Source organism: Schistocerca cancellata, chromosome 3 (assembly GCF_023864275.1).
Source record: "Schistocerca cancellata isolate TAMUIC-IGC-003103 chromosome 3, iqSchCanc2.1, whole genome shotgun sequence".
Classification (NCBI taxonomy): Eukaryota; Metazoa; Arthropoda; class Insecta; order Orthoptera; family Acrididae; genus Schistocerca; species Schistocerca cancellata.
Genome location: NC_064628.1, coordinates 374781009 through 374853097, shown reverse-complemented (window position 1 = coordinate 374853097; position 72089 = coordinate 374781009). Strand labels below are relative to the sequence as shown.

At 39.1% G+C, this 72089-nt stretch overlaps 1 protein-coding gene across 2 annotated transcripts; it reads right to left on the bottom strand.

Moving 5' to 3' along the window:
• Positions 1-13232: 13232 nt before the first annotated feature.
• On the bottom strand, positions 13233-55800 carry LOC126175063 (general transcription factor IIH subunit 3). Of its 2 annotated transcripts, XM_049921585.1 has the most exons (8): positions 55480-55799; positions 55199-55376; positions 37740-37967; positions 37529-37652; positions 37120-37242; positions 15053-15188; positions 13640-13676; positions 13239-13561 (listed from the first exon to the last, which is right to left on the bottom strand). In XM_049921585.1, the coding sequence occupies exons 1-8, from the start codon at positions 55487-55489 to the stop codon at positions 13495-13497; spliced, it is 903 nt and encodes a 300-aa protein (XP_049777542.1). In that variant the 5' UTR covers positions 55490-55799; the 3' UTR covers positions 13239-13494. The 2 variants fall into 2 exon arrangements, with proteins under 2 accessions (XP_049777543.1, XP_049777542.1); XM_049921586.1 differs by lacking the exon at positions 15053-15188 and having other exon boundaries at positions 13233-13561; positions 55480-55800.
• Positions 55801-72089: the final 16289 nt, after the last annotated feature.

Here is a 72089-nt window from a genome sequence, read left to right as displayed (position 1 = left end):
TACTCAGTAGACTGTTCACTCCCTGCATCAGATAATGTAATTCTTCATTTTCATTAAGAATAGCAATCTCATTGTCGAATTTATCACTGATACCCTTTTACCCTGAATTTTAATCCCGCTGTTGACACTTTCTTCTATTTCTGTCATTACATCATCAATGCACAGATTAAACATTAGATGCTAATGACTGCATCCCTGTCTTACACCCTTTTTAATCTGAGGACTTCATACTTGGTCTTCCAGTCTTAATGTTCCCTCTCACTTATTGTACTTGTTGTATATTACCAGCCTCTCCCTATAACTTATTCCCATTTTTCTCAGAATTTCGAACATCTCGCACCATTTTACATTGTCAAACATTTTTTCTACGTTAACAAATCCTATAAGCCTCTCCTGATTTTTCTTCACTTTTGCTTCCATTATCAAGTGCAATGTCAGAATTTTCTCTCTGATGCATTTACCTTTCCTAAAGCCAAACTGAACATCACCTAAAAGATCCTCAATTTTCTTTTCCATTCTTCTGTCTATTATTCTTGTTAACAGCTTGGATGCATGAGCTGTTAAGCTGATTGTTTGATAGTACTTGCACCGATCTGCTCTTTCTACCTTCAGAATTTTGTGAATGATATTTTCCTGAAAGTCTGATAGTACACTGCCAGTCACACACATTCTACATGCCAACTTGAATAGTTATTTGGTTGCCACTTCTGCTAATGATTTTAGAAATTCTGATCGAATGTTATCTATTCCTTCTTGATCCCAAGTCCTCCAGAGCTCTCTTAACTTCTGATTCTAATACTGGATCCCCTATCTCTTCCATACCAACTCCAAATTATTCTTCTAACACATCAGACAAGTCCTCTCCCTCATAGATGCCTTCATTGTACTCTTTCCATCTGAACAGCAGAATTCCCATCACATACTTAATGTTGTCACCCTTACTTTTGAATTCACAAAGATTGTTTTGACTTTTCTATATGCTTAGACAGTCCTCCAGACAACTTTTTTTTTTACCTTTCCTGCGGCCATTTCACATTGGCTGCTCTGCACTTGCTTTTTATTTCATTGCAAAGGGATTTTTGTTGCTGTATTCATGTTTCCCTGAACATTTTTGTATTTCCTTCTTTCGTCGATGACTTGAAGTATTTTTTATGTTACCCACAGTCTCTTCGCAATTATCTATGTCTGTTTGTCCAGCACTGTGCTTGCCCAATAAACCTCAGCCTGTTCTTCATCATTACCAAATTGTGATCAGAGTCTATATCTGCACAGGTATGCCTTACACTCCAGTATCTGATTTCAGAATCTGTCTCTGATCATGATGTAATTAAGCTTGAATCTACCCTTGTCTTTGGGTCTTTTCAATTATACCTCCTCCTCTTGTGATTCTTAAGCAGGGTACTCATTATTACCATTTGTAATTTATTGAAGACATCAGTTAGTTCTATGGCTTTCCTATTCTTAGTGCGAAGCCCATATTCTCATGTAACGCTTTCTTTTATTCTTTCCCTACAACTGCATTCCAATCACCAAAGATTATCAGATTTTCATATCCCTTCACGTACTGAATCACCCAATCGGTATTCTGATATACTTTCTCTATCTCTTCACCTTCCGCTTTCGAAGTTGGCGTGTGTACCTGAACTATCATTGTCGATGTTGGTTTGCTGATGAATCTGATGAGAACAACCTTATCACTGAACTGTTGCCACTTTCTGTCCCACCTTCATATTCATAATGAATCCCACTTCAGTTATACCATTTTCTGCGGCTGTTATACCCTGTACTCTTCTGATCAGAAATCCTTAACTTCTTTCCATTTATTTTCTCTGGCCTCCACTATATCTGGCTTGAACATTTGTATTTCCCTTTTCAGATTTTCTAGCTTTTCTACTATGATCTCACTTCTGATGTTCCATACTCCAACTCATAGACCGTTATTTCTTTGTTTGTTATTCCAACTTTTCCTTGTCGTCACCTCCCCCTTGTCAGTTTCCTCCACGAGATCAGAATGGAGGACTAATCAGGAATCTTTTGCCAATGGAGAGATCATCATGACATTTTTTCAATTACAGGACATGTGTCCTGTTGAACCATATTCTGCACCTTTCATGCAGAGGTTTCCATTGCCTTCTGCATCTTCATGCCGTTGATCACTGCTGATTCTTCCACCTCATAGGGTGTTTCCCATCCCAAGGGCAAGTGACTGCCCTGAACCTTTGCCCTCTCCTCCACACTCTTTGCCAAGACCGTTGGTAGAATGAAGGTGACTTCTTATGCCGGAAGCCTTTGGGCACATTTTCTGATGATTTTTATTCGGAATTTTAGCAGTGGCTGAGTTTGAATTGGGACCCAGGATGTTTTGATTACTGCCTGAAGACGCCACCCATAGATCAGGAGGGCCCTAATACGCGTCAACCACCTAAGCAACCACCATCACTGGACACTGCCAACCACCAATCGGGACACAGTTGGCCATAGGCCTGGACTATCGCCACACTGCAGACAAGATTAATAAATTAATCTGTCTGCAACAGAAGCATTGCTGAAATTTCTTCTGTTCCCCAGTAGTGAACCTGCACTTTTGAGGTGAAGAGGTCAAAACGGCCACCCTGACAAGCCCACAACTGTTCCTCCACCCAACAACCAGAACAATGCAGCATAAAGCTGCCATTACAACTCACTACATTGGTAGCTTGAATCTTTGTATCACGTGTTTCAAGTCAGCTTTATTCTTCTATGGGAGCATTCTACTCATTTCATTTCATAGATGAAAACTCTTTTCTATTTTGACAGTATAGAGCTAGACTTCAAAATGGTTCAAATGGCTCTGAGCACTATGGGACTTAACATCTGGAGTCATCAGTCCCCTACAACTTAGAACTGCTTAAACCTAACTAACCTAAGGACATCACATACATCCATGCCCGAGGCAGGATTCGAACCTGCGCCGTAGCGGACGCGCGGTTCCAGACTGAAGCACCTATAACTGCTCGGCCACACCGGCCAGCTCTCATGACTTCCTTATGCTTTAATGAGCATACCCCAATCTATTCTTATATTGCACTACTGTATTTGGAATTTATGAAAAATGTAGGACACAATCAGTGATCATCCAACTTTCTTCACTGTCTGCCCTCACCTTTGGTCTTTTACAGTCTTCATGTGTGATGTCCAATGGAATACACGCACTGCTTGCTCAAGGTGACTTTATGTCCACCTTCCCCTTCTGATTTTGCCATAAAAAGTCTTATGTGAAAAAATAAAACATATTTTAGAATGACATACTGAATGTACTTTCACTGGGATCTGAATACAGATGGCAATTATTTTGTACTAAACATTGTTTGTTTAAGCTCTATGATCTCTCTTCTTTAAACGGACATAGTCCACATCACCCCCAGATTTGTCTGTACCACCATCTTTTGAAAAACCAAAGTCACTGCCATCAAACTCATGAGATACCTCCAAGCAATGTAGCCATTGATCAAACTGTCTCTCGTAAATGTGGATGCATAGGGCAAAGAGATACTGATGTGAAGATCCAGTTAGAGAAAAAAAATATAAAGCATCCTCAGCATGCATAGACATCTAGTGAACAATATTTGAACTACAGTTTCTATCGAGATGTGCAATTTCACAGGAAACACATGCAGGAATGAAGGGAAACATCATCAACAATATGTGCACATATTTTTAAAAGTCATCAGCCCCCAAACCTTAAGCGATATAGGAAACTACAGAAAAACTAAATCTGGGTAGTCAGAAGAAGATTTTAACTTGGAACTCCTGATTATGGGACTATGGCCCAGTGCATTAACCACAATGCCATCTTAGTTGGTTGTGGGACAAGTCAGTATTTGCTAACATCAGTAAAGATGCCTCCAGTCAATATATTATGCTAGTAAGAAAACTGCTCTCCACTTTTTCAACAATATACATGCACACACTCTTGTTTATGTGCTGTCTACTACCCAGTACTTCGTCTGTGTGATAACTGCCTTTCAAAACACATGGTGTGATTGAATTAATTAACTAATAAAAAAGGTAGGTGAAGAAACAGGTCCAGAAGCTAGTGATTCTGTGACAATCTGTTCTATTTGGTCTCTGCTGCTGTTTGCTTGGCAGACATTTGATCTGGCATCATATATCCGTAGTTACATTTCACGGATTTTTCTCTAGACATACTTAATAAAATTGTATGGAAGTATTTAGGTAGTTATTTGCGATGCTCCATGGACCATTATTGCAACCTGATAAGAGTCGGTTTCACATTCGTAGTAATTATCAGTGGAAAATACAACAATATGCTGACCATTTGTATGATTTCACATTGTGTTTCAATTTAATATAATTACCCACCAAATTCTTCAGATAATTTGGCATGTGTGTAATGATTTCTATGGCTCAATCACACTTCTTTCTGTGCCACACTGAGTACGAGTGGTAGATGTGTAAGCTATTTCTGCTTTTAGTATTGTATTTATGAATGTTACTGTTGTTTTTAAACCGTAATTGATTTTTTTCAACAAACTTTATAAGAGAGTAAATGTATGGCAAGACTTTTGTGACTAAGACTAACTGTTCAAAGAACTGTCTACAAGAGTTTCTAGAGCATACTGTGGCATCAACGCTGTACTGCACTGCATGCCACACATATTGCTGCAAAAGACAAGATTTTAAATGCCCCACCAGGGTACCACAGTCAGGTCACACACTCTCCACAGCTTACCGTCTTCTGAAGGGTGGTACCACATTTGCCATGAGAGGACACCATCATCGCTTTGACTCACTGCAAGCAAATGTAGCCCCTGCATGTCTTTTTAAGATGCTACACACCAAGCTCCACTCAAATCTCAGAACACTCACACTGAGAACAAAAGCATCTAGCATTACACTATTAATCTGATGATAATCATCAAGTTATTGAACATTTTACTGACAGACAGTGATTCATATTACAATAGAATTGTGACATTGTGGAACAGTTATGTCCAAGGACAAAAATATCATGTATAAATTTAAGGATGTTGTAAGTGGTGTAAGTAAATATGTTGATGTTTCAGCTGTTAAATAAATGTTGCAGCGTCTGTGCCACCTCATTCACCTACAGACACAACCGGGATGGCTACTCAGACTTGTATGGGCTGGGGGGGGGGGGATCCCTGAGAATTCCACGTGTGGGGAGGGAAATGGTATCAAGAAGCTCTTGATAAATTAATGGTGAGTGAAGAGGCACCATACCACAGTAATGACTTTTCTTCCTCTCAGCTGAACTACACTCCTGGAAATGGAAAAAAAGAACACATTGACACCGGTGTGTCAGACCCACCATACTTGCTCCGGACACTGCGAGAGGGCTGTACAAGCAATGATCACACGCACGGCACAGCGGACACACCAGGAACCGCGGTGTTGGCCATCGAATGGCGCTAGCTGCGCAGCATTTGTGCACCGCCGCCGTCAGTGTCAGCCAGTTTGCCGTGGCATACGGAGCTCCATCGCAGTCTTTAACACTGGTAGCATGCCGCGACAGCGTGGACGTGAACCGTATGTGCAGTTGACGGACTTTGAGCGAGGGCGTATAGTGGGCATGCGGGAGGCCGGGTGGACGTACCGCCGAATTGCTGAACACGTGGAGCGTGAGGTCTCCACAGTACATCGATGTTGTCGCCAGTGGTCGGCGGAAGGTGCACGTGCCCGTCGACCTGGGACCGGACCGCAGCGACGCACGGATGCATGCCAAGACCGTAGGATCCTACGCAGTGCCGTAGGGGACCGCACCGCCACTTCCCAGCAAATTAGGGACACTGTTGTTCCTGGAGTATCGGCGAGGACCATTCGCAACCGTCTCCATGAAGCTGGGCTACGGTCCCGCACACCGTTAGGCCGTCTTCCGCTCATGCCCCAACATCGTGCAGCCCGCCTCCAGTGGTGTCGCGACAGGCGTGAATGGAGGGACGAATGGAGACGTGTCGTCTTCAGCGATGAGAGTCGCTTCTGCCTTGGTGCCAATGATGGTCGTATGCGTGTTTGGCGCCGTGCAGGTGAGCGCCACAATCAGGACTGCATACGACCGAGGCACACAGGGCCAACACCCGGCATCATGGTGTGGGGAGCGATCTCCTACACTGGCCATACACCACTGGTGATCGTCGAGGGGACACTGAATAGTGCACGGTACATCCAAACCGTCATCGAACCCATCGTTCTACCATTCCTAGACCGGCAAGGGAACTTGCTGTTCCAAAAGGACAATGCACGTCCGCATGTATCCCGTGCCACCCTACGTGCTCTAGAAGGTGTAAGTCAACTACCCTGGCCAGCAAGATCTCCGGATCTGTCCCCCATTGAGCATGTTTGGGACTGGATGAAGCGTCGTCTCACACGGTCTGCACGTCCAGCACGAACGCTGGTCCAACTGAGGCGCCAGGTGGAAATGGCATGGCAAGCCGTTCCACAGGACTACATCCAGCATCTCTACGATCGTCTCCATGGGAGAATAGCAGCCTGCATTGCTGCGAAAGGTGGATATACACTGTACTAGTGCCGACATTGTGCATGCTCTGTTGCCTGTGTCTATGTGCCTGTGGTTCTGTCAGTGTGATCATGTGATGTATCTGACCCCAGGAATGTGTCAATAAAGTTTCCCCTTCCTGGGACAATGAATTCACGGTGTTCTTATTTCAATTTCCAGGAGTGTATATACCAACCATAAGTAGAAGTTATAACTGCAGTGTAAGGGTCTACGGGTTGTACACAGCCATACGGTACATAACACGCACTTGCCAGCCGGCCTATCTGGAATGCTGACTATTTGCTTGGTCAGTACACGTGTGTCCGGCCACAGTGCAACACTGAGCGAGTACACCACTGACCGCTGTCCGCAGCGTGCAGTATTAACTAGCGCGGCCTTGGGCACGAATATGTCTCTTTTCTTAGCTCACCATGGAGCCTTTAGATATGACTGTAATTAGCCGGTGTTAGGATGTCAGACACAGTGATGATGGGTGCACGTAGCGTGCATGTTTTATAATCAGCCTTTGTTAATAAAACTGTTTAAACTTACTTCTCGGTGTTTGTGTATTGCCGCTTACAAATCCTGACAAAATATTCATGTAATCATCATCTGGGGCAATAACACAAACAAACCCCCTTACATAAGTGGTGCCAGAATGGGGATGATTATGGAAAATCTACAGACCTGAAGAGGTGCACCACAACGTGAACTTCCGAGCAGCAGCAGCATGAACATCTTCCAACTACGCGGGGACATTCAACGCTGGAATTCAGGTTGGTCTACTCCAGTTTGGCTTCCATAAGAAAGGTAGTGGTCGATTTTTATTTTACATTCGAGTGACTCATTGGCGTTAAATTAGATGAAATGTCACAATCCAGTCAGAGTAATGTTGTCAATCTATAAAGTGTTATTAATGAGCTGCAAGAAGAGATTTGGCAGTTAAAAGCAAAAAGAAGCAAGTGTAACAATCCGAAAGACTTGGCAAATGATAGTTCATGCAGTACAGGTACAACTACAATAAAGAATTTTTCATTATTGCCATCAGTACCAGTGTTTAGCGGGAAACCTGAAAATGATGTGAAGGTGTTTTTATCGTAACCTTGAAGGTGCCACCCTGTTAGGATTATGGACAGATTCCAATAAGCTAGTGGTTGCCAAACTAGGCATTCAGGGAGCAGCACAAGATTTCATTAGTGCAGAGCCTACTTGCGTGAAAACAGAAGATTACAATGACTTTAGAACAATTGTTGTTCAGAGAATTTAAACGTAAAAATGCGATCAGATTTTACAGAGAGCAGCTTCACAGTTTGCAAATGCGATGAGACAAATCTATCGAGCAGTTTGCCAACAGAATTCAAAACATCAACGCTCAAACATACGAGTTAGTAGAAGATGAAAATGAAAATCGCTTTCAGTTGTTCGAAGTCGACCAGAGAGCCTTGGACACGTTCATTCATGGGTTGCACGGAGAGGAAGTAAGCAAAGCTGTTCGATTGGAGCGATGTAAAACATTTCAGGAAGCAGTAGAATCAGCTGTTGGTTTCGTTGAAGCACTAAGATGACCGAATAAGATGCAGAAACAAGAACACAGAGTTTTCAACAGAACAGTACAATGCTACAGATGCAATAATCTGGGTCACAAGCTTAAGGATCGTAAAGAGAACTGAATCTGCTATTATTGCGGGATGCAGGTTCATGTTTTGAGAAATTGTCGCAACAAGAAGAAAGGTAATGGGAACAACAGACAACCTGTCAGATCTTTAAACGAGTATGGGGACGTACGGGCCACCACTCCATCCGCCCCTTGCCAGAGACAGTGATTCCTGTTAGTTCCAGTGAAAATCAGACCGAAAATGACTTCGTGATAGGTGCTGTATATTGTGGGAGAAACATCAAACTACTTATTGACACAGGAGCACAGACCTCATTAATGTGGTGTTGCATAGATAAACAGGATAAATTGAAATCGCCGCTATTAAAATTGCGAGGGTGAAACCTCAGTAACTATGGAGAAGTTGACGTAGAATTAATTCTTGGCCAAGGCCAAGATGAAGGTGGAAATAAAGATAAAGATAAATACACAGCAAGGGTGCAAGTGGTTTCAAATAACAAAACGCATTATGATGGTGTACTTGGATTTGATTCCGCTAATGAGGCAGAGATATTTGTCGCAGAAAGAAAGATCAAATGGTTGGTTGGTTTAGAGGTGGGAGAAGGGCTACGAGGTGCCTTCCAGCTGCCGTTTGAGGGTGCAAAAGGGTGGGGGGTAATTCTCTGACACAGAGGCTTGAGCATAGTACTGAGCAATCACGTTTGCATCGGTACATAACTTGCAATTTATGGTAACACAGGGGACAGCTGTTGGGGCCTGGTACCCGAAAAGACATTTGATCTTTGCCCAGACTTGGGAAGGTGCTGTGTGGCACCCAATGGTGGAGACGTATCTCTCCCAATAATCCTTTATCTGTTGTTTGATAAGGTAGCGAACACGGGCATGCAGCCATTTAAAGGCTATGAGGTGCTCCAGGGAATAGCGCTGCTTATGCCACTGTAGAGCTCGCCGACATTCCTTAAATGCTTCAGTGACTTCCAGCCACCACCAAGGGGCCGCCTTACGCCTTGGGCAACCTAAAGAGCGAGGGATCACGTTTTCTGCCGCAGAAACAATTGTGATAGTCACATGCTCAACCATCGCATTGATGTTACCATGTGGGGGAGATTCAGTGGTGACAGCAGAGGTGAAAGTTCCCCAGTCCGCCTTGTTCAAAGCCCATCTGGGCAGGCGTCCGTGTGCCTGCCGCTGGGGCAGTGACAGGAAGATGGGGAAGTGGTCACTGCCAGACACGTCATCATGGGCTCTCCAGTGGATAGATGGGAGAAGCCCCGGGCTGCAAATTGATAAATCAATGGCCGAGTAACTACCATGAGCCACACTGAAATGTATGGCGGCCCCAGTATTTAGAGGCAGAGGTCGAATTGTGACAGTAAAGTTTCGACATCTCTGCCTCAGCCAGTAAGCATGGTACCACCCCACAAGCGGTTATGTGCATTAAAATCTCCCAGAAGTAGGAAAGGTTTAGGGAGTTGATCAATCAGTGCAGCTAATACATTCAGGGGTACTGCACCATCTGTGGGAAGATATACATTGCAGACAGTTATTTCCTGTGTCATCCTTATTCTGACAGCCACAGCTTCAAGAAGGGTTTGAAGCGGCACATGTTCACTACAGACTGAGTTTAAGACATAAACGCAAACTCCACCTGACACTCAATTGTAGTCGCTACGGTTCCTGTAATATCCCTTATAACCGCGAAGGGCAGGGGGTCCGCATTGCTGGGAACCAGGTTTCCTGGAGGGCAATGCAGATAACAGCTTTACAGTTGCCGTAGCTCAGCCAGGTGATGGAAAAAACTGCCTCAATTCCACTGGGGATGACACCGAAGACTGGGGAGGCATGGAACATTCAATGAGGCAATTTACGCCTCAGAGTCAGCTGCTGCCACCGATTTATTGCCTGAGCAGTCTATATCCATTGTGTCTGAGGGTCTGGTGATATCGAGGTCCTCAGTGGACGCATCTTCTCCACCCCATCCTCAGTCGCAGAGCTCGTAGGTAGCGGTGGTGTGGGTGTCACCACTATTTCCTTGGTCTTAGGGGTTTTCTTTTTGGATTTCTCTTACTGCTCCTTGGGTTTCCCTGGCTGGGAGGACTTCACTGGCTCAGTCTCTGGGACTGAGGATGAGCGTGAAGCTGTACAACCAGCTGCTTTTGGGCTCTTCAGCCATTGGCGGGTGTCGTCTTTACCACATGAATAAACCTGGAAAGGGAGTGACCCAAGGGACCCTTTCCTAGCGAGAGAAGCCAAAGAATACTTACACTTCTATGGCTTAGAATTGGGGACGGATGTCCCCAAGGGTTGTGGAGGGATGGAGGGGGGGGGGGGTGTTGCTCCTGAAGTAGGTGGTGCAGGAGCAACAGGGAGGGAAATGCTCCCCACCATCATGGGGGCAGGTCTAGTCTTCCGGCTCTGAGAGGTGACCTGGGTTGGTGGAGCTGATGATGCCAGAACTGTTGTAGCAGTGGCGTAATACGATGTCATTTGCACAGAATGCAGGTGTTCAAATTTTCTCTTACCCTCAGTGTAGGTCATTCTGTCCAGGGTCTTGTACTCCATGATTTTCCTTTCTTTCTGGAGAATCCTGCAGTCTGGCGAGCAAGGTGAATGGTGCTCTCCGCAGTTGACAGAGATGGGAGGTGGGGCACATGGAGTATTGGGATGTGATGGGCGTCCGCAATCTCGGCATGTGACACTGGAAGTACAGTGGGAAGACATATGGCCAAACTTCCAGCACTTAAAGAACCGCATTGGGGGAGGGATAAAGGGCTTTACATCACACTGGTAGACCATCACCTTGACCTTCTCGGGTAATGTATCACACTCAAAGGCCAAGATGAAGGCACCAGTGGCAACCTGATTATCCTTTGGACCCCAGTAGACACGCCAGATGAAATGTACACCTCACCGCTCTAAATTGGCACGCAACTCATCGTCGGACTGCAAAAGAAGGTCTCTGTGAAATATGATACCCTGGACCACATTTAAGCTCTTATGGGCTGTGATGGTTACAGAAACATCCCCCAGCTTGTCACAATCAAGTAACTCCCATGACTGGGCAGAGGATGCTGTTCTGATCAAGACTGACCTAGATCTCATTTTGGACATGCTCTCCGCCTCGACGAACTTATCCTCTAAATGCTCAACAAGAAACTGAGGCTTCATCACCATGAAATATTCCCCATCAGCTTTGAACATACAAGGTACCAGGGCCAATAAGATCCACTGCGATCCTTAGCCTGACATTCCTCCCATGGTGTGGCCAAGGAGGGGAACGATTTGGGGTCGTACTTCTGTGCGTTGAATTGAGCTCGTGATCACTTAGAGACTGCTGGTGTTTCACCACCAGCAAGAGATGATGGACTACGCTTTATCGTGTGTCATCCACCCTGATGCCCCCACTCCGACCAGGGGCCCTCCCCACGGACGCCACCCAGCCGCAGCAAAGGCCACCTGGCACGATGGCCATTGCCAGTAGTCCTGATGACCCAGGGGGATGGGCATCTACCTCTTGGCATACGTGGGGAGTTAACGGCGCAGGCATCAGCAGAGCAATCCCTGTGTGGTCAGGGGGCTACAAACAACAGGGTACATGGCGGCCCCACCATAACGGACTGGCTACCATGCTGAATATCACACAGAAGTCCATGGTCATTGTCGACGCAGAAATCAACTGCATAGTGGGCTAAAGATATCAATGCACGATGGACACGATGCACTTTGTAAGGAGCCCTTCCCCAGTTGGCTCACTCTTTGGGAAAATTTTGAAGAATGGAGGTAAAAGCCTACACGAGACCATCACATAAAGGATAAAGGCCTTTTAGTCGCCTCATACGACAGGCAGGAATACCTCAGGCCTATTCTAACCCCCGGACCTGCAGGAGAGGGGTGGGGGAATCAGACTAGGCTGTAGCAACTACAACCTAGGAAATCATTCTTCAGATCATATTGAAAGGAGCAGCAATACTGACATCATGGGAATGGACCGCCCAAACGATGCATCAGTTCAAACCGTCTGTTAGTAAACCGTTTGTTAGTAAAACTGTTTAAACTTACTTTTCAGTATTCACATGTTGCCGTACCACAAGGACCCACCGCTTACAAATCCTGACAAAATCATCGTATAATCATTGTCTGGGGCAACAACACAAACAAACCCCCTTATAGCAGTTTTTAATCGTAAATAATTTATATGGAATAATATTCACACAATTAACACACTTTGAAATATGATGTATTTTAAAAGCTGTGATTTATAAAACTCAATAAAATTAATTTTCAATGGTAGGTTAAGAACACAAGATTCTCTGAGATTTCTGAAATCCCTTGAATTTCACTGATTTTTTCAGGTAAAATGTAATTCCCCAAAAGCCCCAGGTTTTCCAGAATTACCAACCTAAAAGCACACATGTTACATATTATCCTTATTATATGCTTCTGCACCACAAATACTCTTTCTTCAATGACTAGTTACCCCAGAATCTGCTCTCTTTATATATCAGTGACTGAAAATTAGAAAATTAGTAAAGCTTTTGACATTTTCACCTCCAGTATCTGATGTTATCAGTAATGCCAAAATTGCAGAGCTTAGATGTTCAACCCTGGCAGTACTCATTGAAAAGGGGAAGGTACTTTATGCTCATCGTTTATAAGTATTGTAATCTAGTTGTGTACTAAACATTATGAACAAAAAAGCTGTTTATTGTTTTCAATGAATTCTTCTACCAGATTCCATAGTTGTTCTAAATTTTTAAAATCAAACTTAATCCAGAAATTTAAGTCTAACTGAGGCGGTCATTAAGTCACCTGCACCCCCCACCTCCTTCCCAGTAGTAGGTATCACCTTTCACAATGGATGTATTTAATTTTTCAGTTGTTATTTACAAAAAAAACTATACAATGTCTGAACTAAAAGTTGTTTAGGATAGTTGGCTGACTGGAGGAACACTGAAGCTAACTGCAATGCTATGGTGTCTGAGATCTTATGAAGGCCAACAATCTCTAATCACTTTGCTTATATCTTTCTATAGCAGTGCTTGAAACCAGACAATTCATATGGTAATAACTAGAAGAAACCTGTTTGGTTTTATATAGCTTGTTTTATTAACAGAAAAAAATGTACAACTGAATGTATAATGTACTCTTTTGTTTTTTAATATACTGACACTTTTGTCAAGAGAATTTATCTGTGAAATTGTAACTCGATATAACAAAGATCAGAACTTAATTCAGGAAAAAATGAGATTATTTATGGCTTTGCGTGAATATTTAAAATGCAGTAAGCTGTCAACAGTTGTATTGTTATAAAAGAAACAAAATTCACTTATATTAACTGAAACTCTGAACAAGAGAGTACCCCTTATGTCAGTTTTATCTTTTTCTTCTTGCCTTTCAATGGCAAGGGACCAGGACTCTTGAATACAGTGCTAAAAAAAAAGTAGAATAAATTAGTGGCATGTCAACAAAATAAGCAGCTTGTATAATTCTACTGCTGTTTTACTTACTGGCATGTTGTGCAAATGGGACTGAATTTGCAGAATACTGTAAAAAAAACAAAACACAATGCAGTTACCTTATTATACAAAGTTACAGTTTCAACAAATTATTAATTTAACAATGACATTATGAAAATGACATATTGGTACTCACCACATAGAGCAGGCAATGAATTATGGACAGGCAAAATGAAAAGACTGTTACACATTTAATCTTTTGGCCAAATATGTTTTTTGGAAATAGAAAACACACACACTTTCTCACAAGCACAACTCACACAGCTACCAGGGATAGTTGTTGTATGTGTATGAGTAGTGCTTGTATGAACGTGTGTGTGTTTTCTACTTCAGAATACAGCCTTTTGGCTGAAAGCTTACATGTTTAGCAGTTTTTTCGTTGTGGCCATCTGTGGTTCAAGCACTCCTCTGCATGGTGAGTAGCAATCTATCCTTTTCATAATATTGTTTTTAGCCCACCCTGGACTTTCCATTGTTTGTTATTACTAATTTAAGACACTACCATGGCTTTTTTTAGTAAATGAAAATCTAATACAAAACATTATCTGCAAAGAGAAAAATGCAGAGTGGCCAGTACTTACCTTTGTGTATGCTGGTACAAGTACAGGTAATTTTTATACTTAAGATAGGCCTAGAGTCTGGAACTACATGTTCTTATCTTCAGAACAAGAGTAATGAAACATAATGGAGGAGATACGAAATGTGCATTAGTAATTCAGGAGGGGGCTTGTAAGGAGACATGGGGCAAGCAGGAGGGGCAGGATGAGAGCTGCAGGTAGGTGAATAACTAAGTACGGGTAGAAAAGAACAGAAAGAAAGGTAAAGAGGTAGTGTGGGGCTTGGAAAACACATGGAATAAAAGATCAATGGAGACTGAGTGGAAAAATAAAGCAGAAAGAGAACAGATGTAAACACTGATCTCAACGGAAGAAAAGAAGGAATAAAGACCACTACAACTCATTTTGTTAAACATGGCGTGTCATGTGCACACTATGAAAGCAGGCATGAACCAACTCTTGAAGTGGTTGCATAGGATGCTGAAGGGTACAAAACGCTCTCATCAGTGACAAAATATTTCACCTCTGAAGCTGAGTGCAAATTTGATATCAGTATTAGAAGTGTGGTAGAGGAACCATCTCATACTGCACTCCCCCTCCCACCACACACACGGACTTAGGGCAGTAACAGTACTGTGTGTGTGTGTGTGTGTGTGTGTGTGTGTGTAAGAAAACTCTTGTCTGAGAGCTTAGAAGTTTATCTTTTTCTATCTATCAGTCTGTATGTTGTTCAGCCTCCTCTACTTGGTGAATAGTGATCTATCTTCATATATGCAATGAATATGACTCATTTACCAGTGATCCACAATAAGATGCAAAATTAAACTATAGTAGAATATCAACTTACTGGAGAGACAAACAGAACACACAAAACCAATATCTATGAGTTCCCGGTGGCAGAAACATGCTGCACGGTAATCCACTTTGACAGGTGGAGGGAGGACCAGCTTTCCTCGGATTGGAGGCTCAGGAAGGAACACCCACTACAACAGAAGGAAAACTGTGATTCAGTAATACTGTCATGACTTAAAATACCTACAGCTTCACATCCATATAGCACCAGTCACAAAGCAGCTGCTGAAATCAACTCTGTTGTCGTGATTTGGATGGTCTATGACTGAGAAATCTATGTTACTTTTGGTAGGGACCATTCATTCGAATGGACAGGGTATTCCCTTACAGAATTCTGTGCACAGTTATTAGTGCAGAATTCATATATTACATGTCTGCTCTCACAAATTCCTCAATCTACACTAGAGTAAGTGGTTCCAGTCATGGTAGTGGTCAAAAAATTGATGCACAGGATAGGTCTTACAACAAAATCAATCACATGTGTGTGATATATGGATTGGATTTAGAACAGGAGCAGTATAAGATTAGATTCTTCAGTTTCTCCTGGCGTATTTCTTGCACAGACAGCCCACGGGTCTACTGCCGGTCCAAGGGGAGGGGATTTAATACGGCCGCCTGCCCTCAGGAGCTCAGTTCATCAGCGCACCTGACGATGGCGACATGTCTGATCGCCGAAATATTGTGCCCGTTGGACGCTATGGACCGGCAGTACACCCATGGACTGTTCGAGCAAGTACAAGATTAAATCAAACTTGGATGCACAACAGAATATGACTTTAGCAAACACAGAAATAACCACAAGAATAAAATAATTGTTGTTAGGAAAGAGAAATTTTTTTCTTATCTAATACTGTAGTAAAAAACTGGTACCATAAAAAGAGCCTTCTGTGACAGACTCAAATATGAACGTTAAATATCTGACGAAGTCTGAAAAAAGAGATAGTTAAAACTAATGCCCTCCTTAATTTAAGACTGCCCATAGACCTCACTATACAATACTCATTCACCAGTAAAACTGAAATCTGTATTGAAGAAATTCAAACATAATTTTTTGTAGCAGCTGTTACCATGGAAGATAAAGCACAAGACACAAGGGTCCAGAAAAAGTAATGCCTCTGTGTCATACGAAAATTTTATAATGAACATATTACAGCAGAGTCGGTACACATCATAGCCTGAACTGTCCACTACATGACACTATGGTTCAACATAGTCACCATGCATTTGTACACATTTGCACCATTGTTGAATCCAAGCTTCAAAATCAGTTTGGAAAATTTCAGAGTTCTGCTTCATGATCCCCAATTTTAAAGCTGTTTAACCTCATTCACGAGGAAAGTGTATGGAGATACTTTAATGGACATCAACAATGTGCAGCATTGGATGAAGTAGTTTGGTAATCAAGGAACAGTCATTGCAGATAAGCTGCACAATGGCTGACTGACAGCTTCTGTCCTACATACTAATCGAGGAGATGCTGATGAAGTGATTCAAGGAGACAGACCCATTATTACACATCAGAATTTCGAATACACCAGTGCACAGATCTTTAGCTTAGGGAAAAAAAGATTGAATTGCACTTCCTTTGGCATCAGAGTGGCACACGTTAATTTATAGGTGGCATGTACTTGCAGCACTCACAGCAATACATATCCAGCACACACTGCAGCACAACCTAGAATTAGGGATAGTCCCCTGGAAAGTGTTTATCTCTCCTGTGCATAGTCAGTGTCCAACATATGAAAGCTTCAATTTAAGAATTAAATATGTGAGCCAAATATATGCAAAGTCAGTTCTAGGGGTCAAAAATATTACACTACAAAAAACAATGTAGGAAAAGACAGATTACTACTAGATTACTACTCACAGTAAAGAAGACACGTCAAGTTGCAGGCAGGCACAATTAAAAGACACTCACATATAGCTTTCGATCACAGCCTTCATTATTAAAGACACACACACACACACACACACACACACACACACACACACACACACACACACACAAGCAAACATGCACATCTCATGCACACACGACCACTATCTCCAGCACCTCGGGCCAGAATGCAATGCCACATGGAGCAACAGTAATCTCGAGGAGTTCGGGAAGGGGAGGGGGTAGTAGCGTATGGGTGGGGAGAGAGACAAATGCTGCCTGGTGGAGTGTGCAGGGACTGGACTGCCAACAGGCACTACGTCAGGAGGCTGTGGGGGTAGGGAGGTGGGGAAAAAAGGAACAAACAAGGAGAGGAGTGGGGAAAGACAGGCAGATGCGTTGTCAGAGGTCTGTAAATAAACAGGATGGGAGACGAAAATGGGGAGGAGATGACAGGACAGATGGAGTGGAAACTGTTGAGTGGAGGGTGTGGGGACAGTATGTTACTGTAGGTTGAGGCCGGGATAATTACGGGAGCAGAGAATGCATTGTAAGGATAACTCCTATCTGCACAGTTCGGAAAATCTGGTGTTGTAGGGAAGGATCCAGATGGCTCGGATGGCAAAGCAGCCTTTAAAATCAAGTGTGTGATGGTCAGCTGCATGTTGTGCCACAGGTGCATGAGGTGTGCTTGATTGTTAGTGTGTGTGAATGTTGTGTGCGTCTCTCTTTACTGATGAAGGCTGTGGACAAAAGCTATATGCGAGTGTCTTTTTAATCGTGCCTGTCTGCAACTTGACGTATATCCTTTATGATAAGCAATGTGTCTTTTCCTACATTGTTGATATTCCTACTTGGAGTTTCCATTGTTTGAAATATTACACTACTACTGAATTCTACAAATACTACCTTCTGTGTAATAATACACTGATCTTCTAAGCTGTTAGACTGCATAATATTCCTTTTCAAAATTCTAAAATACTCGATATTTCAATCCCTCTGCTGGCATCTTCTCCAGCATTATCCTGGTGACCTCAGATGGCTGAATGCAATTGAAAAAGCCTTGTCATGTCCCCTTATAATAGACTTTTTCCTGCAATTTTTCAGGGAAGTGTGAAGATCTTCAGGCTGCCACTGGTGGGCCATTGCCATTGTGTAAATACTACCACAGTAGATAGTGAAGGACAAGGAAGCACTAACCGTGAGTGACATTTGTTTAAGAAGAAGTGTAAAGTCTGTGATAGTGAGTCATCATGAAGAATGTGACTGGGTAATTGACTTTAATAAAATAGAGTGCTAGCCAAAGAAAGTAATATTTATAGAAGGAAAGTTCAGGAAGCTGTTGCACTCTTGAAGAATCAGTGGTATTTAAATTGAGATGATGGCTACAGGCTCTAAGCACTGTGGCTATCTGCCATCAAGGAATTAATACTAACCATGGTGCATGAGGAACATAAAAACTATCATGAAGCCACCACGACAGCATGACAAAAATAATATTTTGTAATAAATTAAGGACGGCTCCATCTTTTTGCAAGTACACAAATTATTGCTTTATCATCCAAACATGTTTCACCATAGTTGTGGCATCCTGAAATATTTTCATACAGGTTATTTTTAGGTTAAGGAATATGATATATCAGATTTTGTTTCCACTTAAATTTTATGTCCACTTTCCTTCTATTTAACATGTGTGTGTCCTCTGGCTGCCATAAAAATTCTGCCACTGGTCTAAATTAGTATACCATGTCATCAGTTAAATGTTAGAAAATTGTCTGCATTTAATTTTTTGTTTATCAACCAACCTTTAAAATGTATGTTCTGGTAAAATTCATGGCATATGCCTGATTTTTAGTCTTAACATAATAGTATTTTGGTAGTTCTCAGCTGTGACAAGTTTGTTTTTATGTATGAAACATGTTTTTGTTTAGCTGAGCTGAACCTGTGGACATCAATAAAAGTTTTGTGAAAATTAGGTAAGGTGAACAATTTCATGTGGTTTGTTATTTATAAATTATGTTTTGTAGTTTTACAGTGTTTACTCATGTTTTCTCCTGCTTGTTTGTAAATACTGCATCCTGTTATGTTGCTGTGGCTTGGATACACATTTCACTGCATAAATTTGCGTCTCTGATAAACACAAGCTAAGTAAGGGGGCAATGCCATAGAGTACTCTCCGTATAAGTGAACTGGGATTACGTCTAGACTTGGCACTTATTTGTGTTCAACTTTTTCAGTTGCTCCTCAATACAAGAGTCAGTGAGTGTGATGGTCAAACAATGGTATGTCAGTACAATATTCCTACGTGAATGATTTTTTAAACACGAAATTTAAAATTTCAGCTTTTGTTTTGCTGTCTTCTATTGCAACATCAGACTTGTCAATGATAGACTGAACTGAATCATTTGACCGAGTCAGTGATTTTATGTAGGACCAGAATTTTCTTGGGTTCTCAAACTGATACTTCACTAAGGTATAATGGTGAAAGTAGTTGTGAGATTTGTACATCATCTTTTTATATACACATGAATTTCCGCTAACTTTTGTCTGTCAACATTTCCATGTTCTTTTCGGCTTAATCCACTTACATGGCACATATTTCTCCACAGTATGATTTACAATTGGTTTGAACATTACTCACATTCCCTGTATGTCCATCACATTAGGACTAAATGATGTCCATTCATTCTCTTAGCAGGATGCTAAAGACTGCTTATCTGATCTTGACAGCATAAAATCCTCCTTACTTTCTTGATCGATTTATTAACTTTAGTAATCCTCTCTGCTGTGATGACATTGTGATCACTAATCCCTGTCTCTACACTGACACTGTTGGTATGATCAGGTCTGTTTGCAGCTACAAGGTCTAAAGTATTTCCATTGTGTGCGGGTTGTTGAAGTAGTTGCTCAAGACAGTTTCTGGAAAATGTGTCAGTACTACTCACAATTCTGTCTGTCGAAGCACTGCAATGAATCTATAGATGTCCCAAACTATATTTGGTAGGTTGAAGTCACTTCCAACTAATACTGTACCTTGGGGTACTTATGAACTACTGAACTTAAGACTTCCTGTAAACAATTCTACAAATATTACAGTGAAATGAAGTGGCCAATAGAAACATCTGATGATTAACTTGAGTTTACTTGGATGCAATTGCTCGTGTCCTAATAACTTCACAGTTAGACTCAGTTTCAGCATCAACAGGTACAATCTTTTTGTAAACTGCAATGAACGCTCCCCCTTCTATGGTGTCAAACCTGTCTTTTCATGACTTTTTAAATATTTTGGAGCTTTCTACTTCAGGTTTCATCTAGCTTTCAGTGTTGAGAATAATCTGAGTGTGACAACTTTCCCGGAGGGCAGTAAATTCAGGAAATCTGTTACAAATGCTTCGGCAATTTACTGCTAAAATTTTGACTGCCAAAGTTCCTTTATTTTGTATCAATCTTATTTTGCTCTCTGCATACTGACTGTTGATCTCAAACTAGCGCCTAGCCTAAACAGCCCCCATGCGCACTTCACAAGTACTCTGCCACCCAAGTAGCTGCTTCCTGTGTGCACCAAACCCCTGACCTATCAAGGGAAATCTACAATTCTCCAACCCATAATGCATGTCCAGAGATCTGCAGCTAAGAGTGTCACACAATCAGCAAAGCCTCTGGTTTAGTCCCTCCATTCAGCTCCAAATCAAAGGACCCATATCAATTTTGGGCAGGATTCTGTAAATTGCGGGCTCTGCTTGCACTCTGTGAGTGAGGATAGCAGCCACACCACTTCCAGCAGCTGCCCATACAAACTGAGAATGGCCTTAGAACCCAAGCAACCTGTTTCATTGGTGTCAACATGAGTCACAACCTGCAGATGACTGCTCACTGCACCCGCAATAGCAACAGGCAGGGTCTCCCCCACATCTCAGATGATGCCTCCTGGTAGACATACCAAGTGCATATTGGATTCCTTTCCAGCCCTGGATACTATTTTCTTAAGGGGCTCCATAACTTGTCTACCACCGGAGCTCCCAATGACCACTGAAGGAGCAGCTACCTGCCCACTCACAGGGTAAACAAACAAGGTCAGATGGCCAGTCCCCACATTGACACTCTGCCTCAAGCAACATGAAGGCATTACAGTCAATCACCACACTGCAGTGAGGGTGGATCCCACATATACGTTGCACTTTAAGTTGCCTTGGTAGCAGAGGCAGAGGACAAAACAAGCGACATCTGAGGTGTTCCATACGAAGCAACAGATTCTCCGCGACTACACGCTGAGGCAGTAGCCTGCAGATGGCTGATTGCAGCCAACACCGTCTTCAGATGTTCACGAATTGTGGCCAGCTTCTTCTGTGTATCTGCACGGCACGCACACATCTTATCCGTCCTACTTCTACTAATTTGCAGATTAAATGGCAAACACATATGGAACAAGCTAACTAAGTAATTTGATACTCCCCTGATGTATCACAACTGGCAGGAGCCAATTCGTCATTGTGTACTATTTATCAACCATTTTTTGGCCTTCGACTGGGTCCTTGTGCTATCACAAGTTTTATCACTCAGTGGAAGTCAAAACACAGTTTATTACAAATAAATCTTGTGCTCGACTGGAAAATGTCAAGTTGCAAATATGACCAAAAGAAATGAGACCAATAGTGCAATTCTGTGTATTTACAAGGACTACTCAGAAAATAACTTACATTTTTCCGCTCAGTAGTGAGAGATGGCTGTAACGTCCTCATTTGGTGTCGGATCATCAGCTGAATCATTACTCAGATTGTGATTATTTGCTGTGTGGTTTGCCTCTACTGTTTTCACTGTTAATGTTTAAAACGTGAATTGCAATAGAAAATTCTGCGAGTCATGAAGTGCAGTTAGTGATTATGTTTCGTCTGCCAAAAACTGAGACCAAATGAAGTTTATTAGGGACTTTTTCTTGTGTATGAAACAATGAAATGAGTGAAGCCGGAGTGAGACCACAGTGCATCATGTTTAACAGTGGCTGCACTAATGTTGACGAAGAAGGGCAAAGTTACCAGCCAAGCACTCAGTGCTGAACTGATGAAGAAAACTGATGAAAACTTTCATGAACTTGGTTGCTTCATGTTGTGATATAAAATCTAGGCTATCACAAGTTTTGTCCCAGACGAGTACCGAGGTTCTTGTCAGAAGACCATAAAAAGTACTGTATGGCAGTGTCTTTGACATTTCTCAAGGCCTAACAATGAGCATCGTGAATCACTTCTCACTCATTCCCCATTAGAAGAAGAGACATGGCTGCAGTTTGTGACTTGTGAGACAGAACAGAAGTCTTCAGAGCGTCTAAAAAAGAAAAACTGATAATTCACGACCCCACACAGCTGTTCATTATAACTTGACAGAACGTGGATGATTTCAGATGGGAGCACACAGGGTTTTGACGATGACGAGCAATTGCGCACTGGTGTCCAAGCACGATTGAGGCCTCGGGCAGCAATATTCTATGACAATGGAATTAACATGCTGATGTACCATTGGGGTAAATGTCTTACTTTATATGGAAACTATGCTGAACAGTAGCTGAACAACATGCCCTTCAAATGAAGATAGTAAAAATCTTACCTTCCTTTTCTTATTTTTGTTATTGTAGAACATATGTTACTTTCTGAATAGCTCTCGTATTAAAAATTACTGGTGGATGCCTTCAAAATAGAACCCATCTGATACTTTGCATTCCTCAGATGCTCTAAATATTTCTATGCATCATTTCAGTGAGGCCCAGCAGATGCTCTATCATTTTTGCCATCTGATGGATCCCAAAAACACATATGTATTAAACTGTTGTTTTCTTTACTGAATTGGTAGATTTTTATATAAGTTGTCACAGTGTAAGGACATCGTACAAACACACATCTTTGTAGTGGCATCACTTATACTGAAAATGAACATTCACAATTTGACCATCACCACACTCCTTCCTCGGTAATATCTCAAACAGAACACTTACAAAGAATGAGAAGAGATCAATACAAAATTATTTATCGACAAACCACTGTAAGTGTAATTGCATATCTCAAAACAAAAACAAAAAGCTCATAAACTGAACATCTTTACATAATCTAGCAAAATCTCTTCAAACCCACCATCTTCAATTTGCTCGGCAGCCATGTTTAGTTTGAGACTAAGGAGCATGTTACATACATAGTATGTTTTGAGAAGAGAAACAATAACATTACGAAATGAGATTTTCACTCTGCAGCGGAGTGTGCACTGATATGAAACTTCCTGGCAGATTAAAACTGTGTGCCCGACCGAGACTCGAACTCGGGACCTTTGCCTTTCGCGGGCAAGTGCTCTACCATCTGAGCTACCAAAGCTCGACTCACGCCCGCTACTCACAGCTTTACTTCTGCCAGTATCTCGTCTCCTACCTTCCAAACTTCACAGAAGCTCTCCTGCGAACCTTGCAGAACTAGCACTCCTGAAAGAAAGGATATTGCGGAGACATGGCTTAGCCACAGCCTGGGGGATGTTTCCAGAATGAGATTTTCACTCTGCAGCGGAGTGTGCGCTGATATGAAACTTCCTGGCAGATTAAAACTGTGTGCCCGACCGAGGCACAAACTCCCCACCTTTGCCTTTCATAGGCAAGTGCTCTACCATCTGAGCTACCGAAGCTCGACTCACGCCCGCTACTCACAGCTTTACTTCTGCCAGTATCTCGTCTCCTACCTTCCAAACTTCACAGAAGGTCTCCTGCGAACCTTGCAGAACTAGCACTCCTGAAAGAAAGGATATTGCGGAGACATGGCTTAGCCACAGCCTGGGGGATGTTTCCAGAATGAGATTTTCACTCTGCAGCGGAGTGTGCACTGGTATGAAACTTCCTGGCAGATTAAAACTGTGTGCCCGACCGAGACTCGAACTCGGGACCTTTGCCTTTCGCGGGCAAGTGCTCTACCATCTGAGCTACCGAAGCACGACTCACGCCCGCTACTCACAGCTTTACTTCTGCCAGTATCTCGTCTCTACTCACCATATAACTGGCAGAAGTAAAGCTGTGAGTACCGGGCGTGAGTCGTGCTTCGGTAGCTCAGATGGTAGAGCACTTGCCCGCGAAAGGCAAAGGTCCCGAGTTTGAGTCTCGGTCGGGCACACATTTTTAATCTGCCAGGAAGTTTCATATCAGCGCACACTCCGCTGCAGAGTGAAAATCTCATTCTACTTTATCCTGTGTTGTTATCATAATGGTGCATTATTTCAATTTGCTTATTTAGTCTGTAGTTATCTAGTGGAATGATCTGAACGTAGGTGGATGATCGGGAATGATTGAAGAGGATTGGATGGGTGGTGGGGACCCAAATGCATAGGTCACATGTATGTTATGTCTACCTGACTATGTACTGTGGGGCTATACTACTTATTATTTCTACTTTTACTCAAAATCATAAAAAGGATAGATTTTACTCACCATAAAACTGAGATGCATAGTCACAGACAGGCAAAACAAGAAGACAGTCCTTTTATTGTGGCTATCCGCAACTCAGCATCTCTGCTATATGGCAAATAACAACCTATCCTTTTCGTCATATTGTCACTATTCCATCCTTGATTTTCCACTGCTTGATTTTACTTGTAGTCAAAAGAAGACTAACTTGTGTAGATTATGGCTGTGGCATGTTGGCTTATCAGCATCTGGCAAACGTGTACTGAAATACACCAAGATTTGCCACATGTAATGTATTCACAGATGGGTTTCTTCTTTTTAATAACAATGAAGCAGGAAAGGGAATATATTGTTGTCATAGGTAAATTTTAGTAATTTTATTCAAACTAGAGCTCTGCTATATATATTAGCTGTTTAAGTCTTGTCAGATAACATTGTGATTGTTGCATATTGTGAAATATAGTTGTTGTAGTGCAAATTTTGTTTTCATTATTGTTCTTATGTTCTATAAATTATTACTGCTAAGATTAACCAAATTGAAATTCATTTATGTTTACTGTATCTGAAGTGACAGTTATCGAAAAATGGCAAAATACAGTTCTATAACTGTGTAATATTGGTTACTTTTCCTTTTGTGATTTACATGATATTAAAAATTATTGTTGCTGAAGCACAGAAACATGCATTATCTGTAAAACTAAATAACTATCAAAGTAGAGCTTTCTGCCACCAACCTATAGGATACGCCGACATTTGCAGTTTTGATTTTTTTCAATGTCTTCTTTATGTCACAATAGAGAGTTAAAATTTTTGTGTTGGGGTAGGTGATAGTCTCACCATGCATTTTTGTGAACTGAACATGAAACTAAGGCAACAAACCCTGTATTCAGATCTCTGACACAGATATAGAGAAAACAACTGTTGTTGTGTGTCATTCATAGAGCCGCATTTACACAGAGTATGAAAACATTCATCTGTGTACAACATTGCTTCAGCAAAGTCTGCAGCATGTTCGCAACAATGTGCATTGTTCGCATCCCCAATTGCATTAAGCAGGCAAAATTTCGCACACGCAATATTATGAAAAGGATAAATTGCTACACTCACCATGTAAAGGAGATGTTGAGTCACATCCAGGCACACACACACACACTGGCCACAGTAGCCAGAGGCAGTGGTTGCGGATTTTTTTAAGGCAAGGAACCAAGTACATAAGTGTTCAGAATATATATTTGAGGTTACTGATTCTCCCATTATTATGAAGTGACCCAAAAGAGTCCAAGAAGAGCACTAGCAAATGAGCAAATGAGCAAATGACCAAGAAGAGCATCAGCAAATGAGAATATTAACATTTTCCTGGTGTATTGAGTACTCAATGATATTTGGGATTGCAGCTGGTGATTATTTTCACCATGCCAATATCTCATTGACAGCCCACCTGAAGATTGGGGTGTATTTTTCCTTCTTTTCCTGCTGTTTATTTTGTAAGATTTGTGGTGGGTCTTATACCAGCACTAGCGGGAAGTTGGATCCCTGGCTGATATAATGAGGCAGTATTTTGCCGACCCCAATACACCGCCAAATGAAAGTAGTATTACCTTTATCCTTTCTTCTCAAGGTAGCTTTTTGGTGGTCTGGATCCTTCCATGCGACCTACCTGTCAATCCAACTGTGGTGAAGATTCCTGGTAGGCTTCCGTAAGTTCACTCTACTGTGCTACTAAATAAATAGCCACATTTCTCACAAACAGGGGTATATTTTGCCCAACATTTTCACTATTACTTTTAACAACACAACTAACAATTTCTACAGTAATACCACTCTCTTGAGTACATTCAAAACGTCCGTACATGCGTACTGTAGGATCTGACGGGGGGGGGACTCAGCTAAACAACTGCCACTTTTCAATTGTCCATTACACCATTGTTGGTGCATTGTTTACTCCATTGCTCTCGGATTCAGGTACTTGCTGCACCATGGCACAAATTACTCCCGGATGCCCAGTGGTTGTAAAACCATTTTTACTGGTCCCCTTCTTGCCGGCTCCACCACTGCTCCACATTCACTGCATACAAAAAAGGAAAACACACAGTTTCCATTTCCCACTACATTTATCCTTATTCAACTTACTCACGAGCATCTCTTCTCAACGGCTTTCCAATGATGTGTTGGGATGTTTACAAATATCCCAAAACACTACAAGATGTGCGGCAGGTGTCCAGATGAAACATTGTGCATGATAGGAAACAACAACAACTGACAGCACTCCTGAAAGATCACTGAGTAACAATGCTTGCATGATGTACTACCTAGTGTAACTGAACAGTTAAACATGCCCATCCAGCTTATACAGAGTCAGATCTGAAAACTCAAGCCCTTTCAGTGATGTTTTTGTTCACCTTTACAACACATGGCAAAAATTTTGCAGCACTGCAAACCGCTATATGGTCACTTCACAATGGGTGGACAAACAGTCCCTACCTGATCATTTCCAATCTGAATAAAATTTTGCAATTAAGTTAAGCAAAAGAACATAAAGGCCTTCAGAAGGGGGCTGCAAAGTGTCATGTGAGCTCTAAAAAGGAATTTGGTCAAATTTAAGATTGATTAATACTGGAATCATCAATACTCTACACCTACTAATTTGCAAGCTACCTTGTGGTTTGGGTACCCATGTCAGTTTCCCCTTTTTCTTTTCCAGTCATGAATAGGTCACAGGAACTGCATACAACTTTCCATGTGAGATCCAATCTCTCAAATTTTACCTTCATCGTCTTTTCATGGGATATACAGAGGAGGAAGCAACATGCTGGTAGACTCTTCCAGAAATGTATACCCTTGGAATTTCAACAGTAAAGCACACTGTGATGTAGAATAGCTCTCTTGCAGCATCTGCCACTGGTGTTGGTTGAACATCTCTGTGACACTTCTTCACTTATTAAATGAACCTTCTTTGGATCATCTCTATTGCCTCTATCAATCCTATCTTGTATGGATTCTAGACTAATGAGCAACATCCAAATATTGGTCAAACAAGAGTTTTGTCAGCTACCTCCTTTGTGGGTGGACTATGTTTCCAGTACATCTCAGTCTGTTAGGTGCTGTACCTTCAGTTAGTTTCATGTGGTCATTCTACTGTAAATCACTTTTTATGCATACTCCTGTATAGTTTATAGATGTGACTGCTTCCACTGATTGTTCTGCAATCATGTAGTCTTACAATAATGAGTATTTCTGCCTATTAATAGGCAGTATGTTATATTTGGTTATGTTCGATTGTCAATCCCTGCACCAAGTATCGAACCTCTGCAGTTCTTCTTGCATTTCTCTACAAATTTCTACAGTTACGACATCTCTGCACATAATTAAAGAAGATGTCTGGGTCAGCTGCACAATGTTTTGTACACTTTAAACTATTAAAATTTCAAAGCAGTTTCATTCATTATTTTCATGTTGCACCAGATCAAAGTTGGAGAAAAATCAGTCATAAGCATTTTGTGGTATCTGGCTTCAACCACCAAGAAACTGCAACTTGCTTACAAATATGCCCATGACTTGACAAACTTGAGCTGACCCTGTCTATAGTTTCCATTTGTACATCAGCATCGGAAGCTTTTGAGAAAGATAACATATTAGGAAGTTCCTTGTGAATCTAGTTTCTCACAAATTGGATATGGTTTTTAGCATGGTAAAAATCCACATCTTGTGGGCTTTCTCAATACAGATGCTACTGCTTTATAAAGAGTATTTACATCACTTTAATGACGTTAGTTTTGGAAACCAAAATAGCATATGATCAAAAATATTTCTTTTATCTAGTGACCTGTTTCGATCATTATAATAATCAAGGATTCATCTAAAAAAGAAAATGCATAGATTATGAGTATTACAATAAGTTAATATTATAAGTAGTAACATTAATTCACATTATCTGGAGAGTACCTAACAAAAACATGCTTGTCTGCTTGAAGTTAGTTTTTTAAGAGGCAATTAAATTTATAGCCTAGTTGGCATTGTCATGTAGTATAAAAACATGATAGAATCATAGTAAAATAGAATTATAGTAAACACTTGCAGTCCATTATAAATGGCTTTAGTTGACACACTGTGCTTCCACACACAGTACAAACAGTTGAGGGGGTGTGGTGGTTGCTAGGTGACACTGACCATAAGCAATGTTTACAATGGCATGTTAATAAGGTAGAGATTGATGTTTAACATTCTACACAAACCAAAACAGAACGAGTTAAAAACAAAAGTAACAAAAGTGCTAGAGATCAAAAATTGGTTCACAACAAAAAGTTAGTTAAAATTATAAATGCTAGCTTTCAAACAGACGTATGCACTGTATATATATAGTACATAATGAACTTAACTGAAAGCAGCATCTAAACACACAGGAAATTGTCACAGGCACAATAGGCTCGCAAAAACAGAGTCCTGTTGGCTAATCCTATTTTGGGTCATGTATAATGTTAAACTTCATATCCCTGGCTTTGTAACATGCCACTGTAAACAGTGCATATGATCAGCAACACATACCAGCCCCATCAGCTGTTTGTAATGCAGCTGTAAGCACAGTGTGTCGACAATGGCCCTATATCAGGGCTCATGAGTGCTTATTACAATTTTATCATGTTCCTATACTATGTGGCAATCCCAACCAGGACTATAAATTTTATTTGCCTCTTTTATTAACTTCAAAGAAGCAGGAATGTTGTTAGATACTTTTCAGCTAATGTGAATCAACTCTACAATTTATAATGTTGTTAACTTATCATTAGGCATTTATTCATAAATATGTATATTCCTTTTTAGATCAATCTGGTGACGATCAGATCAATCAAAACTAGTTACTGAATAAAAAAAATATTTGCAACTGTGGGCTGTTCTGGTTTCCACAAATTGTCACACATTGATTCACTGTCATCTTCGAGGTGACTGTGGCACTCCTCATCATTATTAGTTCTTTCAAAAAGGTCACAGCACTAATTTTGCAAGAAGTCAATGTGAGTGAGTTCCAGACTTCATCACAGAAACATATCGAAGAATCTGCTTCAAGGTCATAATCAGAGTGTAGTTTCAACAGTCTTTGTCAATCAGGCAGGGATTTTTATGAAGTGCTATTCAGTGATTCAAGTCTTTTTTACAATTATTAAAAACAACCTGATGGTACTCTAAACTGTCCAAACCACCAATTGTATAAAAAGTCAGGCACAAAATCTGGATTCATCTGTCCAACTAGACAAAATAATTTTAATGAGATATGTTGTGCTACAAGGCACATTTAGAAAGTAAGTTTTTCAATGCTGTTTCCTTTATAGTAGATATATTTAGCTGGGAAAAATGTGCATGCACAACAGATCTATGACATGACAAGCAAATGCCGGTCAGACAGGCCTTGCCAGGTGCCATTGATGCGACAGCATGCCCCGAAATGGCGTCTCTTACTCATTCTTCCACAGCCTGCGAGGTTCAGTCAATGATAAGGTTCTTGAATGCACAAAACATAGCGCCCGTCAAAATTAATTGTCAAGTCTATGGGCAAAACATTATGAGCAAACATGTGGTGCATCACTGGTGCAGGCTTTTTTCAAAGGTCATCAAAGTGTCTGTAATGAAGAGCACAGTGGCGACCATCCCTCATCAATGATCACCTGATTGAGCTCGTGCTGCAGCACATCCCGGATAATTGTTGCTTCACAATTATGGAGCTCAGCAGCCATTTTCTGCACATATTATGATCCTTGTTACCTGAAACTGTCACTAAGCAAATGCCATTCAAGAAATTGTGTGCCAGGCGAGTGCCAGAAAACATGACACCCGAGCATAAAATTAAATGCTTTCGAGTAGTACTGACATTTCTACAGTGGTATCATAATGATGGCAAAGAGCTCCTTGAAAGGATCATTACAGGTGATGAGACATGGATTTCCCACTTAACCCTGGAAACCCAGTAGCAGTCAATGCATTGGCATTAAAACTGGGTCTCTGGTCAAGACAAAATTCAAACAGACTGTATTGGTGCAGAAAATGATGTGCACAGTGTTCTGGGACAGGAAGGGCTTTCTGCTCATTGACTTCCTGACCATAGGTGAAACAGTGAATGCTGATCGTTATTGTGAAACATTGTGGAAACTGCAATGTGCCATTCAGAACAATACAGAGGAGGAAGCAACATGCCCCTTGCAGTTGTTGTGCTGCTCCATGACAATGCTCGTCCCCATACGGCTTGGCACACAGCAAACTTTTTGCAGAAGTTCGGCTGGAAGCTGTTTGATCATCCAGCATATAGTCCTGACCTTGCTCCTAGCGATTTCATCTTTTCTTGCACCTAAAGAAATTCTTGACCTCTGGGCAGCATTTTGACTAGGACAAAGAGCTGGTTGCATTCACAGATGGTAGACTTCTACGACACAAGAATACAAAAGTTGGTCCCGTGATACGAAAAGTGTCTCAATTCATTTGGTGACTATGTCAAAAAATAGCTCAAACACTGCTGTACCTGTTGCCAATAAAATTTTTCATGTAACTGTGTTGTTTTTGTTTTTTAAAAAAATGGTAAAACTTACTTTCTGGATGCCTCTTGTGTAACACCTTTGAGACACCTGCTTGACAACTAGCTAACAACAGATTCCTCAATGTGTCCTTGGACTAATTTCTTGATTATAATTTAAAAGGAACAGGCTACCTATATGTGATTGTACAAATGTACTTTCAAGTATTAGAGGCATCCACACATTTATTTGCACACACGTTCACAAATGGGTGCTGCTGTTTCAATGATGGTGTCAGCCACCAACAATTATAATGAGCAGGCTGCCAACAACAATTAAAATTCAGTACACATTAGCCATTGTGTATCTGCCAATGACTATGTATCAGTGTGTAAAGTACTTTAACAACTATTATTTGCACAATCATAAATAGGGGAGTGGCAGCCTGTTTTTAGTTTTGAACAATTTCCATACTGGTTTCCGCTGTTGTAAAAAACTTAGGAGTAAGAGAGACCACTCACCAAATAGTGGAAGCATTTAGTCTTCAACAGGTGCACACATAAAAGAAAAGAAAAACTTAATAGTTTTTACTCCAAAAGCTAGCAAGTTCTCCTTTTCTTTTGTATGTGCTTGTCGACAACTCAATGCTTCTGGTATTCAGTGAGTAATTTTGATTAAGTGCCAAAAAAAAAAAAAAAAAAAAAAAAGCAAACCACCACACAAAACTGCAGCATCTAAAAACAATCATCAAAACATATAACCATTAAACATAACAAGTTTGCAAAACAAGAGTGTCTCCAAAATAAACAGAACTACTTCTTATGAAACAAAAATAAATAGAATGTGGTAATACTTAGCAATAGGACATTAAAGTAAACACAAATAAACTGAAAAAATTTTGATGATATGTTTACACATTAATAACTTCTGGCACTGCTGCTTGGTAGAACTGATAACAAGGAACTTCTCTGCAGAAATATTAAAGGGTGACTAGCAAAATTTGTTTGCTCAAATTTATTGCAGCCCCAAAAGACTGAAAAATTGTCACAACCTCTTTACACCCAACTGAGGTTGAACTAGCACAAAAACTGTGAATGACACAGCACAGAAATTTTAACCACTGTGAAGAGCACAAAAAGTTGTGCATCCAACCCAGGTCTCTCCTTTGGATCATAACTAGTTTCAATTATACGCTATCTTAATTTTGGCCAAAACTGTTGAAGAGCTAGCACAACATTTGGCAACTATGCAGAGAGAGCCTCCCAAAACCTTGAATTTTTTGCTTCTTGCGCTCCAATTTTACAAAGCTTAGTTTTATTCTATAGGGAACATCAGTGCAAAATTTCATTCAAACATTCTGTCCAGGTATGTCTGTATGACGCAATATTTTCTTCATTGACAACAGTACAGGTCATCATCCAATTATGTTCACCCTTGTTGGAATCACTTTGTCCATTCACATGCACATGGAGTTATCCATCTACATGGCAGCAGGTGAAATACACTTGAACTGCAAGCAGCATTATATTACAATGCAACACAACATGGGGAGTGACAGTCACAGTGAATACCATCTTTGCCTTACAGCTATGTATCACCCCTACACATGATCTTTAATTAGTCACATCTACCGTAGCTTACAGTGTAACAGGTGGAGGTTCGTCATTTGTAGTATACAATATGTCTCTTTAATAAACATCCTGAGACACTGTAATTTTGTTACGTGAACATACAACCTCTGATAATAAAGTTCGGTGAATGAAGTCAGAACTGTTGATTGGGCAAAACGGGCGACTCACAACACTGCATTTGCGTAGCGGCCAGTATTGACAACCTGCACCCACTATAGTTCAGTTGAGTATTGTGTGCGTTCTGTGTTAGACCTGTTGGACGAAGTGCTTGATTAGTTCGTTGGTTCTAAACTGAGAACAGGACAATGAACGAGCAAAGGATCAATTTAAAGTTTTGTTTTAAGCTTGGCAAGACACCGAAATAAACGCATCCAATGCTGGTACGTGTTTATGGGGATCAAGCACTGTCCGTGAAGTTTGTGTATGAATGGTTCACCCCTTTTCAAGGAGACTGGGAAAGTGTTTCTGACAATGCCCATAGTGGACAACCGACAACTGCTGTCAGTGTTGAAAACATTGAGAAAGTGAGGACATAAATCACAAATGACTGTCAATTAACTGTCTGCATTACAGCGGATGAACTGCAGATGAACCATAAATCTGTGCAACAAATCTTTGTGCAACAAATCTTTACCCAGAAGTTACGGAAGAGGAAAATGTGTTGTCACCTTGTGCCACATTACTTGACTGATGATCAGAAGCAGGAACGTTTAGAGGCTTCATAGGATTTTGTTGAAATGGTGGATTCGACACCCGATTTCTTGAGCCGTATTGTCACTGAGGGTGAAACATGGTGTCTCTTGTACAACCCTGAAACGAAACGGCAAAGCACAGAATGACGTTCTCTGACATCACCTCATCGGAAAACGGTCAGAGCTGAAAAATCCCACATCAAAATGATGATCATCACCTTTTTCAATAGTCAAGGCATTATCCAAAAGGAATTTCTACCTGAGGGAACGATGTTGAATGCTGCACGGTATCTTCAAATTTTGACTCATTTCATGCAACGTCTACACAGGATACACAACAAGGTTCCTGGTTTTTTGTTCACGACAACGCTTGCCCACACACAGCCAATATCATCAAACAGTTCCTGGAAAAAAAGGGGATGGTGCAACTTGAACATCCACCATACTCTCTGGATCTCAATCCGTCAGACTTATTCCTATTCCATCGACTTGAACTCGCTTTGAAATGAAGGAGATTTAACAACATTCAATGAAATGTGACACACTTTTTGAAAACCATCCCAAAGGAAGGCTTTGTGCAAAGTTTTCAGGACATGTATTCCAGAGCTCAGCAGTGCATAGTTATGGGAGGTGACTATTTCGAAGGACAGTAAGGTAACTGTAGTCCCTAGTTCATCTGCATTAATGTTACAGTACTATTCACCGAACTTTATTGTCAGACGTTATATAATTATGTGTGGTCATGTCTTAATTTTCAGCTTATACCATTCACTGTGCAAGACAACTATGAATGATAATCAGTCCATGAAAGAAAGTAACTTAATAGAATCTTATATAATGACACAGTTGACTGTTCATAATTTAAAAAATTTTTAATCTGCTAGAATGATATAAAGATTTGGCATTAGAGTTAGCGCTATTATGGGGAGGTGAAGAATGAATATATTTTAATGAAAACTTACAATTAAATATTAATTGTTAAATGAATTTATTGTACAAAATTTAGCAATGAAAAGCTTTGCAGTTGACAAAAAGGTTAACTGAAAAAATGTTTATATTTTTTCCATGACCTTGATTGTCATATGTGAAATTATTTCTATTAAATTTTTCATTGTAACAGACATAATAAATTTTTGAAATCATAATATGACTGGATTGATAAATCTACTCACCAGATCTCGGCAGGAGAAAACACGTAACAGTTCAGAAAATATGCAAGCTTTCAGAGCCACTGGGTCTTTCTTCTGGCAGAAGGGTTAAAGGAGCAGGAAGAGGATGAAGAAAAATAATATGACTGGATTGATAAATCTACTCACCAGATCTCGGCAGGAGAAAACACGTAACAGTTCAGAAAATATGCAAGCTTTCAGAGCCACTGGGTCTTTCTTCTGGCAGAAGGGTTAAAGGAGCAGGAAGAGGATGAAGAAAAAGGACTGGGAAGGTTCAGGGAATGGAGAAAGTTACAGGAAAGTTGCCCAGAACCCTAGGTCAAGGTAGACTTACACGATGGGTTCAGATGGAAAGTGATTGTTGGGTACTGCACCAGATGAGATTTGAAAACCTGAGAGATTAAAGGTGGAAGATAGGGTAATAAGCAAGGCAGAAATTACTGACAAAACATGCAATAGAGTTAATGAGAGTGGAAAGCTAAGTGCATTATATGCGGTACACACGCAAGATTGGGGGCGGGAATAGACAAGTCACGAAATAAAAGATATAGAAGACTAAGAAGTAGTGAAGAAAGGAGTAGTTAGTAAAAAGAAATGCTGAGACCAAATAAATTAACATATATTAAGGCCAAGTGGGTGCTGAGAACCAAGGATATGTAACACCAGTTCCCACCAGCAAAGTTCCGTGAAACTTGTGTCGAGGGAGAAAGCAAATGGCATGTTTGGTGAAACAGGCGCTGAGACCATGACTGTCGTGTTGAAGATCATACTCTGCAACAGGATATTGTGTGTGCCAGTATGTCCCCTCTGTCTATACCCATTCACCCTAACTGATACCTTGATGTAACTCGCATAGACAGAAGATGTATACTAGCAACACACAATATACTGTTGTATAGTGTGATCTACAACATGGCAGTCATGATCTCAGTGTCTGTTACACCACACATGCATTCTGTGCTCTCCCCCCAAAACAAGCTTCTCAGAACTCTGTCCTTTGTTCTTGCCATCCACCTAGCCTTAATTTACATAATTTCTTTGGTCTCAGCATTTATTTTCAGTAACTACACCCTTCTTCACTCTTGCTTGGTTTTCTATATTTTTATCTTTTATTTTCTGACCCCCCCCCCCTCCCCCCACCACATTTGTCCATCACGTATAATGCATTTAGCTTTCCGCACTCATTAACTTTTGCAATATGTATTGTCAGTAATGTCTGTCTTGCTTTTATTACCCTATCTTTCACCTTTAAGCTCTCAGGTTTTCTAATCTCATCTGGTGCAATCCCCAGCAATCTCTTTCCCTCTCAACCATTTCTGTAAGTCTCCCCAGGCCGAGGATTCTGGGCAACTTTTCTGTAACTTTTCCCATTTCCTAAACCTTGTCAGTCCTTTTCCTTCATCCCTCTTCCTTCTGCTTCAACCCTTCTGCAGAAGAAGGAGCCTCTGGCTCTGAAAGCTTGCACATTTCCTAAACTTATATATGTTTTCTACTGCCATTACTTGGTGAGCAGATCTTTTATCTATTCAATTATATTTTTTCATTGTAATTTACATAAAACATTAATTTTAATGATATAAAAAAATTATAAGATTCTATATAATGGCTGATTTTAGGCCACAGAAGTTAGTTCTTAGTCAGTTGTTGTTATCAAGAATATGTAAGTCAGTTCTATTTAGTTAGTTGTTATGATCTATTGATAGTCAATGGCAGAATTATAAAATCATGCAATGAAAAAGATGAATGTATAAGACCTACAAATAAATGAAAAATATTGGAGGATTATGGTTACGAGAAGTTCATTTACTACCATGTAAGAATGCAAAATGTTCCATACAGCACCCAAGGACATCTGCAGCAAATGAGAATGATTTTATGGTTCTGAGAAGTTCATTTACTACCACGTAAGAGTGCAAAATGTTCCATACAGCACCCACGGACAACCGCCAGCAAATGAGAACGATTTTTAACTCCATCAACAAACATGGACATTCTGAGTTCATCAAGTTGTGTGTTAATATGTTATTTCCCTCTACAAAACTTTTCTTGTCACCTGTAAGAAACTCATTACAGTAATAGAGTACAGTTCAATGTGTAAACCAAAGAACATAATTAATTTACATCATAAATAAAAACAGGAACATTTCAAGCTATTAGTCAGTAATATATCAATTTACACTATATCCAATAACATGACTTTTGGCAACTAGATTCTCATTGCATTTATTACTCTTTGTTCGTATTTTACATCTCCAACTACTCTGGAAATACACAAACATACCTGCCTGTATGTATTATTTATAGCTGGTCCAAGGAACACAATTTAATTTACATAAATAGATAACTACATCTCTGAGTCAATGTCTGTGGTAAAGTTGACTGTCAATATATGAAGGGAAAAAGGCACACATAATAGTTTTGAAGGGTTGAAAATCAGTTCAAGTTCTGCCAAAAGACTATCAAATACACTGACAGTACTGTACTATGACCTGTGGTTTCAATGTCATGTAACCAGCACATACAGGACGACATATATTTTAGACTTTTATATAACATAACAAACCTTATCTTTCTCAGGATGTATTTTCCTTTTCATTTCAGGGGTCACAGATATGTGTCTTCTCCTTTAAACTATTTTTTTTTTACAACACTGTGTTTCTCAGTGATGTTTTTCCTACAGAATATCAGAGAGGCCTCTGCGGGCAGCAAATTTATTTAAGATAAACGTTGCAGATGCATTTTTTCCATCACTAGTGAGTCAATCTGATTCTTACCAGTAAGTATTGCAGCAACCCTTGTAGCTGAGGAACTCTAAGATAAAGTCCACCAGTGATGTCACAGCCCTGCTGAAGGAGCCCAAGCTCCTTGTCCAAACTGCACACATCTAAGACAACATTCTGAAAGAGAGTCAGCAAGATTAACATTTACTCACATTTAAAAATGAGGAAAGAGCAAACATACCCCTGAGCAACTTGTGGTACTGCGGAATTACAGTTACTGTTCTAAATAGGTTACCCACAAGTAAGAGGGAATGACTGAGCTACTAATTGCTTCAAATGGATTATTTGTTCCGTCAAAATAAGAAATTATTAAAAGACTAATCAAACTTAAGTATCTGGTGTCCTATTAACATCAGTCTTAGTGAGTCATATAGATAAACAAAAATGGAGCCAATAATTCTACCTGTTTCTGAGCTGTAAAGAATACATTCATGAAGTTCATATACTGCGAGGCACTGTCACCACTACCAGTTACAACTAGGATACGAGAATTCATCTTCGTTCCTGTAGCTTTCTCTTGATCCAATCTAAAATAAAAGAACAAAAGAAGAACTTAGCTCTCTTTACACTTGAAGCATTGCTCTACAATCCCTGTAATAGGCAAAACAGCTCACCGATGGATATAGCAAAGTGCCATTGCAATAGCACCAGCAATGAGGGAATCTCCAGAGAGCTCTGCATTTCCAGCTTTTATTTTTTCGACATCACGGACCACCATCTGTTGCAGATTCTGCCGTAACGTTTTTTCAACGTAAGTAAAGAGCTCATACTGCCCATCTAACTGACGAAGTGTTGGGACTTGCTGACCAGAGCTTCCATCAACTGGTGGGAACAGAAACTGCCTAAAAATACAATAAAATTCTGTTGAAAAAGAAAAATCATATTTTCCAGAACACGTCAGCTACACTACCCCATGTGACTTTTTTAACTTGAAGAGGTATCTCTAATCAAGTCTGACTGTGAAGCAGAAATATAATACACCTGAAAGAACATGAAACTGGGCCCTATCAGTTTTGGGGACTATACTGAAGACTATGAGCTTCAAAGGAACTCTTTAAGGAAAGTTGTTATGTCTACCCTCTCTGGCAGTCACCAAAAGATCCAAGTATGATCTTTAAGCTAATATGACATGTACTGTTTGTTTCAACATGCGCCACTGTCTTAAGTTGGTGGCACTTTGTTTCCTCAATAACATCCAAAGCAGTGTCTTCAACATTGATGAAATATCCACGCACAACACAGAGTACACATAGTGACCCTTCCCATCCTTTGCCGCAAATTCCTTAAGGGGTATCATTATTCACTGTATATATTAAAATGCTGCAGCCATACTTACAAGATCAAACACAATCAGTTACTCCCCTTTCATCTGTGAGTAGCTAGTTATTGCTACAGTAATAATAATAATAATAATAATAATAATAAACTGCAATCCACTTAAAGTGCACATCAAGGGAATTATTTAAAAATAGGTAGACATGATAAAATTAATGACTGCACAACAGATGGCTACAAGACTTACTGTGACTCACAATCTCCACTTCATTGCGAGTAGCATCCATCCTTTTCATTATACACTGAAAAGCCAAAGAAACTGCTATGCCTGCCCAATATTGTATAGCCCCTGCAAGCACGCAGAAGTGGCGCAACAGGATGTGGCATGGACTTGATTAATGTCTGAAGTAGTGCTGGAGGGAACTGACACCATGAATCCTGCAGGGCTGTCCATAAATGTAAGAGTTCAAGGGTATGAAGATCTCTTCTGAACAGTATGTTGCAACCCATCCCCAAATATGCACAATAATGTTCATGTGTGTAGAGTTTGGTGGCCAGCGGAAGTGTTTAGGCTCAGAAGAATGTTGCTGAAGCCACTCTGTAGCAATTATGGACGTGTGGGGTGTCACATTTTCCTGCTGGTATTGCCCAAGTGTTGGAATGCATAATAGACATGAATGGATGCAGGTGATCAGAAAGAATGTTCACATATGTGTCGCCTGTCAACGGCATATCTAGATGTATCAGGTGCCCCGCATCACTCCAATTGCACATGTCCCACACCATTACAGAGCCTTCTCCAGCTTGTACAGAACCCTGCTGACATGCAGGGTCCATGGATTCATGAGTTTGCTTCCATTCTCATACAAGTCCATCCGCTCGATACAATTTGAAACGAGACTCGTCCAACCAGACAACACATTTCCAGTCATCAACCGTCCAATGTCGATGTTGAGAGACCCAGGCGAGGTGTAAAGTTTTGTGTCGTGCCGTCATCAAGGGTACACAAGTGGGCCTTCAGTTTTGAAAGTCCATACCAATGATGTTTCATTGAAAGGTTCGCACAGTGACACTTGTTGATGGCCCAGCACTGAAATCTGCAGCAATTTGTGGAAGGGTTGCACTTTTGAAGCATGAACGATTCTCTTCAGTCATTGTTGGTCCCATTCTTGCAAAAGCTTTTTCCAGCCGCAGCGATGTCACAGATTTGATGTTTTACCAGACTGCTGATATTCACGGTACAATCATGAAATGGTCGTACTGGAAAATCCCCACTTCATCACTACCTTGGAGATGCTGTGCCCTATTGCTCGTGAGCTGACTACAGTACCACATTCAAATTCACTTAAATCTTGATAGCCTGCCAGTGTAGCAGCAGTAACCGATCTAACAACTGTGCCAGACACTTGTTGTCTTATACAGGTGTTGCCAGCCGCAGCGCCATATTCTGCCAGTTTCCATATCTCTGTATTTGAATAAGCATTCCTGTACCAGTTTCTTTAGCGGTTCAATGTATTATTAATGACTTACGGTAGTACAAGTATTCAATAATGTATATTGGTTGTTCTTTATTGGAATCATATTCTATCACGGCTGCCACTTCCACCTTAGCAAAAGGGTTGTCTTTTTCCAGAATGGCCTAGGAAATAATTAACACAAAATATATATTTCAAACAATAATTTTGGAAACCTAGAAAATAAAATTGCATCAGAGGTGATACAATGTGATGACTATCAGCTTCATGGGTAAATAAAATGAGTGTTCCTCCTCCCCAAACCCAAATTATACAAAGGAGTGTGTACATAAGAATAATCCTATTGACACACACACACACACACACACACACACACACACACACACACACACACACACACTTTTCTTCTCACTCCATATTTAATATTCTATTATTATGGAGCCTGTGATCTAGGGGTAACAAGGTGGCTTACTATGAGCCATGCATCTACAAAAACATTAGCATGCTAAGCATAGAACAACTTCCACTGTCATAAAATAGTGAAAGATCTTCTCAGGAATAGAAAATTCTGGTTCTCGAGAATCTAGAAAATTTTAGTGCTCAATAAAATTGCAAAGCATGTCAAAGACTCCAGTTCACTCACTCATTGACCAGCCTGCTGTAGCAATAGAAGATAATAAAAGAAAAGCTGACAATTTAAATTTCACATTTAAAAAAATCAATTGTGCAGGACACACAAATTACAGTTACTTAAAACTTTTAAATATGTGGCATCGTGATGTGTTCTTTGACATCAATAAATGAAGTTGATGTGATTTTGGAAAAAATAAAAAGAAATGAGTTTTGCATACTTCCTGTTTCATACAGAAAGGATACACATCTTTATGACGGTTTGACCCATTGAATCCATATATTGAAAGAAGTATTTATATTGTGTACAGTGTAAAAAGGAAACAAAACAATGATATTCTTGGTTTTGAAATAGATTTATGAGATTATTTAAACTGAATAATAATTGTTTCTCAGAGCAAGGCATGCTACTATTGGAACGAGAATTAAAACTATTTAACTTCATTTAAGTGAAAATAACTACAAAATTCATTAAAGTGGAAAATTTATCTTAGAATGAGAACAAACTCTAGAGATTCAGTGTATTTATGTAAGTGCTATAATAAACACAATTGCTGGTAACTGAAGCAACACAGCAGTCAACAACTATGCAATGATAACTTTAATCCACAATTTTTTTTAACATGAAGTTACCATTCTTTCTTGCCCCTATTCTATCTCAAGATAGATGAACCTGCAAACTAGTAAATATAAATAATTGGTTATTACAACCAGCAGTAGATACCCAACAAAAAATTATAAAGCATAATCATTCACAACTAAGTACCATCCACTATGTGTAATATCACTACGAGTCATACCGCCACCTGATCTTCGCACAGACTCTCATACGGAGGACTTCAAAATAGGCATCCCTGGTGTTAAGAAACTGAGAGAGCTGAAAACAAGTCACTCATCAAGTCTGGATGGAATCCATATTAGGTTTTAGAGAAAATACTCTTCAGCATTGGCCCCTTACTTAGATTGCATTTATTGGTTGGTTGGTTTGGGGAAGGAGACCAGACAGCGTGGTCATCGGTCTCATCGGATTAGGGAAGGAAGGCGGCCGTGCCCTTTCAGAGGAACCATCCCGGCATTTGCCTGGAGTGATTTAGGGAAATCACAGAAAACCTAAATCAGAATGGCCGGACGCGGGATTGAACCGTCGTCCTCCCGAATGCGAGTCCAGTGTCTAACCACTGCGCCACCCCGCTCGGTAGATTGCATTTATTGTAAAATCTCTTGCCCAAAGCAAATCCCAAACAACTGGAGAAAATGCAAGCAACTCCTGTACATATATGAGGTGCTATCCAAAATTTTCAGGACTGGTGCTGCCATCTGTTGAAAACCTTACCTTTGGACTAATGGTCACCATCACCCGCGAAGTAGTTCCCATCCGCATGTACACACTGGTCCCAGTGCTTCTGCCACTGGTCAAACATTTTCTGGAAGTCCTGTTCTTTGAGGGTGTTTATCACCACCAGCGATGCTTCTTGAATCCTCTCTATAGATTGTCGAACCGACAGCCTTTCAACTTGAGTTTCAGTTTTGGGGACAGCACAATGTCGCAAGGTGCCAAATCTGGCGAGTATGGTGGGTCAGGTAAAACCGCCACGTTGTTTTTTGCCAAAAAGGTCCTGGTGAGCAAGGAAGTGTGACAGGGCGCATTGTCATGATGCAGCGGCCAGTTCCCTTGACACCAAAGTTCGGGCCGTCGGCGCCGCACGTTTTCACGGAGCCGTCACAAAATGTCACAGTAGTACACGGAATTCACTGTCTGGTTGAGTGGGACGAATTCTTTGTGCACAATTCCCTTGGTATCAATGGAAATGATGATCATGCTCTTCACTTTTCTCTTCACCTGTCTCGCTTTTTTGGGTCTTGGAGAGCTCGGGCTCTTCCACTGGGACAATTGCTGCTCTGTCTCTGGGTCATAACCGTAAATCCAGCTCTCGTCGCTGGTGATAACCCGTGATAAGAAGGTTGGATCATCAGATGCGATCTGACGAAGATCCGTGCACACTTCAACACGCTGTGCCTTCTGATCGGCAGTCAAGACCGTTGGCACAAATTCTGTGGCGACACAACGCATGCCTAATTCATCAGTCAACATACATTGACATGTCCCATAATCAATACCCACTTCATCCGCAAGGTCTTGAATGGTTCGACATCGATCCGCACGAACCAATTGTTGAAGTTCAACAACAATGTCTGGTGTTGTGCGGCTATGCTCTGTCCCCCAAACACTTGTTGAATCATTGCAAGGGTCTCCATAGCACTTTTCCCGAGATTCGCACAGAATTTGATACACATGCGCTGTTCTGTTCACGGATCCATCGTAAAATCACCACACACCAAACACAGAGCATAATGGAAATCACTGTGGACACGCAACAAGTCCTCCCAGCTGAATGCCACTCTGCACACTGACTCATCAGATACGCAGTTCTCGCCACCTAGCTGTGCAAAGGTCTACTACTACTACTACTTTCCAGATGGCAGCACCAGTCCCAAAAATTTTGGATTCCACCTCGAATGAAGAGGAAAAGAATGGACCTGCAAAATTACATGTCAATATCCTTGACATTGGTTTGCTGCAGACTTCTTGAGCAGGAGACAGAAAAGCTTCTGTCCACAAATCAAAGAAAGCATTACTCAAAAAAAAAGTGAGTTTGTCCTTTACTCAGATGATATGCTGTGAACCATCTATGATGGGCAACAGGCAGATTCCTTATTCTTAGATTTCCAGAAAGCATTTGACATAGCATCCCAATGCAGGGTGCTAATGATAATCAGAATATACAGAATAATTTATCAGACATGCAAATGTATTGGGGACTTCTTAAGTAATAAAACCCAGTATGCTGTCCAGGATGGCAAGTGTTCATAAAAGGTAGGGGTATTGTCAGGTGAACTCCAGGGGAGTGTGATAGGACTGCTCTTATTCTCTATATACATAAAAGATCTGTTGGACAATGAGAGCAGCAATCTGCAATTCTTTGCTGATGATGCTGTTGTGTATGAGAAAGTGTCATGAGTGAGGGACTGTAGGATGACACAGAATGACTTACTCAGAATTTCTATTTCATGTGATGAATGACAGCTTGCTCTCAATGTGGGACATTGTAAGTTAATGCATATGAGTTAGAAAAACATTACTGTAATGTTCAAATAGAGTATAAGTGGTGTGCTGCTTGACATGGTCACATCAGCTAAATATCTAGATTCAATGTGGCAAAGCGATAAGAAATGGAACGAGCATGTGAGAGCAGCCGGAGGGTAGGTTAATGGTCAACTTCAGTTAATTGGGAAGATTTTAGGAAAATGTAGCTCATATATAAAGGAGACAGAATATAGAACCATTGGGTGATCTATTCTTGAATACTGAATTACCTTCGAGAGAACGGTCTCTTGACACACACAGTCACTACAGATTTAGAAAACATCATTTTTGTGAAATACAACTAGCTCTTTACACACATGAAATGCTGAGTGCTATTAACAAGGGATTTCAAACTGACCCCATATTTCCAGATTTCCAAAAGGCTTTTGACACTGTACCACACAAGCAGCTTGTAGTGAAATTACATGCTTATGGGATATTGCATCAGTTACGCGACTGGATTTGTGATTTGCAGTCAGAGAGGTTACAGTTCGTAGTAATTGATGGAAAGTCATCGAGTAAAACAGGTAGTGTTATAGGCCCTCTGCTGCTCCTTATCTAGATAAACAATTTAGGAAACAATCTGAGCAGCCACCTTAGGTTGTTTGCAGATCATATTGTCGTTTATTGTCCAGTAAACTGATCAGAAGATCAAAACAAATTATGAAATGATTTAGAAAAGATATCTAAATGGTGCAAAAATTGGAAATTGACCATAAATAATGAAAAATGTAAGTTCATACACATCCATTAAACTTCGGTTACACAACAAATCAATCTAATTTAAAGGCCGTAAATTCAACAAAACACAGAATAATTACAATTATGAACAATGTAAATTGGAAAGAACACACAGGAAATGTTGTGGAGAAGGTAAACCAAAGACTGCGTTTTATTGGCAAAACACTTAGAAAATGTAACAGCTCTACTAAAGATACAGCCTACACTATGCTTGTCTGTTCTCTTTTGGAGCACCGCTGGAATTCTTACCAGATAGGATTAACAGAGTACATAGAGAAAGTTCGAAGAAGAGCAGCATGTTTTGTATTATCACGAAACAGGGGAGAGAATGTCATGGACATGATACAGGATTTGGGATGTACACCATTAAAACAAAGGTGTTTTTCATTGCAGTGGAATTTTCTCATGAAATTTCAATCATCAACTCTCTCCTCTGCAAGCGAAGATATTTTATTGACGTCGACCTATATAGGGAGAAATGATCATCATAATAAAATAAGGAAAATCAGAGCTTGCATGGGAAGATATAGGTGTTTGTTTTTTCCACGCACTGTTCAAGAGTGGAATAACAGAGAATTGTTGTAAAGGTGGTTCGATGAACCCTCTGCCAAGCACTTAAGTGTGATTTGCAGAGTATCCATGTAGATGTATTGCTTGAGTGTTTGGAATGCCCACCAGATCAGAGTAAAAAAGACATTGAAGTAATTCAGAGACAGGCTGCTAGATTAATTATTGGTATGATCATTCAACAAGCAAGTATTACAGAAATGGTTTCATGGAGGGAACACGATGTTCTTTGCATAGCACTATTGAGAAAGGCTAGAGAACTGGCATTTGTGACTGACTGCAAAATTATTCTACTGCCACCACTGTAAATCCTGTGGAAATACCAAATCAGCCAATAGAAATTGGGGCTCAGTGGGAGGCACATAGACACACTTTCTTCCTCTCACATGGAATATGAGAGGGAATGACTAGCAGCTGTACAAGGTGTCCTCTGCCGCGTATCGTATAGTGGCTTGTGGAGTATTTATATGAGTTGTTTTCAGCCACATCTGCAGTTTGAATCACTGCAAATTATCTTTTTTCCCCAGTTTAAATTCTCATTAATATGGATACCTAAATTTTTTGCAGGTTTCACTCTGGTTATTATTTCATCATCACCAGCTACATTTATCATTGGTCTAGTGCCTCAAGATGTGCAGCATTGAACAAGCTGTGTCTTTTAGAAATTTAGAGTGAAACCATTATCAGAAAACCACTCCATAATAATTTGACGAACATTATTTACCATTTCTTCCGTTACTCTATGTTTGTTGGGATTGATTATAATATTATTGTCATCTGCAAAAAGAACTGGTTCTGCTTGTTGTACATTAGAGAGAACATCATTAATGTATATGGGAAATTACAGCTTTCTTTGCATAGTTACAGGAAGTGGAAACAAGCTAAACTGGAGAGGATCGGGGAACCTTATAAAAATATTTAGAAAGATATGATTGTAAGAAGAGTTGACATAGCATACAAGAAAATTAAATGAAAGTTTGGAGAAGTGAAATGCAAGGTGCAGATGTAAAATCTCTGTAAAAACTGGAGAAAAGGCATACGGACGACAGGAATAAATTGAAGGCCTGTACAATAGACCAGAACTGTTCCAAAGTGCGACAGAAGAGGAGGAGGAAGCTGATCTAAAAAAAATAGCTGATCCAGTATTGGAGTCAAAAATTGATAGAGCATGAGGTAGCAAGAGCTGATGATATACCTTAGGGGTTACTGAAACCTGTGGGTGGGTAGGAACTAGAAGGTTATTTGTGTTTGTGTCAATGCTCTATGAAATGTGTGATTTACTTGCAATCAGATTTCCAGGAAACCACTGTTATTGCTTTACCAAAGAAGACATTCATGGATAAATGTGGGAACTATTGAATGAATTGTGTAACAAATCAAGCTTATAAACTGCTGATTAGAATATACAAAAGAATGGACAGAAAACTTTAAGATGAAATAGAGGAAGATCAGTCTGGTTGCAGGAAGGGAAAGCATTTCTGACACTATACTTGATAATGAAAGGCACACCTTGACAACATTTTTGGGTCCGGAGAACATCTTTGACAATGTAATGTGGAATAAGATATTCACAATCCTTAGAAGATTGTTGTTAAAGTAGAAACAGATGAAAACTCAACATAACCCAGAACAAACAAATGTCAGCAATACAAGTGAACGGTCAGAAAAGGAAGGTTTATGTCAGGAAGAGTGAAAAGTAGAGTTCCAGCTTATCACGACTGTTGCTTAACTTCTACACTGAGGAAGCAATAAAGAGGCAAAAGAAAATTTTATAAGAGGAATAAAAGTTGAAAGGAAGCAAAAATCAATGTTAAGATTTCGAACACAGCAAAACTGGAAATGACACAGTGGCAAAAGAGATCATATTTCAGAAGTAAGATTACACAGAAATGCTAAAGCAATGAAGACAGAAGAAGTAGGTTGTTTTAGGCAATGAAAGCTTTCTTCAATAAGAGAGCCCTCTTCTGGTATCATGTATTCTGATGGAAATGAGAGATAAAGTTCCCATAATTTTAATGAAATCCTTTTGGATTACTAGGCCACAAGATTATGAAACACTTAAACAACCACAAAACTGACATTTTGACTGCCATTGCAGCAGTCCACTTCAGGGTGTCCAAACTGCTCGGTTTTGAGGCTGGTCTTCTCTACATGTACCACCATATTTCAGTTGTTACAAGACAAATGACATCACAGTCTGGTATATACAAACCAATTTCAAGTAAGATGCGTGTGGAGGAGTGACAGAAAGCTACTGCCAGTGTTACTCAAGCATGCTACTGGCAGGCAAGTGCAAATCAGCAGCCTGTACCCAGCAGCAGCATTTTCCTGAAGCAAGACACTGATGCAACATGTCAGGTCTCTGTGACCACTTGTTTATACTGTTGAGCTCATGTCTTGAGGAGCTGCTGTGTCAACACATGTGGTTCTTTTTTCTGGGAAAGCTGGCAGCCAGGCCATCCGCAACTTCTAACCCTCCTCCCTATCCATGTTGTCGAGGTGTTTAATTATTTTAATAGCCTCTATTACTTTTCACTGCAGCATTTATGGCTGCCATGCAAGAACACTAGCTTCTTGGAAACTGAAAGCTCCATCACAGCTCATAAAATTTCAGTTTACTAGTGTGCCTATAGCTGAAACCATTTATCATCATATGGGAGTGAACACCACCACACATTTGCGACTAGCTGTGGTTGTGCCAGTCATCAACATGTTTTAGTTGGCAAGTCACATGACAAAATAAGACAGAAATTGTAGGGGAGACCAATATAGAACTCAGTGAAGGGTGACATGTCATTTGGGAATGAGATGTCCCACATCCCTGCTCTCCATTGGCCGTTGAAAGATGGCCACGAGTTATGGCAGGAAGTAAGTAGGAAGTACCCTGCTTTCAGGTGGTGTTTCATGGCCTGTGTGGATCAGAGCTGCAAAAATCCTATTCTGTCGGCGAGGCAGGCTGCAAACTGGCACTTGTACCTGCTGGGTGGTCATCTGCTCTGTGGAGCCATGGGTGAAGAGCAGGGAAGAATGTGATCTCCACAATGTCAAAGAAATGCACGTCAGAGAACAAATTATGTTGAAATATATTTGTACCAATTGTTATTTTCTAGTACTCCGATAAAAATTCATTCTCTTGTCTCATTCCAATTCATGCAGATGTAGCTGACATGTCAGCATCTACAATCATACCTCATACGCAATAAATCAAGTTCAAACTATCCTGGAGTATTATTACAGTGGATATGTCAAACAACAGAAATCTTTCAGCACCTTTTGATGCAAAAGGAGAAAAAGTCCACCAACAACAGCTGCTCCATGATTAAAGGGGCACTGATTAGCAGGACCTTTTCAACACAAGAAATATGGTGACTGATAAACGTGTTGCAAGCACTCTGAAGAATTAAAATATGAAAATTCTACAGACTGACTAATGAACTGTTTTACCTATCATCAAAACAGAAAAAGTAGGAAGAAACATTTCATCAGCAATTTAGGTCACCCTGAAGAGGACCACAGCAAAGGTGATCAAAACATGAGCTTTGTAGTTTCTTTGAGTGAGAGCTCAGTGTTGTATCAAAGTGAAACATAGACCATCTGAAATCAAGAGAAGAAGAAAATGGAGACATTTGCAATGTGGTGCTGTTAAAGAACATTAAAAATTATGTGGTCAAGAAGTATGAAATGAAGAAGGTCGATAGTACTACAAAGAGGAGGAGAGAATAAAAGTCTACTGAAAACACGTAGCCTACCTGAAGCAGTGATGGAGTACTGGAATGTCTGCTACCATCCAATAATAGTTAATTCAGTGCTAGAAGAAACATCAGAGGAAAAAAAAATTAAAAAAAAAAAAAGGAGAGACAGAACATGACTACAATATTCAAAACATATTACAGAGGATCTTGAGTATAACAGTGACTCATAAATGAAATAATTAGCACAAGATAGGGAAAGGTGGCGGATAACAGCAATACAGTCAAAGACTTCTCATTATAAACACCCCTTTTATGAGGATCTTACTATAGTGATAGGATGTTCATTCAAATTCTTGGTCTCATTGTTTGGTTTTATATGAATTTATACAAATGTAAATTTCTTGTTATGTTCCTAAAAATAAAATGTCACCGACTATTTCAAAATGAAAGTGTGATGTGCAATCCCTTAAGAAATCTTGATGTAAAAGATTTAATCTCACAGATCAGTATGGCCGAATGCATAACTGTTTTACCACCTATGGTCATAGACCTTCGACATTAGTTCTCGTTATAATTACACACCGACGTGTAGAGCAATTTATTTTATATATGTCCACATGTACTGCTAAAGTACTATGAGTACTTTATTGTTACACAAAACTGGGCAATAACTGCAAACATTAAAATTGCCAAGAATAATAGTTACTGTCATACTCGCTTTATGTTGTGGAAGCAAATGCAAATGACACTCACAAATTCTGTTGGTGGAAATTCTTTATACCAAATGGCGACAATTTGTTACACCAGAAAATGGTCAATATGTAATTACAGACAAGCAGATGGATAGATAACAAAGATGTGATGACTTCTGGAACTAAAAGCTTACAGCTAAACAGTAATAGCTGTGGTCACGGGAATCATAGAACAGAAATGCAAACACTGTCCTTTTACAGATAAAGTCTACAGTTATAGAAATACCGTTATCAAGATCTACACAGGAAAATTTGATAATGTTGTTCCTTTCTGATGCCTACTGATCTTCTGATGAAAATTTTATCATAGAAAAAAATACTGGAATAGCCCATATCTAGGGCTGACACATTACTCTGAAATTATCCAAAGTTACAGTGGATTTTCAGTTTTGAGAATCAATCTGTACTGGTGTGCTCAAAAACTGTCAATAAACTCAGGAGCTCTTACAAAGAGAAACAATCTATAAGTACATCACATATGGTAAGGGTAAAAGGGCTACTGTATTCAAACAATACATTCCTAGAAATAAATTTGGATCCTTTAATGGTACAATATCTTACATTTACTGAAAACACAAATAATTGCAGCAGCACAGAAGAAAAGAATAACGGAGGTGTATGAACTTATTAGTGCACAACCTATAACCTTGTACTTAAAAAATATGCAGCACAAGCCCTTAAAAAAAATAAAGACTGAATTTTAATAGAGACAGAAAACATATTAAAATTTCCAAACCCCAGTGTGATAATGAAATTACACTCTGCAGCAGTGTGTGTACTGATTCCTGGCAGATTAAAACTCTGTGTTAGACCAGGTCTCTAAGCCTTTCATATGCAAGTGCTCTACCAACTGAGCTACCCAACTATGACTCATGAAGCCCTTCTCAGCTTTACTTCTGCCAGTGGGTCAACAGAAACATCCGATCTCACACGTCGGCTTTGACCCGTGACGTAAGGGTGTTGTGGTGTGTGACGTCATTACGGCGCGGAGTTTGGCTTGTGAGTGTGGCGTATTTGTAGATGTTGCCTCGTTGACGTTACCTTAGTAGGAGTTTTAGGGCCTGTAATATATAGTTTACCTTTTTACTGTACTTTTTGTTTTAACGTCGTCTATGAGGCTTTTATCAGTTTGCCATTAGATTGTTCAATCTTTATGGTCTATATGTTTTGTCGCTACTCGTTATGTCTAATGAATCAATATTGTTTTTTTCTTTTTTTTTTATTTGTTTCTTTTTTTTATCTTTTGATTGACCTACACATTGATCTGTAGCATAGCCCTGAATACGAGGTTAGGTTGGGAGTTTTTTTTGGTGGGGTGGGGGGTCAGGGGGGGGCGCAGCCCCCCCTGCCTGGCCTTGAGTACCACTTGTTTATTATTATCTTTGTTTGCTATCAATGTTAGCAGATTGTTCTTGTGAAACCTTTGTGTGTGTTGTTTTTCTATGTGTTTTCGTCTTTGTGATACATATGCAACGTTTTTATATCGGCCATATTGGAAGGGAGACGAAAATTTAATAGTCATGGGTGACTGGAATTCGTCAGTAGGAAAAGGGCGAGAAGGAAACATAGTAGGTGAATATGGATTGGGGGGAAGGAATGAAAGAGGAAGCCGCCTTGTAGAATTTTGCACAGAGCATAACTTAATCATAGCCAACACTTGGTTCAAGAATCATAAAAGAAGGTTGTATACCTGGAAGAATCCTGGAGATACTAAAAGGTATCAGATAGATTATATAATGGTAAGACAGAGATTTAGGAACCAGGTTTTAAATTGTAAGACATTTCCTGGGGCAGATGTGGATTCTGACCACAATCTATTGGTTATGAACTGCAGATTGAAACTGAAGAAACTGCAAAAAGGTGGGAATTCAAGGAGCTGGGACCTGGATAAACTGAAAGAACCAGAGGTTGTAGAGAGTTTCAGGGAGAGCATAAGGGAACAATTGACAGGAATGGGGGAAAGAAATACAGTAGAAGAAGAATGGGTAGCTCTGAGGGATGAAGTAGTGAAGGCAGCAGAGGATCAAGTGGGTAAAAAGACGAGGGCTAATAGAAATCCTTGGGTAACAGAAGAAATATTGAATTTAATTGACGAAAGGAGAAAATATAAAAATGCAGTAAATGAAGCAGGCAAAAAGGAATACAAACGTCTCAAAAATGATATCGACAGGAAGTGCAAAATGGCTAAGCAGGGATGGCTAGAGGACAAATGTAAGGATGTAGAGGCTTGTCTCACTAGGGGTAAGATAGATGCTGCCTACAGGAAAATTAAAGAGACCTTTGGAGAGAAGAGAACCACTTGTATGAACATCAAGAGCTCAGATGGCAACCCAGTTCTAAGCAAAGAAGGGAAGGCAGAAAGGTGGAAGGAGTATATAGAGGGTTTATACAAGGGCGATGTACTTGAGGATAATATTATGGAAATGGAAGAGGATGTAGATGAAGACGAAATGGGAGATAAGATACTGAGTGAAGAGTTTGACAGAGCACTGAAAGACCTGAGTCGAAACAAGGCCCCGGGAGTAGACAACATTCCATTTGAACTACTGATGGCCTCGGGAGAGCCAGTCATGACAAAACTCTACCATCTGGTGAGCACGATGTATGAGACAGGCGAAATACCCTCAGACTTCAAGAAGAATATAATAATTCCAATCCCAAAGAAAGCAGGTGTTGACAGATGTGAAAATTACCGAACTATCAGTTTAATAAGTCACAGCTGCAAAATAGTAACGCGAGTTCTTTACAGACGAATGGAAAAACTGGTAGAAGCCGACCTCGGGGAAGATCAGTTTGCATTCCGTAGAAATGTTGGAACACGTGAGGCAATACTGACCTTACGACTTATCTTAGAAGAAAGATTAAGAAAAGGCAAACCTACGTTTCTAGCATTTGTAGACTTAGCGAAAGCTTTTGACAATGTCGACTGGAATACTGTATTTCAAATTCTGAAGGTGGCAGGGGTAAAATACAGGGAGCGAAAGGCTATTTACAGTTTGTACAGAAACCAGATGGCAGTTATAAGAGTCGAGGGGCATGAAAGGGAAGCAGTGGTTGGGAAAGGAGTAAGACAGGGTTGTAGCCTCTCCCCGATGTTATTCAATCTGTATATTGAGCAAGCAGTAAAGGAAACAAAAGAAAAATTCGGAGTAGGTATTAAAATTCATGGAGAAGAAGTAAAAACTTTGAGGTTCGCCGATGACATTGTAATTCTGTCAGAGACAGCAAAGGACTTGGAAGAGCAGTTGAACGGAATGGACAGTGTCTTGAAAGGAGGATATAAGATGAACATCAACAAAAGCAAAACGAGGATAATGGAATGTAGTCGAATTAAGTCGGGTGATGCTGAGGGAATTAGATTAGGAAATGAGACACTTAAAGTAGTGAAGGGGTTTTGCTATTTGGGGAGTAAAATAACCGATGATGGTCGAAGTAGAGAGGATATAAAATGTATACTGGCAATGGCAAGGAAAGCGTTTCTCAAGAAGAGGAATTTGTTAACATCGAGTATAGATTTAAGTGTCAGGAAGTCGTTTCTGAAAGTATTTGCGTGGAGTGTAGCCATGTATGGAAGTGAAACATGGACGATAACTAGTTTAGACAAGAAGAGAATAGAAGCTTTCGAAATGTTGTGCTACAGAAGAATGCTGAAGATAAGGTGGGTAGATCACGTAACTAATGAGGAGGTATTAAATAGGATTGGGGAGAAGAGAAGTTTGTGGCACAACTTGACTAGAAGAAGGGATCGGTTGGTAGGACATGTTTTGAGGCATCAAGGGATCACAAATTTAGCATTGGAGGGCAGTGTGGAGGATAAAAATCGTAGAGGGAGACCAATAGATGAATACACTAAGCAGATTCAGAAGGATGTAGGTTGCAGTAGATACTGGGAGATGAAGAAGCTTGCACAGGATAGAGTAGCATGGAGAGCTGCATCAAACCAGTCTCAGGACTGAAGACCACAACAACAACAACATATTGGAATTGTCGTTTATGGTCGTTTCCGCCATATTTGTGACGTCATGGGTCAAAGCCGACGGGTTGGATCGGACGCTTCCGTATTTCCCTGCCAGTACCTCATCTTATGTCTACCAGACTTCACAGAAGTTCTCCTCCAGGAGTACTACAATAGCTTGTTTCAATTACTTCCAGTCCCTCATAGCTTATCAAATAGTTTTATTACAGAAAAAAGCTATTCAAATCTTGTCACATAGATATGTTAGAACTCACTACAAACCCCTATTTAAAAACTTGTGTTTGCCTACTGTACTCTCCTTTTACATATACAAGTGCAGGTTGACGAGAAGAGCTAGACATGCTGACCTGTGAACTAACTCCAACTACCACAGTTATAATACCTGCAACAGTGGGTCCCTCCATGTAAAACTACTCTTACACAAAAGACATGTGAGCCACATTGCTGTAATTTTTTTCAGTACAATGCCATCATACATAAAGAGTTTTGGGGTGGAAATGGCTTTTAGGGGAGAATTAAAATAATGTCTTGTTGAGAAGTGTTTGTACAATGTAAGTTCATATGTTAGCTTAAAGGATTACTAGGCCCTCATTTATTGCAAAGTTATTTTGATTCTGTTAACTGATGTACTATCTACACTGTGTGCGTCTCTACAAAAGAATGTTGCTGTTTCCTCTGTTTCAGATGCTGTGCAATACATCTCCTCTCAGAAGGGATCTGGTGCATCCCTAGTTGTGATGAATACAGGTATTTGCATCTTATAGTTTTCAGCAGTGTTATATCATTTGCCAAATGTTTTTTATTTTTTTTATTTTTTCTTTACATCAGAATGTCCTGATTTCGTTATATCATTGATTTACTTACTGTGCATGTTGCACCTTCCAGCAATGCTATGTAATGCTTTCATGTGTTTACACTTTTCTGTGATGTTTTCGTCTTCATACTTTCATATTCTTGTTATACAACTGATTTACTTACTATGCATGTTGCAGTCAAGACTGTGCATCAATGATTCCCCTTCCAATCATGTATCGAGTGAGAGGGCTATGCCAGGTTTAATGCACTCGACTCGCATTCAGGGTTTATTCCCTGTCCAGCCATCCTGACTTGATTTGGCCACGATTTCGCCAAGGTGCTAAGGTGAATGCTGGGATGATTCCTCTGATTAGGCCCTGGCAGACTTCCCACCCTATCCTCGCCTAATTTATGGCTCAAATGGCTCTGAGCACTATGGGACTTAACATCTATGGTCATCAGTCCCCTAGAACTTAGAACTACTTAAACCTAACTAACCTAAGGACATCACACAACACCCAGTCATCACGAGACAGAGAAAATCCCTGACCCCGCCGGGAATCGAACCCGGGAACCCGGGCGCGGGAAGCGAGAACCTAATTCTATGTGAAATTATTGTTTTATATATAAATATATTATTTCTACAATGTATGTGACATGTCCGATGCTGTTAAACTAAACGGCCTATAGACGAATAAATGAAAACGTAAAATAAATAATAAATAAAGTAGCAGAAACTTGCCAACACTCAAAAGAAAACGAACGATCTGAAAGGTCACAACAGTGGAAAACAAAATTTTTTCAAAGCCCATCTACTATAACATATTCCGTGCAATCAGGACAGACTAGCACCTTCAAACTAAAGTAACAGAACCATACTATTACTCACCGGAATAATTAGCTTCTATTTGTAATTATTTTTATAAAAAAACAAAGGTGAAAAATACAGTACGCCCAAATCGAGACGATAAAATATTTCTGACAACATATCACACTGTCTGCAACTTGAAATAAATTATACTCACGTGCTTCTCGCGTGGCACGCCAATACAGCCAGTCTGTTGGTCGATTTGAGCATCAAATGTGAATTTGCAAAGGCGATTACTGATTCCATACACTGCGTCAAAACATGAACATCTTCCCTAATAATCCGCTGACTTGGATTAGTATCCAGGATAACTACTAGGAGACTCACTTCAATTTCTGAAATGAACGGCGAAGTAAACACATGGTTGGCTAAGGATTATTTTATATAGGCGCCACAAGACCTATTCTCCAAAAAAGACAATTAGAAAAGTATCAGTACCATCACTCATGGTGTCGACGTTTCTTGCGCACAACCTCTTATTTTATTCTTTTACGAATACATGACCCACCATTCTCGCAACTGGCGTTGCAATTTAGTAAAAACTTACAAAAACCATGTAGAATAAACAAGCACAACTTCTTTTCATTTTTCACCTTCCTTCAGAATGCTCACCGCACCATAACATTATTGCTATTGCCCATATCTCTGTCACATGAATCCCTATCTACCGAACATAACAAAACCCGGTGTTTATTTACAATTTTGCACAGCACGCGGCTTTCAAATACATTCAAAGATAAGAAGCACAAAGATCTTACATAGCTCAACCGGTGTCCAAAGGTGTTATAAAGATAACTAGACCACAGTCTAACATAGCAGTCGCGACACTCACTGCTGTAAAAGTTGTTGCCGCTTGACGGAAGGAGCGACACTAGCGCTCCAAGCGGCAGGTAAGGTGAACGTCAGACGCGTCGTAAGCATAATGTTTGTTTGCATTCATTTCCTACGTAATTTCCGAATTATTCGAGTTATTTTCTTGCCTCCAAGAGTTTGTGTAGTATCAAAAGGCATATACGTTTCTAAAAATGATTCTAAAATATGCGCAAGTATGGACAAAAACCATGAATAGAGTGGCAAGCGACAACACATTCGTGAAGAAACACTTGTGACATTGGACAGAATTGCAGCTTACCACATTGATATCAAAAGAATATAAACACGCAGATTCACATGTAAGAAGCACAGACATGTACCTCTACATGCAAAAGCGATCGACAGCTCGTTTATCGTTCTGTAGGCTTACTGTGTTTGTCATTGTCGCCTGTTGTCACAAGTACGACCTTCATCTTTATATTATTCTAAGTGGGACAAGCAACTGCCAAATAGTGGGAGACATATGCTGAAAACATTATAATGAGCTGATTACATTACATTTCACGAAAAACCAAATATTTGAATAATTTTCAAACAATCTGTCTCTAGGCACTTTCCTTCTCCCGTAACAGTTTCGCTTCTGCACTTTCTGACACTTCACACCCTTTTGTAAGACACGAACAGCAGCACTTAATTTAACCACTTCATCATCAAAGCAGGTCTGTGTTGATGATTCACACGAATCTGGCACTGATACATGGAGAGTCGAACTGGCTGCTTCTGTGTCATAGGACTGTTTTACAGCTTTAGATTGACTGTCGAATCTTTGTGGCAGTTTCTTCTTCATCGCCAGTTGAGGGGAATTATTTGGAATGTCAAACATTGTGGGTACTGCATTCCAAACGAGTTTGTTATTGTCTGCGTTCATGAACTGGTTTTGTTCGAAATGTAGCGAACAAAACCTAATATTATTATACAGGTAAACTGGGTCTTTTTTCATAAGGTATTCTCGTCTGCTATTAACTAGCCATTTTCTGCTCCTAAAACGAAACATTCATAATTTACACACATATAGTTTGCAAGTGAATCCTGACGATACAGTTTAGTAACATGATGGTCTATATCTCCCAGGATCCTTAGGAAACCTAAAAAAAAGACAGCTGTGGTGTCTTCTTCCTGTTGTTGCTGCAATTTATTGCGCTACAAACGCTCCCGATGGTAAAAACCATTGTATAAATCAAAATAAACAATCACTATTCGCTTTCACGATCGCGCCGAACTCACAGTTCAACCTACCGGCGGCTTGGGGCGCTGCTGGCGCTGTAGGCAACAAAATAGAGGCGAAGTGTCGCGACTGTTATGTTAGACTGTGACTAGACTCTCTACAGTCGCGGGATACTTTTGAATCATGGGCTGGACACCATTGTGGTGTTAAGAGTTTGTTAACCTATTCGTGGGCCATGGGGAGATATACTTCCCACCAGATGTATTTTTGTAACGCGTTTAATGAAACGTGTTGCGACTTCTGTACGCTCCTGGCATGTGGCTGTGCGCTGTACAGGCAGTGGTTTCTGTTTGTTGTGAAATATAGTCTTCAGCACTGTAGGAAGTATATATCTCCCCAAACAACAGTGTTTTAAGCGTTATTGGGAAGTATGGCTACGACCAAAGTAGTTTCTGGAAAGGGGCTTGGGAAGTATACTTACCATAAAGTTAATCTGTCATTTGTGGTCCGTGGGAACCATACATACCACCAACTTAGGGTTATCTAAAAGCTTTTGGGAATACGTCTTACCATCACTGTCTATGCCTGACATCTTATGGCAGTACACTGCACCAGATGTATGAAAACTGCTATAGCAATCAGTTTCTGTTTCTTGTGGGATCACTACTGTTGTTGGAACACATCGCTTCTGTAACTTGCATTATTATGACTTGTATCAGCTCATACCTTTACTGTGTGATAAAGTTTCAAGGACTGTTTTCACATTGTGGTAAGTAAACTTTAATATCAGTAACAAATACACCCAACAACATAAGTTTTTCATCATCTCAGTTCCGAGAGTTCCGGAATCTGTACAGAAAATTGGAACAGAGATCAACATAAACATCATTTTCTCCCTTTTTATTGCCCAAGAAAACCACAAACTGCATGTTCTACCACCATACAGCGAGACCTTCAGAGGTGGTAGTCCAGATTGCTGTACACAAAGATACCTCTAATTCCCTATAAAACGTCCTCTTGCATTGATGCTTGCCTGTATTCGTCGTCGCATACTATCCACAAGTTCATCAAGGCACTGTTGGTCCATATTGTCCTACTCCTCAACGACAATTCGGCGTAGATCTCTCAGAGTGTTTGGTGGGTCACACTGTCCATAAACAGCCCTTTTCAGTCTGTCCCAGGCATGTTCGACAGGGTTCATGTCTGGAGAATGTGCTGGCCACTCTAGTCTAGCGATGTCGTTATCCTGAAGGAAGTTATTCACAAGATGTGCACGATAGGGGCGCGAATTGCTGTCCATGAAGACGAATGCACCGCCAATATGCTGCCGATATGGTTGCACTATCGGTCGGAGGATGGCATTCACGTATCGTACAGCCGATATGGTGCCTTCCATGATCACCACCGGCATATGTCGGCCCTACATAATGCCACCCCAAACAGCAGGGAACCTCCACCTTGCTGCACTCGCTGGACAGTTTGTCTAAGGCGTTCAGCCTGACCGGGTTATCTACAAACACGTCTCCAGCGATTGTCTGGTTGAAAGCATATGCAACACTCACTGGTGAAGAGAAAGTGATGCCAATCCTGAGACTATCATTCAGCATGTTGTTGGGCCCATGCTACATGGTGTCGTGGTTGCAAAGATGAACCTGGCCATGGAAGTCGGGAGTGAAGTTGCGCATCATGCAGCTTATTGCACACAGTTTGAGTCGTAACATGACGTTCTGTGCCTACACGAAACGCATTATTCAACATGGTGGCGTTGCTGTCAGGGTTCTTTCTAGCCATAATCCGTAGGTAGCGGTCATTCACCGCAGTAGTAGCCCTTGGGCTGCCTGAGCGAGGCATGTCAACAATAGTTCCTGTCTCTCTGTATCTCCTCCATGTCCGATCAACATCACTGTGGTTCACTCCGAGATGCCTGGACACTTTCCTTGTTAAGAGCCCTTCCTGACATAAAGTAACAATGCAGACGCGATCTAACGGCGGTATTGACCGTCTAGACACGGTTGAATTACAGGCAACATGAGCCATATACCTCCTTCCTGGTGGAATGACTGGAACTGATTGGCTGTCAGACCCCCTCTGTCTAATAGGCGCTGCTTGTGCATGGTTGTTTACATCTTTGGGTGGGTTTAGTGACATCTCTGAACAGTTAAAGGGACTGTGTCTGTGATACAATATCCACAGTCGACGTCTATCTTCAGCAGTTCTGGGAACTGGGGTGATGCAAAACTTTTTTGATGTGTGTATTTTTTAAATAAAGTAAAAAAAAAGAAAATAAAAGCAGAAACACAGTTTATTATTTTTTTTACATGTAATGACAACACATAACAGAACCAAAAGGGAAGTGGCAAATCCATTTACCACCGCAGTTGTAATACCTCACAAAGGTGCCATGATGGTATATGTATCACCATAGCTTTTGGTCCTAAATCACAAAAACAAAATTATCAAAAAATAAATATAGTCAGTTGATAACAATTCTAATAGGATAGCAAAAAATTATCTTCGCTGAGTTGCCACAAAAATTCGCCCGCAAAAGGGTTAAGTGGAAGTGTATCGTGACCTTTAAGTGGACAGATCGAAAATTATGTGTTTATTGGGGGATATATGCAGTATTTGTAAGCAGCATTTGCGCTGTCTACATATTATATGAGAGTAGTACATATTATACGAGAGTAGTGGTGAAGAGTTGTGCAGTGTTTAATTGCACAAATAAAATCCATAAAGGAATCAATATTACATTTCATACATACATGATTATTTTTAGATGTTTTGTATGTAAAAGCATTTGTCTTATAAATGTGTTTACAACATGATAATATAGTGAAAATGCATTAACGTGCAGATTTATTTTTTCAAAACCACAGCTTTAGAAAATGTTTGTATGCTGTCAGAAGGCAAGGTTTCTGAAAGACAGAAAATCTTTTTTTTCTCAGAACATTTCGAGGGAAGTTGTTTCTTGCGAACTAACAAAATTGTAGAAGGCTGATGCTACTCTATCTGTCTTTCGTTTTCCTAACCATATACTGCAGACTGTAAATTATTTTTGTAAATCATAGGGTCTATCATATTTTATTTTAACTATAGAACTTTAATCGAGAGATTTCACGTGTAAGTTTACCACCAAAGTGGCCACTACTCATTGTGTCTGCTGATCACTGTAGACCACTTATGGGATTGTGGGATGTAGACTATCACTCAACTTGCACTTTAAATTGGCTGGTTGATATCTACACACAACGAAACGTCTGCGCAGACCTGTCTGTGAATGCAATACATCGCTGCAGACCTCATGTGTCCATGCGATACAGTTTCAATCTGCTGCTGGCCAGTCATTTGTCGCCCAAGAAAAAACTTCCAGCAGCAGGTGGCTACCCTCTAGCAAAGGACGTTTCAGAATAGAACAATAACCTGTAATCCAGGAGATTCTATTGTCATCTGTGTTCGCAAGGGCCCATGGGAAGTGTTAAATGGTCCTTAAATTTTTATGTAATGATTTACTTGGCAAGTTACCTGAAGACTGGCGAAATTACCTGCGAATGGACATGGAGGCATATAAATATCTATTGAAGCTCGTAACTCGTCATATAACACGGCAAAATGGTGCTAAGAGGAGACAATTGCATGACATAAACGGCTAAAGAACAATTCACACTGGCCATCATGTGGAATCACGTCACATCATTCCATAATTCGTTTCAAAATGGCAGCATTCACATCGCTCTTCAGTAGACCATCACCTCATTCACATTAAGTCAAGGTTTCACGGGAAGAAAGGTTTTAACGGCGGTGTTGTATGCTAACATCAGAAATTAACCAATTTTCGCTGTGATCACACACAATTAAAGTAGTCGATTTTGTGCCTTTTGGCTTCGTAATTTTTATTTTACAATTGTGTTTTGTGGCAAATTGCGAATGTCCCATGATCACTTTGTTTTTTTCCATTGAGTGTTCTTCCACAAACAAGTTCAGATATCTGAAATCGAAAAATTATTTAGGTTTTTTATGATAACAAAACAGGATTGATATCCACAATGTATATTAAACAAGAAGATGTGGTAATAAACTAATTTTAATTGACTGAAAAAGGCAGCTCTAATGACAGAGAAGAATATAGTTGTGTGAGATGTTATTAGTTATATAAAGGAAAAATGTATAAGACAAAAACGCTCTTTTCACATGTAAACATTGTTTGATGTGTTTGTATGCACATATTTTCGCTATCAAATATATGTCGATGTTCTGAGATGTTGTTTCACTTCTCAGCACTTTACCACACAAAATTGCTTTGGCAGTTAATAAACTTTATTATTGTTAGTAGACTGGAAAGTTCCACAGGTCACATCAATATTCAAGAATGGTAGTAGGAGTAATATAGGCTCATATCATTAACGTCAGCATGCGGCAGGGTTTTGGAACATATATGGTGTTCGAACATTATGAATTACCTCCAAGAGAACAGTCTATCGACACCCAATAAACACGGATTTAGAAAACATCGTTCTGGCGAACACAACCAGAACTTTACACACACGAAGTGTTGAGTGCTATTCACAAGGGATTTCAAATTAGGTCCATATTTCTAGATTTCCAAAAGGCTTTGACGCTGTAGCACACAAACGGCTTGTAGTCAAATTGCATGATTATGGAATATCGTCTCACTTATGTGACTGCATTCGCGATTTCCTGTCAGAGAGGTCACAATTTGTAGTAATTGGCTGAAAGTCATCAAGTAAAACAGAAGTTATTTCTGGCATCCCCCAAGGTGGCGTTATAGGTCCTCTGCTGTTCCTTATTTATATAAACGATTTAGGAGACTATATGAGCAGCTGCATCACGTTGTTTACAGATGAAGCAGTCGCTTATCGTCTAGTAAACTCATCAGAAGATCAAAACAAATTACAAAACGATTTAGAAAACATATCTGAATGGTGCATAAATTGGCAGTTGACCCTAAGTAACGAAAAGTGTGAGGTCATCCACTTATCGCATAACTTCCGTTATGCGATAAATCAGTCAAATCTAAAGGCTCTAAATTCCAATAAATACCTAGGAATTACAATTACAAAGAATTTAAATTGGAAAGAACACATAGAAAATGTTTGGGGAAGGCAAATCAAAGACTTCGTTTTATTGTCAGAACATTTAACAGGTGTATTAAATAGACTGTCTGCACTGTACTTGTCCATCCTCTTTTGGAGTGCTGCTGTACAGTCTGGGTTCTTTACCAGATTGGGTTAACAGAGTACATCGAGAAAGTTCAGAGAACAGCAAAACATTTTGTATTATTGCGAAATAGGTGAGAGAGTGTCATGGACATGATAGAGGATTTGGGATGGACAGCATTAAAACAAAAGCGTTTTTCGATGTGGCAGAATCTTCTCACGAAATTTCAATCTCGAACTTTCTGCTTCAAATGAGAAAATACTTTGTTGGCGCTGACCTATGTAGAAAGAAACCCATCATCATAATAAAATAAAGGAAGAAGTGAGCTTGCATGGAAATATATAGGCGTTCGGTTTCTCTGTGCACTGTTCAAGAGTGGAATAATAGAGAATTATTGTGAAGGTGGTTCGGTGAACCAGCCATTTTAGTGTGATTTGCGGTGTATCCACGTAGATGTATATAATCAAGCAACTATATTTTCAGCAAATCTGCTAGTAGTTCACATGAAGAAAACAGAAATCTTGTTCAATAGATCCATCTACATTTGAATGAGTATTTTATATATTTCGGAAATCGGTAGGTATGATTTTCACTATAACGTCATGAAACTAAAATATGGAGAGAAAGTAGATCTTTGCTATATGGACAATGGTTCCTTTATATATGATGTAAGAACTAAATATTTCTATGATGTATATGAAGGCAATGTTGACTGAGTTCGATACAAGAAATTATCCCAAAAATAATGAATATAATATTCCTCAAATTAAAAAGAAAGTTCTACGAAAAATGAAAGATGAAAACTGTGGCAAGATTATGTGAGGATATCTTAATTTGAGATCAAAAATATATTAATATAGAGAAGATAATAAAGAATATAAGAAATCTCAATTGGTAAAGAAATCTGTAGTTAAGAATGAAGTTACTTTTGATCATTATGAAGAAATGTTTGGATGATAAAGTGAATCAATATAGAACAATGAATTTGATCATATCATACAAACATGAGTACAATAAAACTGTTTTAAGTGGAGATTATGATAAAAGATATATACTAAAAAAAGGAATTCACACATTAGCTTGGTGAAACTACACTTTAATAAAACAAAAAATATTATAAATTTGTAGAATTTTTCATGACACTGTCACTTTAGATGATCTTTTAAATTAACTCTATAAATGATCCTACCAAAAAAACATTCTACTTTTTTCCTAAATATTTTGATTTATATTTTCATAATAAATTTTGGAATATTTTTTTTACAAATATATTTTTAGCACATTCTCAACATTTTGTTTCTTTTGTATAATGTCTTTCTTTTGGAGGCTTATAATCACATTTGTGATATTGTAAATTTTTGCACTTAACTACCTTTTAACAAATTGGGCAAACAAATGGCCTTTTTCTCCACTCATCAATGAGTTTCTTTAGGCGTTTTAAATTATTTTCTCTATCCACTCTTTTCACTTGTTTTTTCGTTTCTTTTTGAAGGTAAATTCTTTTTTTGTAATGTTCATCTCTTTGTGAATTTCTTTCTCTCGTTCACACACTGGGCATATAACTGCAGAAATTTTATCTAGTTATACAGAATAAAAATTTAGTAAAGAAAGACAAATTTTATCTAATTAAAAATTTGTACTAATTAGAGACATTATCAACAATAAATATTATTTAGATTTACAATGGAATCTCTAAAGTTGTTACAACTGGTAAGAAAAAATCCAAGCAAATATAAATTAAGATCACATCATTATATTATTGAAGAAAGATAAACCATAAAATGATTTGAGAAGGAAATTGGAAAAATTGAGGAGGTTATGTATTAATTAATCATCAAGACAAAATTAAGTTATACAAGAAGGACATTAATTTTTGAGATAAAGAGAATCAGAATTATCTTTGTTATGATAAAACTGATTGTGCTTTAGCATGATATTTTCTAACTAGAGCAATTTTGAGTGAAATGCAAGAAACATTAAATAATTCTTATAACTCTCAATGTTTACGTACTCTCACGACCCATCCTCTCAGGTTTACTTCCACCAGTACCTCATCTCCTGCCTTCAAAGTTTACAGAAGTTTTCCTGTGAAATTTGCAGGGCTAGCACTACTGGAAGAAAGTATAATGTTGCAGAGTGAGAATTTCATTCTGAATACATTCTCCACACTGTGGATGAGCCATGTCTCTGCAATCTCCTTTCTTCCAGGAGTGCTAGTCTTGCAAGTTCTGCAGGAGAGATTCTGTGAAATTTGGAAGGTAGGACACAAGGAACTGGTGGGAATAGAGCTTTGAGGACAGGTCCTGCATCATGCTTTTGTAGTTCTGTTGGTAGAACACTGGTCTGCAAAAGGTAAAAGTTCCGAGTTCAAGACTCGATATGACACACAGACTTAGTCTGGCAGGAAGTTCCGTACAGTTTCCTTGTTTGCCAATGGATCGAGTGCTTTTTCAATAAACTCAACAATGAATCCCCCAATGTACCCACACTTATCGACCCTTTTAGAATTCAATGTCTATGCAGAGATGAGAAACACTAGGCTGAACGAACCACTGACCGAAATACATTGCGACACAAAGCACAGTTTTTCTGCTCAGATTTGATTTGCTCCCACAGATTTCAGCAAGTTTGCTCAAACCTCCAAATCCAACTTTGCTCACTGCTCTTATCTGCATGAATCTCCAATCCAAATGATTTGTAATGGTACAAGAGAATCACTACCATGCATGTAATGCTTGCTTATGGAATATACATGTAGATGTAGTGAATTGAAGATTAACTGAGCAGTTCATTACCACAGTACTAAAACTAAAACTTACATATAAGCTATGAACCCCTATCTAATGTTCAGAATGGAGTTTTATACACACACACAAAAATCTATAAGAGCAACCTACAGGGTTGATTTGAGAACATTTTTCCTCTACAAGCTACTTATCATCTCCTCCATCCCCACCCCCCGTCATTTACATATGTAGACGCTCATCCTTGTCAGTTTTCACTACTAATTCTAATACACAATGTATACAAATCCTGCAGCTGGCAATCCCTTGCGACATTCTCAGTTTTTACCACTAGTGGCCATTATTAATTGTGATAGTTCCTGTAAAAAAATCTAATAATATTCTCACACACAATTGATATATTACATGTCTGAGGTACTTTACTTGCCAACATGGAATTATTCTTCATGTCAGTGTACATATCTTCACACGTTTCAGATATAATTTCTTTCAGTTCATGTTTGGACATTGCTGTCGACAATTTTAAGTCGATGTAGCTTCTTGTTGTTGTCAGGTATTGCAACACTGGTATTAAGGTCAGTTCATACAGACTGCCAAATCACACCATGTCATAGTACCATCACATCTAGGAGTATCCACACTGTTCGCCATGTCAGATTAGATTAGATTAGATTAATACTAGTTCCATGGATCATGAATACGATATTTCGTAATGATGTGGAACGAGTCAAATTTTCCAATACATGACATAATTAAGTTAATTTAACAACATACTGAAGTTAATATAACAACTTTTTCATTTTTTGTGTTTTTTTATTTTTATTTTTTATTTTTTTTTAAATTTTTTTTAAAATTTATATCTAAAAATTCCTCTATGGAGTAGAAGGAGTTGTCATTCAGAAATTCTTTTAATTTCTTCTTAAATACTTGTTGGTTATCTGTCAGACTTTTGATACTATTTGGTAAGTGACCAAAGACTTTAGTGCCAGTATAATTCACCCCTTTCTGTGCCAAAGTTAGATTTAACCTTGAATAGTGAAGATCATCCTTTCTCCTAGTATTGTAGTTATGCACACTGCTATTACTTTTGAATTGGGTTTGGTTGTTAATAACAAATTTCATAAGAGAGTATATATACTGAGAAGCTACTGTGAATATCCCTAAATGCTTAAATAAATGTCTGCAGGATGATCTTGGGTGGACTCCAGCTATTATTCTGATTACACGCTTTTGTGCAATAAATACTTTATTCCTCAGTGATGAATTACCCCAAAATATGATGCCATATGAAAGCAACGAGTGAAAATAGGCGTAGTAAGCTAATTTACTAAGATGTTTATCACCAAAATTTGCAATGACCCTTATTGCATAAGTAGCTGAACTCAAACGTTTCAGCAGATCATCAATGTGTTTCTTCCAATTTAATCTCTCATCAATGGACACACCTAAAAATTTAGAATATTCTATCTTAGCTATATGCTTCTGATTAAGGTCTATATTTATTAATGGCGTCATACCATTCACTGTACGGAACTGTATGTACTGTGTCTTATCAAAATTCAGTGAGAGCCCGTTTACAAGGAACCACTTAGTAATTTTCTGAAAGACAGTATTGACAATTTCATCAGTTAATTCTTGTTTGTCAGGTGTGATTACTATACTTGTATCATCAGCAAAGAGAACTAACTTTGCCTCTTCATGAATATAGAATGGCAAGTCATTAATATATATTAAGAACAGCAAAGGACCCAAGACTGACCCTTGTGGAACCCCATTCTTGATAGTTCCCCAGTTTGAGGAATGTGCTGATCTTTGCATATTATGAGAACTACTTATTTCAACTTTCTGCACTCTTCCAGTTAGGTACGAATTAAACCATTTGTGCACTGTCCCACTCATGCCACAATACTTGAGCTTGTCTAGCAGAATTTCATGATTTACACAATCAAAAGCCTTTGAGAGATCACAAAAAATCCCAATGGGTGGTGTTCAGTTATTCAGATCATTCAAAATTTGATTGGTGAAAGCATATATGGCATATATGTCATGACATGTCAATTTGTGTAGCACAGTACCAAACGGTGAAAGTAAGGTTATGGGTTATAATCCATGACTCAAAAGTCATCTGGATATAAAGCTGATTTTGTTACATAGAGAAAGCATTTTTGATCATCATTTATAGCGTTTATTACAGCGTTGTTATCCGTGATTTTTATATAGATCAATATATAAAGATCCAAAAATAGGGTCATGCTTATTAACATTCATTTCCAACTCGTTTATTGCATATAAAGACCACCCAGATTGTTTCTCTGAAAATGTTACATTTCAGTTTGTATTTTTCTTTGGAATTGCGGTATTATTCTTCTAAATTTGTTGATCCTAATAGCACTAAGTCCTCTGTTTTAAAATTAAATTCTTGTGTTTATTTTTGTCTTATGAAAAAGGAGTAAAATGTGATATTGACTTTCACTGATCTTTAGGTATCAGAAGAGTTTTTATTTTTTGAATTGCAGAATCTTTAACTTGATTGGCTGGTTCTACATTATTATCAATATTATTGATTTCAAATGTTTGGATTCTATTTTTGAACGCTGTAGCTTAACTCTAAATATTTATAGTTTTGTAATGGAAACCATAATCCTCAAACTTCTTTTATAAATTATTTATGCGCTATTCTAGCTACTCTTGATTCTAATTTTTGAAGATCATAATCTTTAAAATTCTTTATGAAAACATTTCCATCATATTTTATAAGTTGGATTAGTTGAGAATAACCTTTGATGCCTCTATTCTTACAAATATTTTTAAGTTCTTTTACATTAATGTGGTAGATGGTAGTTCTGGTAGCACATTATTATTGTTGCTGAGAATACCAATGAGCTGAGATTTATTAAGTTTGTAATATCATCGAATTCTCAAACTTTTTGCTCCAGCTCTCAGCTAGATTACTTTTAGAATTCTCAAGTTGCCCATTTATACAGAACAAAAATTGATGTGCGAAAAATGAAATTCAAAAGAAGATTTAATAGGATTTTGTCATCTTCTTTCCTGATCTCACCGAGAAATTATTCACTTTTAGAGAATGAATTTATTTTTTATCTTATTAAAAAAATTCTAAACAGATGGATGCAGTACTTAAGAAGATTAATAATGGAAGCAACTCTATTTTGTTTAAAAATTCGTGAGCTAAAAGTAAATGTTTTGTATAGTATAACTGGTTGTGGAAGAAAATTTATATTGAGCCCAATAATGAGTTTAAAATTATTTTGTCAGAGAGATTGTGGCAGTTATATTTTTCATGTCTCGTGCAAAGTGATATCAAAAGTGCGCGAGAGTTTTGTTTTGGTCATGTGTTGTTTTTTATCTTTGCCGTAAGACTATAGAATCTCCTAGTTTTTGTTCCTTCTCTGTTATTTTTTTTTAGTTTCTTCTAATTGTGAGTTTTCACGAATAAATATTTTTTTCGTTAACTCATTATACCGGATGGCTATGCAATTATTTGTTGTATGCAAGTCGCCTACAAGATGTTTGAAACTGATTAATTTTTTGAAGATGGAAAGTGTAAATTGAGATGCATGAGAATGAAGAAGCTTAGAAATAACGATAATGAATTTCATGATTTGAAGTTTTTAGCATGAATGCATTTGGTGGTGAGTTCCATTAAAAATTTTACCTTAGTTACGTTGCTTACCCTATTTTTTATTACTAATGGTACTTCATGCTTTATTTATTATATCTCAGTGTGTTTGAGCATCCACTCTGGAATTATTAAATGCATAATTTTATTAAATGTTTACAAAATTTCTTACTAAATCTTGATGGATGGTCAAATTATTTTTTTAAAAAAACGAAAATTACGAAAAATTATGTATATACACAAATGATTTCATTTCTTAATTCACTCTGGAAAATCTTAGGAAAATAAAAGAAAAAAGTAAATGAATAAAAACTGCTCAAAAATGATCACTGTCATTTGGTTATTTTTACAGTCGGTACAATACAGTGATTAAGGGTAATTTCTTCAAAAAAAATTTATGCTGTTTTTGTGTCCCTTAGAAATGAATTTCGGTCTTGTGCCCAGATGACACCATCTGTGATCTACTCAGTGCCAGACTTCTCACTGTTTACCTACTCTGGCACACATGCCTCATAGGTTCTCATCAGCACACACTACTCTGCCGAGTGAAAATTTAATTAAGGAAACTGTAATTCTAAAAAATAAGTCCAGACTAAACCAAAATTATTAGTCTTCCATACTTTGTTTAGAAATCTCTGTCATTTTGACCTGAATAAGGCACTGTTGTTATACCATCTCACAATACTATACATAGGATTTCTCATACCCATGTGTCAATTCATTTACTTACTAATGGAATATGCGATTCATCATAAAATCCAAGAATTCAGTATCACAACAATGTTAAAACTTGTCATATAGCTTAAGAATCCCTATCTACAGTTTAAATAGAGTCTTATACCTAGGTGAAAATTTGCACCACATGTTGGTTTTAGAGTTCAGTCAGGGAATTAAAAATCCCCAGATCTTCAGAAACAAAGTAAAAGATACCTCATTGACCACTCCTACAATCTATTAAAATATATGGCGCTCAAAATAGTCTAAAAGTGTAAGAATATTATCCATAACTTTTCACAGTTGCTATAGTACATGATTGAGATACTTCACTTGAATTCATGAACCCCTTCATCAGGGCAGTTATATAGCATCACATATGTCAGTTATTGATTTCCCCAATGTTTGTTTTTCCATTTCTGTCGAAAATTTTAATCTTCGTAACTTATTCCTGTTTCCACGGACTTAAATGTCACAATCAGTCATTCATGTGTTGAAGTTACTCTTCAAGTATTTTATTGACTTATTGGATTTATAGATATTTATGTATCCCACATCCTTTCACAAGCAATTTCAACAGTCATCAACAGTAAGTTGACATATTTTCATTCAATAATGTCACATGGAATAATATTCTGGAGTAACTTATCTTTAAGAAAGAAAGTCTGTATTGCTCAAAAACATGCTGTAAGAATAATATGTGTCTCACAGCAATGATAATCTTATAGACATCTGTTTAAGGAGTTGAGCATTTTGACGACTGCTTCACAGTATATTCATTCCCTCAGTTAGTTTGTTGTAAATAATCCAGTACAGTTCAAAAGGAACAATGGTGTATGTAATTATAATATTCAAAGGAGCAATGACATTCATTACTGCATATTTAGGCTGCCTTTGGCACACAAAGAGAAGCACAGTGCTGAAACAAACATTTTTGATCGCTTACCCATTAATATAAAATGTCTGACAAACAACAAAGTACAATTTTAAAACATCCTGAAGAATCTTCTCCTTGATAAGTCTTTCCATCTCATAGAAAAATTTCTTTTAATGTAATGTACAAAAGGGGGTGGACGGGTATTACTATCTCATAGCTGCATAAATATAAAAAAACTTACAGATGTACAGTGTGTGTCCATATTTAAAAATTAATATGCAGTGTGGATGCAAAATGACTCATTCCACATTATTGCATTTATCATGCAAAATTGTCCATGGGACATCTGTTTAACTAACTCACTAACTGTGTGTCTTGCGAAGTAAATTAATATGTACTATATGTGAAGATTGCCATCAGTTATGGAGCCACTTATTGACTACTTAGCTCTTTTTTCTGCCTCTGACACTTTATTAGTATTCTTAAGGATAGTTGTAAACTATCCTAGTAGCTTTACCAGCATTATCAATAGTGTCCTGAACTAATGACATATCTTTTGCATGTAGGTAAACTCTTGCCACTGAAAATTATTCCCTAATCTGACAGATTGTGTGGTGGCTGTATACTGAAACTGTGCAGAGTAAGAGCATAAGATTTGTGGTGATTTATTGCATGGACATAAATTTGTGCAGATACCTGCATGGACAGATAATTCTGTGTGGTCCGACCATTAAGCTACTTTGCCCTTTTTTATATTGTGTTTTATAATTAGTTGTGTTCAATCTCGTATATACTCACTTATTCACTCACTCTCTCACACATGCACATTGTATTATATTATTTAGACACTCAGAAATTCTTCTGTGGAGGAGAAATAGTATTCATGCAGATATTATTTCACTTTACATTTGAAGTTCATTTTATTATCTATTAGAGTCTTCACATCACTGGGTAAGTGGGCAAACGTCTCGACATGATAGCAGTTAGAAGTGAAATGTTTCTTAGATCACCTGATCTTAGGTGGTGAGAGGCAAGAAAATTGTATGTAGGGAATGCAATAATCCATTTCATTTTAGATACGCAAAAATTGATTCGCCACTGAAAGAAACCAATGAATTTGTAATAAGCTAGAACAGTAGTTGATACTGCATTGAAATCTCAGGATGAATAACAAATGCAAAAAACTTTCACTTAAGAGTAAGTTATCAACATTGGTTGAGGCTTTAATAAGTTAAAATCTGTGTCTGAAGGCTGAAGATACTTTACTAAAAAATGACTGGAACTGATCAACATCGACTGTTGATTGACGTTAGGCCTAAATCAAAAGCACAGAAAGATTTCTGGTGATTATTACTCAAGTCAGGTATCCGATTCTTGATGAGGTATTGAAAGATATAGTGCTTAAATCTGTGCAGACCATAAACAACCTTTTCAAGTGCAAAAAAAACTGGCAGTGATGTGTTAAAAAAAAAGCCAAATATTTATCTTGTTTGCTAAGCTAATAAGTGAATCTACACAAAATTATCAAGAAAACGACAGTGAAATCTGTGAATTAAATAATCAATGCCTGATTAAGATATACATATATATATATATATATATATATATATATATATATATATATATATATATATATATATATATATATATATTGTTGAAGGTTGCAAGTCAAACCTCTCAAATTAAATGCCTCTGTTTATGCTGTAATTAGTCTGATCTTGTCCTTCTGATCCCATGGGTGTGATGTGTAGGGGGTTGTAGTATATTTCTAGAGTCAGCTGTAAAAGACAGTTCCTGAAAATTTGTAAGCAAGCTATCTGAGGACAGTTTACATCATTCTTCAAGAACCTGCCAGTTCAG

Excerpts from the sequence above, each read along its gene's own strand:
- LOC126175063 (XM_049921585.1), bottom strand. Across the intron at positions 37,968-55,198 it reads GCGTGCCACGCGAGAAGCAC|GCAGTTTCTGTTCCCACCAG; the intron begins GTGAGTATAATT and ends TTGTATTTTTAG. Across the intron at positions 37,653-37,739 it reads GCACTTTGCTATATCCATCG|ATTGGATCAAGAGAAAGCTA; the intron begins GTGAGCTGTTTT and ends CTTTTATTTTAG.